Source organism: Lynx canadensis, chromosome A1, assembly GCF_007474595.2.
Source record: "Lynx canadensis isolate LIC74 chromosome A1, mLynCan4.pri.v2, whole genome shotgun sequence".
NCBI classification, from domain to species: domain Eukaryota; kingdom Metazoa; phylum Chordata; class Mammalia; order Carnivora; family Felidae; genus Lynx; species Lynx canadensis.
The window spans coordinates 87818594-87889468 of NC_044303.2; the positions used below are offsets into that span (position 1 = coordinate 87818594).

Consider the following 70875-nt stretch of genomic DNA (forward strand, 5'->3'; position numbering starts at 1 on the left):
CGCGGCTCCCACTCTGGCGGCTCGGGCCCCGCGGCCATGCGGCAGGCGGCGCACAGCGGGCCCCCGTCGGCACGGCACAGCAGCTGCAGCGCCGCTTCGGAGGCCGGGCCGTCGCGCGCGGGCGCAGCGGCCGCCTCCTCGAGCGCCAGCAGCCGGCGGCTGAGCGGCGGGCGGCCGGGCTCCACGGCGCGCTGCCAGCAGTCGTCGGCGCACTCGGGGCAAGGGAAGGGCCCGTCCTCCTCGGCCCAGAAGCGCACCACGCACGCCCGGCAGAAGCGGTGGCCGCAATCGGCGCGCACCGGCTCTCGCGGCGCGCGCTGGCACAGGGCGCAGGCGGCCTCGGCGGGCAGCGCCAGGGCGGCGGCGGCGGAGGCCCTCCGGAAGGGCGCGGGCGGAGGGACGGTGACCAGGGAGTGCGGGCGAGGCCGGCCCGAGACGCGGCGGAGACCGGGGACGGGGATGGAGAACACGGCCGGAGAGCCTAGGACGTGGACCAGGATGGCGACTGGGACGCGCGGGGCGGGGACGGCGGGGCGCCCCACGCAGGGTCCTGGCAGCGGTGCGCTCCACGCAGGGTCCTGGCAGAGGTGTGCTTCACTCCTTGGGATCCTGGCAGCCGTGCTCCCGTTACAAAGTCCTGGCAGGGGTGCGCGCTCCTCCTTTGGAGTCCCGGCAGCAACGCTCTCCCCGGGAAGGTCCAGGCAGCGGTGCGCGCGTCCCCTCCCGGGTCCTGGCAGCGATGTACTCCACCCCTCTCAGGCCCTGGCAGCGGTGCGCCTCACTCTCCCGTCCGTCGGCCGGCCCACGTCCTCGCACCCTGAAGTCTTACCAGGATGGTCATTTCCCCTTAAATTACTCGTAAACAATACGGAGAGGTGTCATATTAGTATATGAAAACTAATTTCTAAAATTTTTTTGTAAGCTGCCAGGACCTGGGCGGCGAGCACCCCGCCCCTGCGCTGTCGGGGCGGGGCTGGAAAAGGCCTTGGTGGGGCCCTCCCCTCCTGCAACGGCTGGGTACGCGCGGTCCTGCGTGGGCCTTTTCCTCTTGCAACTGCCACGCGCGGACCCTGCCGCATGCAACCGCCCTGCACGCGCCTTGTCGGGTGGGTCTTTTCCCCGTGCAGCCGCTGGGCATGCGCCGTCCCGCGTGGGCCCTCTCCTCGTGCAACCGCCACGCGCTGACCTACCCGCAAGCAACCGCTCTACACGCACCGCACCGCGTGGGCCCTTTCCTCGTGCAACCGCCACGCGCGGACCTACCCCCGTGCAATCCCTCTGCACGCCCGGCCCTGCGTGGGCCCTTTCCCTGTGCAGCCGCAGCCGCTGAGCATGCACCGCTCCACGTGAACCCTCCCGCAGAGCCTGTGGTCCATTCTCCTGGGCATCCCGTGGCCTGGAGGAATCCAGAGCCAGGAGTTTTCACAGATTCAGACCAAAGAGATCCCAGATGACCCAGAGCTACAGGCCCCAGGACATTTGTTAGAATTTCTTTAGGACTGGGGGAGGGGGGGGGGGTCGGGAGGAGGAGCAATCTGTTTTGTTGTTGTATTAAAAACAACCAAGCGTGCAGTTTAAAAAAAAAAAAAAAGTTACTGTAATTTACCACTACCTAATTTTTGTTCTTTTAATTTATCTAAATTTTAGTTAATATACAGTGCGATTTTGGTTTCAGGAGTAGAATTTAGTGATTCACCACTTACATACAACATCCACTGCTTACCCCAAGCGCCCTCCTTAATACCCATCATCCATTTAACCCATCTCCCACCCACCTCCCTCCACCAACCCTCAGTTTGTTCTCTGTATTTAAGAATCTCTTGTGGGTTATTTTTCAACAAACCCCTTTCCCATATGTTCATCTGTTGTTGTTTTTTTCTTAAATTCCACATATGAGTGAAATAATATTTGTTTTTCTCTGTCGTGTTTCATTCAGCATAATATATTCTACCTCCATTCATGTTGTTGCTAATGGCTAGGTTTCATTCTTTTTTGTGGCTGAGTAATATCCCATTGTATGCATAAGTATGTATGTGTCTGTTTATGTATACATACCACACTTTCTTCATCCATTCATCTCTGGTTGGACATGAGCTATTTCCATAATTTTACTATTGCTGATAATGCTGCTTTAAACATGGGGGAGCATGTACCCTTTGAATCTGTACTTTTGTATCCTTTGGATAAATTCCTAGTGTAATTGTTGGGTCGTAGGGTAGTTCTATTTTTAAACTCTTTGAGGAACCTCCATACTGTTCTCCAGAGTGGCTGCACCAGTTTGCATTCCCACCAACAATGCAAGAGGGTTCCCCTTTCTCCAAATCCTCAGCAACACCTGTTGTTTCTTGTTAATTTTAACATTACTTTTAAATGTTAAAAAATTAGCCTGTTATTCCATATGAGTGCAAAGTCTTCCGAATTACATTGGTTTCCATTTTTGTATGTTTGTAAAAACATGTCACAGACTTGAGAATACGGTAAATGGGCAGTGGGAAGTAAATGCCGGTTAGTTCTGTGGAGTAATCATCAAAAGAGGGCTTCAAGCCTAGCATACCTGATTTGTTGGGTAAATTAAGAACTTAATGGAGAGAAAAGAGAAGGAAGGAAGGGAGGGAGGGAGGGAGGGAGGAAGGAAGGAAGGAAGGAAGGAAGGAAGGAAGGAAGGAAGGAAGGGAAAAAAGAGAAAGGACGGAAGGAAGAGAGAGACAAAGAAATTGAGCAAACTCCACGATAAAGTGGAACAATAATCAAGAACAATAAAGGTAACTAGCCAAGCTAGGAAGTTTTCAGCCACAAATAATACAGGGTTCATAAAATTTAGTACAGAAAAATACAGTGGAGAAATACTGCCCTACCCCCCTGGGATTTGTCAGTTCACACACTCAGCATTGCTGAATAGATGTGGGGGTGGGGGGGAATACACTACTCTGACCAGTTATTAAGAAATAGGAACAGGTACACCTGGAAGGCTCCGTCGGTTAAACATCTGACTCTTGATTTCAACTCAGGTCATGATCTCACGGGTCATGAGTTCCAGCCCCTGAGTCAGGCTCTGCACTGACAGCACTGACCTGCTTGGGATTCTCTCTCTCCTTTTCTCTCTGCTCAAGCTCTCTCTCAAAATTAAATAAATAAACATTAAAAAAAAAAAAGGAAATAGGAACATAAGACTTTTTTCACTACTAAGTTAGCAGACCCCCCCAAAACCCTGATTTTGCAAATATTGCTTCTGTGAGACAGTGTAGTAATATGTAGTAAGCACCTTCAAATTTTTCTTAACATTGGAATTCCTTTTTTAAAAAATACGTTATATTAAAATAGCCCAAAATGGAAATAAAGCCTTTCCTGATTTGGTTTGCTTTGGAGAAATGTCTGTCCATCCCTACTTGAGGAAAAAAACAAAAACCTCCAAGTTCCAATAGCAGAGAATGAGCAAATTGTAGTAGCTATCCATTTGAAAATGTGTGCATGAGAGACTTGGGGTAATGAGAAATCACGAACATTGTTTCATAACCCCCTAGATCTGCTCCAAATTCCAATGCGGGCTTTTCCCCAACATCAAGTAATTCTCTGTGACACATCAGCTGGGTGCTGTACAATTTTAACTCAGTTCTACCCACAGACAGGGGCAGACCCCACAGGTGAAGGGCTCAGTCCTACAAGACTGCTCCCAAATCCAGACGCCAGCTGCAAGTGCAGGTGTCACTGGTGCTTCTGAAGGAATGGCTATAGATCAGAGGTTCCAATCACACTGTCCCATCGTCCCTCTCCTGTAAGTGCTGTGCCCCATAGACATTAATAAACTTTTTCTCTCAATCTGTTTTTCTCTTGTCAGTCTAATTCTGGGGGCCCCAGCCAATGAACCAAAGAAGGGTAAAGGAAAAAGGTTTTTCCTCCCCTACACTTCTCATTACAGGAAATAGTTACCCCACGTCTGCCTTGTGTATTTGATCTGTTTTATAGCATTTGGGGTCACCCTATGTTAAATTCTGTTCTCATAAACCAGGCTGTCCAGAGGGACGGTAACCATGTGGTCAGCTATACACCTGGGGAAATGATTGAAGACACCAGGTGTTTAAGAAGAGATGATTGGGGGGAAGGAGTCCTGGGGGGTCTCAGGGGGTTGAGCACCCCACTCTTGATTTCCACTCAGGTCATAATCCCAGGGTCATGAAACTAAGCCCTGCATCAGGCGTAGGGTCTGCTTAGGATTCTCTCTCTCTCTCTCTCTCTCTCTGCCCCTCCCCACCCTCTCTGTCTAAAAGCAAGTATTTTTAAAAATGTTTTAAAAATAGGGGCATCTGGGTGGCTCAGTCAGTTAAGGGTCCAACTTCATCTCAGGTCATGATCTTACTGCTCATGAGTTCGAGCCCCATGTCGGGCTCTGTGCTGAGAGCTCAGAGCCTGGAGTCTGCTTCAGAGTCTATGTCTCCCTCTCCCTCTGCCCCTCCCCTGATCACACTCTTGTCTCTCTCTCAAAAATAAATAAACATTAAAATTAAAAAAAAAAGACTTGGGCCCGCGCCTGGCTGGATCAGTCGTTAGAGTGTGCAATTCTTGATCTCAGGGTCGTGAATTCAAGACACACGTTCACTATAGAGTTTGCTTTTTTTTTTTTTTTTTTAAGTGACATGATGAGTGTTTTGGGGTTTTTTTATTTTTTATTAATTTTTTTTAACGTTTATTTTTGAGACAGAGGGAGACAGAGCATGAACGGGGGAGGATCAGAGAGAGGGAGACACATAATCCGAAACAGGCTCCAGGCTCTGAGCTGTCAGCACAGAGCCCGACGCGGGGCTGGAACCCACAGACCGCGAGATCATGACCTGAGCCGAAGTTGGCGACCTAACCGACTGAGCCACCCAGGCGCCCCTAGAGTTTGCTTTAAAAGAAAGTCTGGAGCGCTTGGGTGACTCAGTCAGTTGAAGAGTGAACTTCTTTGGCTCAGATCACTCGGTCAGTGGGTTCGAGTCCTGCGTTGGGCTCTGTGCTGACAGTTAAGAGCCTGGAGCCTGCTAAGGATTCTGTGTCTCACTCTCTCTGCTCCTCCCCTGCTCATGCTCTCGCTCCCTTTCTCTCAAAATAAAATAAAATAAGGAGCGCCTGGGTGGCTTGGTCGGTTGAGCATCCGACTTCAGCTCAGGTCATGATCTCAAGGTTAGTGAGTTCGAGGCCCACGTGGGGCTCTGTGCTGACAGCTCTGAGCCCGGAGCCTACTTCGGATTCTGTGTCTTCCTCTCTCTGTCCCTCACTCGCACTCTGTCTCTCTCTCTCTCAAAAATAAACATTAAAAAAAATTAATAAGATAAATAAAATGAAAATTTAAAAAATCCTGACTGTGCAAGTGTCACATTTGGCAGGCGCAAAAGCAATCAGAGGTGGTTAACTGTCATTGCCCCTCATGCTACAGCTGGCGGGGTGGGCCTGGTGGGAGCAGGGAACAGTACCTCCCAGCTGTTAGGAAAAGGACGAAAACCACCAACTTCTCCCAGAAGCAGAGAAGTTTCCAAATGCCCGCTGAGCAGACCGCGCATGCGCCCTCCCCGGAACTACTGCCCCAAAGTAACCCACGGCCTTATTAGACTATATTTGCATAGCGGTTTCTCGGTGTTGGCTGGGAAAGATCCAAAATGGCGCACCGGAAAGAGGCCCTGCGGGGACCGGGAGGACGGAGGCGGGACCAGAGGAGCCGGAGAATGTGGAAATACTAAGGCGAAGGCGGGGCCTTTCGGGGCGCGCTCTTCCCTGAGTTCCCGCTCCACCCTTCTCTGCGTTCACTGCCAGGAAACGCGTGCGTCCATAAGAGTCTGGGTCTGAACTCCGAGAGCGAGGACAGGGCTTCCGCTGGCGTGTTGTTGGGGCCAGGCGGATCCGCAAGGACGGCGTGAGGGAGGGGCCTCGCCGCCCCCGTGACCTCTGTGCAGCTGGGACGCTGACCACCCCCCCCCCCATCTTGCATCCCCTGTGCTTTCTGAGGTGGGAAACAGAGGCAAAAGGAAAAAAAAACTAAATCTCCTTACGACTTACAGCCCACTGAGGAGTCCCTGACTAGGGCGAGTGTAACATTCCTCAAGGAAGACCTAGTTCTCTTCATGCTTTGTTGGGGGGGCAAGTGGTTATCTGACCGGATCGCAGTCATACCTGACCGGAGTCTCCATCAGTTTGTAACTGTCTCAATCATTTACAAGGAAAAAAGCAATCTAATCACTAGCCAAACTTCCAGAAACCTATAGATTCAGTTTTCCAGGTCCTTGATGTCTTCCTCCCGCTGTAGGGGAGAAAATCTGATAGGATCAGTCACTCCTCACAATCCCCGTGCTGCCTCTGCCCACTGGTGCTGTCGCCGCCCTCTAATAAAACCACCTTTTGGCACTGATGACGTCTCAAGAATTCTTTCTTGGCGGTCGGCTCTGAACCTCAGCAATTTCTACATTACTTCCCAAAGCCCTGTGCACAGAGACCCCACCATTTTCAAATCCTCTTGCTCTGCTCTCATCACTTGTGTTTTCTACATTTTACCTGAGGCATGGGAGGGAGGATCTTTGACTAAATCTTTGGTCTGGGGAGGATGGAGGGAGGCAGGGCGAAAGAAATGACCCAACACTGGTTTGCCAAACTAGATGGTGTCTCAGTACAGGGAAGACGGTTCCCCCATCTCCTGAGGAAAGACACATCGACTAGGGTGGACAGGGGTCCCTCTTGGGGAGGCTCACCAGACCAAGAGGTCCACGGATCGAGGATGCTTCCCTGACCCAGGAACCGTAGTTGGGGCTTCCAGAGAGATGTCTCTGGGCCCCAGGCTATCCAGATGACTCTTAGGGTTCAGCGGGGACACCTGTAGCCCCAAAGGATTGTTACTGTCTTTGTCTTTCCTCTAGGTGGACAGGAGATCACAACTCTTTGCCTACTGGAAGGCGTGAAACAATGGATCTAAACCCACAAATTAACATGGCTAAGGTACACTACAGGCTGCCAGAAAAATCCTTTCTAGACAGGCTCAGGGATGCTCTAACTACTCCTACCCATTTGGGCCCCGAATCCGAGGCTGGCCAACTGATTCCTCGCCCGGTCAGCCCCTGACACCAGAAGACAACTTGAGAGGCTCCCCTGCCCAAATGCAGGTGGCCTCTTCCATGTTTTATCAGTGGGATTTAGAGGAGGAAGACCAGGATAGAGAAAGAGAAGGGGAAAGGAAGGGCAAGACACCAGCACACTGCTGGCTGCCCTGTGACCTGGCCACTTTAGCCTCCGTAGTCTTGGTCCCCTGGAACAATGGCCGCTACTGGAAACTGCTACACTTTAGGGAAACCCAGACACTGGGGACACACATGTGTCCCCAGAGGGAGAAGCTATCCACTCCCTACCCCCTTTGCAAAGCAATGGGACACTGGAGGAGGGACTTCCCCCCAGGACTGCCCCTTCTCCATGGATGGCCCTGCAACCAGGAGACCCTATGCCCCTTCCAGCTCCTGAGCAGGAGATTACTAGGTAACCCTGGAAGTGGCAGGTAAGACTTCAATTCCTGTTGGATGCGGAGGCCAACTAATTACTGGGTCCTAACCTCCTCAGGGCCTGTCTCTTCTCGCTGGGGTCTGTGTTGTTCAGCTGTCAGGACTCTGGGAGTATCTTCTCTGTCCATCCCCTGGGTCTGTGTTGCCCAGTTGTCAGGACTCTGAGAGTATCTCCTCTGTCCAGGAGCGCTCTGATTGCATGGACAGCACTGATTTTCCTGTAGCATTGCTGCTCTTGCTATGATACCTCTGTGTCCTTATCTGCTTTTTTTTTTTAAATTTTGTTAGAGTTTATTTCTTTTCAGAAGGAGAGAGCACTCAAGCAGGGGAGGGAGAGAGAGAGAGGGAATCCCAAGCAAGCTCCAGACTGTCAGCTCAGAGCCCGACACAGGGCTTGAACTCACAAACTATGAGATCGTGAACTGGGCCAAAACCAAGAGTCAGAGACTTAACTGACTGAGTCACCCAGGCGCCCCATCCTTCCCTATTTATTTTCCCAGAGTCTAAGGCATCTCAAGTGCCTAAAATAAGTAGGTAAATTCTCAGTTTCCACATGGGTGAAACCTCCTCCTTTGCAGTGAAACCCCAACAACCCTCAAGGAGACAAGTAATAGTGAGGGAGCATAGGACAAGCTGACAGGTTACAAACTCCACTCCCCACCCTCCACCCCCTGGTGGAATGTGTGATATTCCTCAGACACTCCTGGCTGCCCAAGAACAAAGGAAAGGTGTTTTAAAAATGAAATTCCCTTACTGCCTACAGCCCATTGAAAAGTCCTTGACATAGGCCAAGTGACCTCCCTCTAGGAACTCAGCTGCCTGTGTGAGGGCACTTTGCTGGGGGCAAAAGGGAATCTTGGCTTAACATTATCCTGACCCCCCAGGACCCTGTAAGTCTACTTCCTTTATCCCAAGATAGATGCTGGCAATCATACTCCAAGCTTATGGCCCCTGATATATATCTCAAGGCTCTCATTACTGAGGTTTTATTAAACGGTAATAAATGGTGTTTCCCTAACAACAGCCAGCCCCTCTCAAGGTCCTGGAAAACTTGCTTCCAAAATTCCTTAGAGACTTACTCTATCCCTGACTGCCTCCCAACTTGAGGGTGTATAATCAGTCACCCCGTCATGACCCCAGTACAGCTCTTCCTGCCCACGGGTCCTGTCCTTGTGCTTTAATAAAATCACCTTTTTGCACCAAAGATGTCTTCAAGAATCCTTTCTTGGCCATCGGCTCTGGACCCCACAAACCCCCATCACCCCAAAACTTCATCACCGTGGTCTTCCCAAATCACAGGGCCCTAGACCTACTAACTGCAGACCAAGGAGGTACCTGTCTATATGTAAAGGAACAGTGTTGTTTTTCCATGTTAACCAGTCAGGCAAAAGTCCAGGAAAACACCCAAAATGTCCTCCGTCCTCCACCAGGCAGACAAAACTGAAGAACGGGGCCATTCCCTCAAAGAAGGGAAACCCTTGTTGCTCTCTGTCCTGGGGCCTCAGCTCATCCTTCCAAGTGTCCTGGGCCTACCCCTTGGCCCACACCTTCTTAGCCTCCTCTTTCACTTGCTCCCTTCCTGATTCGTCGGACAGTCCCTTGGAGTAACGCTGGACACACATTCCACACTAGAGAGACCAATCCTGACAGAAAGCAAGGAACTTTGACTCAGGAGCATCACCCCTTCACAGCAGAAAATAGTCAAACAAAAGGCCTCCGCTGCCCCCCTCAAGCCCCTCAGATTTCAGGCCAAAAGTCCTTGAGTGGGGAGTGATGGAGGAGGCAACTACCCAGGTGTGAGCAGGGAACCTGACTTACCAGCTGTTGGAGACCATCAACTACCCCACTGCAAACAGAGCAGAAGTTGGGGACAGCCAGGGAAAGTTCCAGACACTACGCATGCAGTCTCCCCAGTATCTACTGCCCCCAAGTGACCCACAACTTCATTGTAATACATCTACATTGCAGCTTCACCCCCACAGGTTTTACATGTCATGTACCCTTCAGGTTGCAGGAGACAGTGACCCCTTCCCCAGTGCCTCACCCTATGCAACTCTCTCATCTGGCTGTCCCGGAATCAGATCCTTTTATAATAAGCTGATAATCAAGCAAGTACAATGTTTTCTCTGGGTTTGTAAGAGATTCTGAAAATCACACCCATCAGGCTGATACGTCCCCCAAACTGGTAGACTTCCTAAACTAAAGACTCTTCCTTATTTATTTCCCTTTGGATTTTTCCACTTACTGTCTTCACTTTGGGGTCGAAAAGTGGGGGTAGGGATGAGGATAGGAATATTGATGATTAAACAAATTGCAAGTACTGAGAAAAAGAAAACGGTGGATAGGAAACATGGAAGCATAAACTGCAGTTACAGTGTGATCTGTGGGAATCATTTTCCAGGATTTCTTAGGGTTTCAGAACAGAACACTTGAAAAGTCATCTTTCAACCTGTTTTCCATCGTGATGTGTGTATTTAAAGCTGTATTCAGTCTAAAATACAGCTAAGCTCAATCACTCTTGCAGGTAGTATCTATTTCTTTTTATTACAATGTAAATATTTCTGGAGCATCTGTGTGGCTCAGTCGGTCACAGTTACGCATCCGATTTCAGCTCAGGTCATGATCTCACGGTTTGTGGGATTGAGCCCCGCATCAGGCTCTGTGCTGACAGCTTAGCCTGCTTGGGATTTTCTCTCTCCCTCTCTCTCTCTGCGCCTCCCTTGCTCATGCTCTCCATGTTGCTCAAAATAAACAAATAAACATTAAAATAAAAACAAAGGGGTACCTGGGTGGTTCGGTAGGTTAAGTGATTAAGCGTCTGACTTCAGCTCAGGTCATGATCTTGCAGATTGTGGGTTTGAGCCCTTGAGTCGGGCTCTGTGCCGACAGCTCAGAACCTGGAGCCTGCTTTGGATTCTGTGTCTCCCTCTCTCTCTCTGGCCCTCCCCTGCTCTCACTCTCTCTGTCTCAAAAATAAACATAAAAAATCAATTTGTCAATAAATTACATTTAAAAAATTAAAAAAATTAAGTTTTAGGAGAAAAAAAGAAAATCTATAATTCTATATTGCCAGAATTTCAATTAGACTACAATAAAAGCATGTTTGCTAAATAAATAAATAAATAAATAAATAAATGCTTTTAATACCCCATACAAGTCCATTTTTAACCCAAATGTGACCAGGTTATATCCTATTTAGTGTCCATATATATCAAATTTATACCTGATTTTGGTTAGTGACTTGAAACCATAGCACACTAGGAATGCAGAACACGACAGTTTAGAATGTTATGAGCCCTTTCACATGACTAAACAGATGATAAAGGTTTCTCATGCGCTCAAATGACAAGTGAGTTCCCTGCTTGTGCTAGCAATGATTATGTTGATCTAGAGTTCCTTGCACTAGAAAGTAATGTCCTTCTTTCACGTTTTTGATCATTTTACTTTACATTCTACCTTGCTAGAACTTAAGATGTAAACATGGTAGAAAAAATGAGAGATACTGGAAATATCTAGACGTGATATATATGGGAGCTACTGCACGCTAAAATGTGTGGGACCAGATAAGCTCTACTTAAAAGGAAATGTGTTTTGGGGCTCCTGGGTGGCTCAGTCGGTTGAACGTCTGACTCCGGCTCAGGTCAGATCTCACAGTTCGTGAGTTCGAGCCCTGCATCGGGCTCTATGATGGAAGCTCGGAGCCTGGAGCCTGCTTCGGATTCTGTGTCTCCCTCTCTCTGTGTCCCTCTCCCGCTCTCTCTTTTCTCTCTCTTTCTCTCAAAAATAAATAAACATTTTAAAAAAAGGGGAAATTGTGTTTCTTTAAACTCCTATATTGGGGGGCACCTGGGTGGCTCAATCAGTCAAGCGACCAACTCTTGATTTCGGCTCAGGTCATGATCTCTTGGTTCATGAGTTCAAACCCCATTCTGGGCTCTGTGCTGACAGTATGGAGCCTGCTTGGGATTCTGTCTCCCTCTCTTTCTGCTCCTCCCCCACTCTTGCTCTCTCTTTCAAAATAAATGAATAAACTTAAAAAATTAGCTCATATATTTTGGGGTGGGGGGAGGCTGATTGCATCCAACAAAAAGATAACTGGAAATGTTGAGGTCCTACCCCTGGAGCCTGTTAATGTGACCTTATTTGGAAGGAAGATCTTTATGGATGCAATCAGGTTAAGATGAGGTCATACTTGACTCATGTGGCCCTAAGCCAATGGCTGGTGTCCTTATGAAAAACAGGGAAATTGGGCCACACACCCATGCAGAAAGCCACATGAAGATGGGGACAGATTGGGGTAATGCGTCTACAAGCCAAGGACTGCCAGGGAGCACTAGCGACCAGGAGAAGAAGCTACATGGAGGCACAGAACGCTCAGAGGGAACCTCAGATTTGGAGCCCCCAGAACCATGACACAATAAAGGTCTGTTATTACTTCAGGGTGCCCACTTTGTGGTAATTTGCTGTGGACACTGAATACACCGTTCAACTCAGTATGCTGAAGGAAAAACAGAGTAAACCAAAGTAAACACGAAGTAAAAAAGTAGATATAAAAGCAGAAATTATTAAGCCAAAAAATAAGAAATAAACTACAAAGCAAACTCTTTAAACCTACAATTATATTCATCTAATGCAGGGTGAAAGGTTGTATAAGTTCTCCATTTATTGTGATTTTTTTTTAACAAGGAAAAATCAGCACTTAGATACAGAAGGAAACAGCATTGTAAAGGTCTTGTACTAAAGTGTTAATAAGTCAAGTTATAACCCAAAAATTTTAATTAGAGATTTATGAACACTTATGTGTTATTTGAAAGCCTCCTTGAAGTATTCAACAAACTCTACAACACAGGAAGCCAAACTTTGCAGAAGGACACAGAGAGATCACACAGATGGACGGACACATATCAGGTGAGCTGAAGTGAGAATTGAAGCAATCACTGGTCTTAGAAAGTGCACAGCCAATACCATGATGTTAACAGACAAAAACGTAGGACAATACATTTGTCACCCAGAGGCACAGAAGGACTTCTTCAACAAAACTAAAAAAGTACAGAATTTAAGGCAAAATCAGTGAAATGGAAATTATAGCAGAGTTAAGAACAACTATTTTCTTAGTGATACTGTATTTCATATTCGAAAGTTGCTAAGAGGATAGATCTTAAAAATCTTGTGACCATGTGGGGTGGTGGACATTAACGAGACTTACTGCGGTAATCATTTCACGATATATCCAAATATCGAACCAAGATACTGTATACCTGAAACTAATGTAATGCTATACATTGAATGGACCCCAATGAGAAAAAACAATAAAGGTCTAAATGTTGTTTGGCAACAACGTGAGACCAGTTTGCACCTTTACTAGACCGACAAGAATAGAAGAGCTGTCAGATGTTAAGATGAGCAAGGCTATATGGAGAAGGAGGGAGGGTGGCCTGGGAGGGCACTTCCTCTGGGGGGTCTCTCCCGTAATCTCACATGACTGCAACCTCACCAAATGAGTAAAGAAGGTCATTTCCTGGCAGGTGCAGGAACCTCAGGATATCTTTGAGACCTCATGAAGAGGAATTTGCCAAATTCTACAGGTATTGCAGCCTGTCTGATGGCAAGTATTTGGCTTGGCTTCTGGCCGGGAGAGGCTATTAAAAGTTCAACCCGGAGATTCCTTATAAAAGTTTCCAGCAAAGCAAACTTTAAAAGATCCTCATGACCAATCGCTATTCTTGCTGAGCTTATGTAAATAATTAGGCCAGATTTGTTAAGACTGGACTTGTTCTACAAATGCATTGGTCTCAATTTTGCTATCTCTGGAAAGGGTGGGTTTTAGAGAGAACAACTATGTTTCAACAATGCACAGTTATGGATGTTAAATGCTAGTTATGATTGTCTTTAAATGTTTGTTGTTTGCCTAAACTAGACAACTTGAGGTAAACTTCAGAAAATTGTTACAGTATTTCATATATAGGCAATCTTCTGTGCTTGTTATTCTATGGGGATAATAATAAGACCCCATGGGCATATGATTATTTAAGCAACTGGACAGGATGGATCTCTAAATATGCAAACCATATCTTCCCTAAACCTGGTCTGACAGTTACCAGAAACCCACTCCTTTCAAAGACTTGGAGGTGGACTTTACAGGCATACAACCAAATAGAGGATTCAGTTTCAGGTATCACCCCATGGGTCCATCACTCCAGAGTTAAGGCCAACTCAGATGAACCCTCAACCTGGCAATGTGATCCAGATCCAGTCAACCCGCTTAAACTGACCCTCAAAAAGACACTGGCCCCTGAGATCTCCAGCCCTGCTCCAGCCACGCCCCGGAAGCTGGCTGGCCTGCGCATGACAGAAGCTTGAGGAATCAACATGTGGACCAAGCCCAGGTGTTTGGATGCAACTCTGCCAGCCCTTGCCCCTTACTGGTGCCATAGCCCTGATCTTAATTCTTACTGTTGGGCTGATAGAGAATGCACCAACAAGCTGGACATGGGACAAAAGATGCATGCTGGGTCTCACATACCTCCTCTGAATGGGAGAATTATTAAGTATTGCCTATATATTATGATAACCTCTCTCACCTTCACAACTGCCTCTTACCCACTTTGCCCCCAGGATTGTTATATGACAATAAAGGAGTCAAGGGCATTCAGCGCCTTCACCTCCCTCCACAAAGTTTGCTACAAGGGGAAAACACCCACTCTGTCAGTCACCCGGTGCCTCAACGATAAGTATTGGACCATAGAGATAACCCAAAATGTCAGGAACCCATGTCACAACAAAGGCCTCCAGAGAGGGAAGAGAGCTTGCTACACTTACCTTCCTCAATGGGGGATCTCGGATGGGAGAGAGGTGCACAACAGGTCCCTTCAAACAGTTATGAAGGATACCCAGGATAGGGTAATACAAGCCATAAAGGTGACCACTCCCCCGGCAGCCTACCAAAGTTTGAACCTTTCAGCCCTCAATCAGATGCTTACCAATTCCCCACTCCAATGTTGGACTAACACCACTCTACCAGTCCTCCACAAAATAGATAATCACACCCAAACCTGCTGGATGTGCTTCCCCTCACATCCTTTAGCCCCAAGTCCCAGGCTAAATGGGCAGTCCTGTTACCCATTCTGATAGGAGCGGGAATTGCGACAGGAACAGGAACCAGAATAGGGGGCACAGGTTCATCCATAGGACTATACCATAGACTATCTCAAGAGCTAAACGAACGGGTGGAACGGGTGGCAGATTCTCTGGTAACCTTACAAAGCTAAATAAACTCTTGGCGGCAGTGACCCTCCAAAATAGGCAAGCCCTCGACCTCCTCACTCCAGAAAAAGGAGGGACTTGTATCTCTCTGGGGAAGGAATGTTGCTATTTCCTAAACCAGTCAGGAATAGTTACAACTAAGGTTAGGGAACTCAAGGAACGAATTCAATTTAGACAACAGGAAAGTATCAATGGAAAGGATGGGATCTCACAGATTGGGCATCCTGGCTTCCTGCCCTGGCGGGTCCCCTCGTCTCCATAATTTTACTTATATCCATCGGCCCTTGTATACTGAATGCCATGGTACATTTTATTGAAAACACTATTCCTCGCCAAACTACTGCACATATCTTAGCCTTCTGAGAGTACCAACCTGTAAAACTGAAAGGTGATGCCTACTAAAAGTTTTTTCAAAAGGCATCAAAGGGGGGAATGTTGGAGAAGTGGATAAAGTACACCAAAGATGGCTGATTGAGCTAAAGCAAACTCTGGACTCTAGCTTAGAGACCCCTCCTCCGGGTTCTTCTTCCTTTGTTTGCTGCATGTGCAAACCACCAACCACCCCCACACAAATATGGGGGCTGATAACTATAAATTACCCTTCCCACTCACATTCAGGGCTCAGATCTTTGGAGAAATGGTCTCCTCTGACCCACCGGTGTTAAATAAGTCTCCGATCCACCAAGATCTCCGAGTGCCGCTTGGTTTTTCCGCCAGCGTACCAGCCTGGTTCCCTAACAGACCCAGCCCTGGGAACCCACAGAAGTAGCCCCCTGAGGAAGAAAGGAGACTTGACTCCTGTAAGGAAGGGCAGAAAGTCCTAGAAGCACATGGCCTCCTAGTTTCTGCATCCTGAAGCCCTGACATCTGAGGCCTTGGGGCCCCAGCAAGGACTGCCCAGGCCATGGCTACCAGTTCCTAAGACAGGAAATAATTCACCAGAGGCATGCCTTTCATATGCAAACTCACCAACCCAAAGCTCACAGGCCTACCCACTGCCTCCTCTAATCAAGCTGTGCCCAGGCAGGTGCCAGACAATGGGAGAGCCCTTCCACCTCACAGCCCACTGAAACACTCAAAGTGGCCAACACTCACCTGTCCTGCAGAGATGCACTAAAGGTCTCGCCCACAAGACCTTTAGTGCAGACCCAGGGCTGCAGGTCCTGCAGACCCAGGGCTTCCCCATGCAGTCATGTGCAGCCACGTGCCCCTTCCTCTGGGTAACTGAGTGTCAGAGGGAGACAGAGAATACCAAGCAGGCTCCACGCTGTCAGCACAGAGCCTGATGTGGGACTCGATGCCACGAATCTTGAGACCATGATCTGAGCCGAAATGAAGAGCAGGTGGCTTAACCAACTGAGTCCCCCAGGCGCCCCCAAAAGCTGTCTCTCTGATGGTGGTCACCTCAGCATACCTGAATAATAATAGTAAGACCCCTATATTTTAAAATAGCAAAACATGACCCACAGCAAGAGGTAGTAGAGGCCACAGCCGGGCTGCAAGCTCAGGATTATGGGTGGATGTTGGGAGGCAGGGGGACACATTACGGGTGGATGTTGGGTGGCCATGGGAGGCAGAAGGGGGAGCACATTATGCGTGGATTGTGGGAGGTGGGGGGGACACATTATGGGTGGATGTTGGGTGGCCATGGGAGGCAGAAGGGGGGCACATTATGGGTGGATGCTAGGTGGCCATGTAGATAGCCAATGCTTATGCAGGAAGGAGGTGTGACCAGGCTTCAGAAGGTTCCAGGGCCCAGTTGCAGGAGGCAGCGAAGCCAGAGGCCAGGTTATCTATTTTTCTGGGAACAGAAGCAGGCAACTACTTTCTATGATGAGTGGAAGTTGCAAAAAGCATTCAGGTCTCTGACTTCTGAAGTCAAGACCAGTCATTGGTTGTAGGAAAAAAACAAGCCACTGAAAAAAAGTGAGTATCAACCCACGGAGGCAAGTTGAATTCAGTAATAGTGTATGCTGGTAGCTTTGGGAAAGAACTGGAGCTTTTCCCTGAAGGAACATGAGATAAATCTGTGTATATCAGAATCACACGCTGTGAAACAAATAGGAACCGACAAACAACAAAATCTGTGTAACTAACAAGAGAGAACTCATCGGAGTTATGCAGATGGGAACCCAAACCACATGTGGGGAGGCGAGGTGAGCGAGAAGCCGGGGTGCAGGCCGGCGGTGTGCAGGGGCTCGCGTGGGTACTTGGAATAAGGAAGCTGAAACAGCAGCCAAAGCTCCCGCCACCAGCCCCCTCCCCCAGCCCCTGGGAAAAGCATTTCTTGAGCCCATTCCCACTTTGGAGAAATTACTGGAGGTGGTTCCCTCTCTCAGAAACTAGGATGCGTTTGCTGTCCCAGCAGAGGGCTGGCCACGGAGGTCCGAGACAGCTTGAGGCTGCAGACAGCCCACAGCAGGAGGAGACGAGGCAGAGCCTTGGAGGGGCTGACCCTGGGCAGCCGGATTCCAGTGCAGGCCTACCACGGATTGGTGGATCCGGAGTTCTGAACGCAAGCCTCCCGTCGCCACCCCCCTCCCACAGTCCCGCTCCCAAGCGAGTCTGAAAAGCTGGCTCTCTCCCAAGACCGCGAACGGAGAGCCAAGGGCGTCGGGAAACCCCGCACAAAGTCACTTAGTTGGCACTGCTGGTGGCCCCCGTGGCTATCGTCGGCCCGCGCCGCCCCCCCGGGGTCCCCGGGCGGGGCGGGGCGAGCGGGGCGACCACCGCGCACAGGTGGGGGACCGCGGAACCCCCTCCCCCGGCAGCCCTTCCAGCGCGCTGGGAGGGCCGGGTGGAAGCGGGGGGTGGGTACAGGGGTGCAGAGGTGCAGGTCACAGGGGGCTGGGGTGGGAGCGCAGAAGTGCAAACGATGCCTGGAGGTGTAGGGGTGCTGGGCACAAGGGCCGCGGGGATGGAGAACTGCAGAAGGTGCCGGGACGTGCAGAGGTGGGAGAAGACGGGGGGGGGGGGGGGCACAGAACTGCAGAAGGTGTCAGGACCTGCAGAGTTGATGGGAGGCGGGGGGGGGGGGCTGTCACAGAATTGCAGCGGGTGCTGGGAGGTGTAGAGGTGGGGGGAGGCAGGGGGGCGCACAGAACTGCAGATGGTGCGGGGATGTGCAGAGGTGTAGCACAGGGGCGCGGGGACGCAATACTGCAGGCGGTGACGGGATGCGCAGAGGCTGGGGGTGCGGGACCTTCGCCTCAGGGCCCCCTCACGCCCACAGCCGCCTGGGGGGCACCCCTCGGGCACACAGTCAGTCTCAGGAGGCCCCTGAGATGAACAGGAAGAGCCAAGCCTCTGGTATTTACCAGAACAGCCCATCTGGATTGGTTCAAACAATCCTACCCGGTTGGCTGAGACACGTTCTGGAGCTTTCTAAAGCTTCCCTTTCCCAATCGCCTTTGCTGCGCCCTCAGTTTGGTGTCTGAGCTTGGAATCTGTTGTGTTTTGTCCACGTTTGTGCCTTAACGTTTTCACCCCTGTCTTTGGACATCCTCGCGATTTCCTAGCATGCGGGTGAAAATGGCAGTGCGGCTGCCCTGGAGGGGAAGAGGGGGAACCTTGGAGAAAATCTCATGGCCTGGGGTGTCCCCAGGGCACGGTCCTGTGGGTGAGGCCGGCTGCCTCCCCAGCCCCCAGCCTCCTCCCTACACCCTTCCATCTGCCCCATCCTCCTTTCCCAACACCCTCGTGCACATCTCTCCAGAGCTCTCCCTTCCCAGATGCAGACCACCTCTCCTGAAAACTCAAAACCTATCAAATACATCAAGTATAGGAAAATCGTTCTCATAAAATGTCAAGTTTTGTGTTTTCGGACTATGTGCGATCCGTTTTCTAGATCTCCTCTGTTAAAAAGTAAACTGAGGCCTCTTGGGGCGCTTGGGTGGCTCAGTGGGTTAAGCATCTGACTCAGCTCAGGTCATAATCTCACAGCTCGTGGGTTCCAGGCCTGTGTGAGGCTCTGTGCTGATGGCTCAGAACCTGGAGCCTACTTTGGATTCTGTGTGTCTCTCTCTGCCCCTTCCCCGCTCATGCTCTGTCTCTGTCTCTCTCAAAAATAAATAAACATTAAAAAATTAAAAAAAAAAGTAAACTGAGGCCTCTTAAAAATGTTACAAATTTATTTGAGCAAAACTGGATTGAAATCAGGCAGCACACAGTCTCCCAGCAGATAGCAGGGAGTGCCAGGGAGCTGTAGGAAATGAAAGACTTAACCAGGCAGAACGGTGCAGAAATGAGGAAGTAATTCCAGGCAAGAAAGCAGGTGGCTTATGACAAGGCCACCTTCCTTTGGGGAAGGGACTGCAGGGGCCTACCAGGCAGATTTTGTCACCAGTGCTGACCAGGGAATCCTGATTGTCTGGTCGAAGCTCCCATTTCTGGGAGAGCTAACACTGTCATTGATTGTTTCGGTTTGGTGAGCTGGGGCTTAGAAGTGACTCCATATTTGGGGTCTGGAGTCTTGTTTTAATAATCCCTCCTACATTTTTAAAAAAATGTTTATTTATTTTTGACAGAGAGACAGAATGAGAGAGAGCAAAGCAGGGGAAGGGCAGAGAGAAAAGGAGACAGAATCTGAAGCAGGCTCCAGGCTCTGAGCTGTCAGCATGGAGATCATGACCTGAGCCCAAATCTGAGGCTTAACCGACCAAGCCACCCAGGCTCCCCCTCCCCTTCACTCTTGATGTTGCAGATTCTGCTACTGAACCAGTAGCTGCCCAGCAAAAACCCCTTGAGCCTCTGGCCACAGACAGTCTTGATTATCTTTTAACTGAGTAAGGAGGTGTGTGCTGAGGCATTGGAAATCAAGTGGAAGGTTTGTGCCGGGCAGAATGACAGGATTGCCAGCATCGCATTGTGGAGAATCCAACAGACATTGGAGGTTAGATTATCCCCCTCAGCAATGGCCCGAGATATGTGGCCAGTGGCATTATCCGGTATTTACAAATGACCAGATGGCAGGGGGAGCCTTCCTCAATTGGGAATACGCACCCAAGTTTCGACACCTGGTGGCTTGGCAGTGGGGTCCGTGGTCAAGAGTACTCAGCAGGGTCCTTTTGCTGAATCTTGCTCTTGCAAGAACGTCAGAGTAAAACAACGGTCTGTAAACAGCAAAAGTTAAAAATGCCCATGGTCAGGGGTGCCTGGGTGGCTCTGTCAGTTGGGCTCCCGGCTTCAGCTCGGGTCATGATCTTGTGGTTCACGAGTTTGAGCCCCACACCAGGCTCTGTGCTGACAGCTTGGAGCCTGGAGCCTGCTTCAGATTCTGTGTCTCCCTCTCTCTCTGCCCCTCCCCAGCTCACACTCTGTCTCTCTCTCCCTCAAAAATAAATCAAAACACTTTAAAAAATGCCCATGCTCAAACATTTGGTGAGTGTTCTTTTGATAAGGAAGTGTAGATGTTTCTGTGGCATACAATTTAAGGTGCTAGCTGGACAAGGAGAGTATCAACAGATTTCTATGTACTTTGAGCATTTCATGGTATATTAGTAACATACACCCACACATACAACTTAAGGTTTACCATGATGTGTTTGAAGGTGCTTGCTGCATGATTTGTATACCATAATTGCATATCAAATCAAGCTAACTGGTCTGACGTCTTTCTTTAACAAGGTGAGACACACGTCCTTTGAGATATTCCAGGATCCCTCCGGGAAATGTCAAAGTTATTTTGAGGTCAAAAGGCTCCAGGGGCGCCTGGGTGGCTCAGTCAGTTAAGCCACCAACTTCAGCTCAGGTAATGATCTCACAGTCAATGGATTTGAGCCCCACGTCGGGCTCTGTGCTGACAGCTCAGAGCCTGGACCATGTCTCCCTCCCTCTGTCCCTCCCCTGATCATGCTGTGTCTCCCTCTCTCTCAAAAATAAACATATATATATATATATATATATATATATATATATATTTTTTTTTTTTTTTTTAAGTTTAAAGACAACACGGGGAGCCTATGTGGCTCGTCAGTTAAGTGTCCGACTTCATTCAGCTCAGGTCATGATCTCACGGTCCATGGATTTGAGCCCCACGTCAGACTCTATCCTGATGGTTCAGAGCCTGGAGCCCACTTCAGATTCTGTGTCTCCCTCTCTCTCTGTCCTTCCCCTGCTCATTCTCTCTCTCTCTCTCTCTCAAAAATAAACATTTAAAAAAAAATTTAAGGCTCCATTTAGAATTTGATTTGGGGAAAATGTCAGGTTTGGACATTTGATTAAATAGGATCACAGATTATTATGAAATAATGCTTACTCATCTACTCGACCAAAGTGGCAATTGGAGATATTAAAGGCCCGACCCTGTTTAGCTTCCAAGATCAGATGAGATCAGGCGCATTCAGGGTGGTATGGCGTAAGATGAGAAAACTGGATTTTCTTACATAATCAAAGACCTGTTAAAGACAACGTGAAACACAGTAAGGTATTTTAGTAGGACACAAAATCTTTGCTGTCCGTGCAGATTACTTAAATGTTAAAAAAAATCCTGGTTATAATTTCTTATTTTTTTAAGTTTAGTTATTTATTTGAGACAGAGAGAATGAGCAGAGGAGGGGAAGAGAGAGAGAGGGATAGAGGATCTGAAGTGGGCTCTGAGCTGTCAGCACAGAGCCCTTCATGGGGCTCAAACTCACAAACCATGAGATGGTGACCTGAGCCAAAGTTGGATGCTTTACTGACTGAGCCACTCAGGTGCCCCTGAAAATGTGTCTTTGATTTGGTGTCTGACATCTGTCCTCTGTGAGGTTTTTTTTTTAATTTTTTAATTTTATTTATTATTATTATTTTTTCTTGAGAGACAGACATGAGCGGGGGAGGGGCAGAGAGAAAGAGGGAGACACAGAATCTGAAGCAGGCTCCAGGATCTGAACTGTCAGCACAGAGGCCGATGTGGGGCTCAAACCCACAAAAGAAAGATCATGACCTGAGATGAAGTCAGCCCCTTACCCAAGAGCCACCCAGGTGCCCCTCCAAAATCCTGATCTTTTACGGTATCTGCAAGCATCATGAAATGGATACAGGACATTTGGGGAATGGTAAAGACAGGTGGACCTTGAATTGTTTCTAGAGCTGCATTTCTGCTTTTGCAAAGCAAAATCCCTTATGGGATAAGGACAGGGGCTTTTAATTCCCCCAAAGAATCATAGTAGAGCCTAAGTGATATCAAGGCGCTGATGCAGACATCCAGCCATATTACACTCAATTTGCTTCGTGATATCAGGAACATTTCCAACTACAATGGAAAGCAAAAGATTCCTATGTTCTAGGTTTACAGCTGTGTGTCTTTGGAATATTTCAGTATGTGCTTCAGCACAAAAGGCTTCAGAATGTTTTCCTTTATCTCTGTGTACATAGCTTTATTTTAACTTAGGAGAGGAGGCCTAAAAATAAGTTTCTAGCAGACTCTGAATATCAGCTTCCAGTTTGGCCAACCTGTGATGATAGAGCCATGTTTAAAAAAAAATCCTTTTAGGGGAGCCTGGGTGGCTCAATTAGTTAAGCATCCTATTTCGGCTCAGGTCATGATCATGTAGTTCATGGATTTGAGCCCCATGTCAGGCTTTGTGCTGACAGCTCAGAGCCTGGAGCCTGCTTCGGATTCTGTGTCTCCCTCTCTCTCTGCCCCTCCCCTGCTCATGCTCTGTGTCTCTCTCTCTCAAAAATAAATACACATTACAAAAAATTTTTAATAAAAAAAAAACAAAGATCTAATTTTTAAAAATGTTTTTCTCCTGCCAGTCCGAATTTGGAAAGAAAGGGACAACGTGAGATTTTACCTTCCTCTCTCCATCAGGCACCATAGATGGAGATCTGCTAAGACTTCTCACCCTTTGCCAGCTCCTGCTTTTACTCCCAGGACATCATCTGCAGGTTCTGGAGTGAGCCTGGTGTCCCAGCAGGTCTCATCTTGGTCACCAGAAACTGTAAAGGAGGAAAAACAATTTTCTGTCGAGCCTTTATGGTGACTACTTGGCTGAGCCCCCTTTTTCTCTGGGACACCTCTTCATCTAGGTTAAAAGTTCTCCACTGTGGCCACTGTGTCTCAGGATTATCTTTGGACATCCAGATGGCTAATAGACACATGAAAAGATGCTCAACATCACTCATCATCAAGGAAATATAAATCAAAACCAGGATGAGGTACCTCCTCACATCTATCAGAATGGCCAAAACTAACAACTCAAGAAACAACAGATGTTGGCGAGGGTGTGGAGAAAGGGTAACCTTCTTGCACTGCTGGTGGGAATGCAAACTTGTGCAGCCACTCTGGAAAACAGTATGGAGGTTCCTCAAAAAGTTAAAAATAGGGGCGCCTGGGTGGCGCAGTCGGTTAAGCGTCCGACTTCAGCCAGGTCACGATCTCGCGGTCCGTGAGTTCGAGCCCCGCGTCAGGCTCTGGGCTGATGGCTCAGAGCCTGGAGCCTGTTTCCCATTCTGTGTCTCCCTCTCTCTCTGCCCCTCGCCCGTTCATGCTCTGTTTCTCTCTGTCCCAAAAATAAATAAACGTTGAAAAAAAAATTAAAAAAAAAAAAGTTAAAAATAGACCTACCCTATGACCCAGCAATTACACTACTAGGTATTTACCCAAAGGATAAAAAAAAATGCTGATTCAAAGGGACACATACACCCCAATGTTTATAGCAGCACTATCAACAATAGCCAAATTATTGAAAGAGCCCAAATGTCTGTCAACTGATGATGGACAAAGAGGATCTCTTTTGCACTGCTAGTGGGAATGCAAACTGGTGCAACCACTCTGGAAAACAGTATGGAGGTTCCTCAAAAAAACTAAAAATAGGACTACCCTATGACCCAGCAATTGCACTACTAGGTATTTATCCAAGGGAAACAGGTGTGCTGTTTCAAAGGGGTACATGCACCCCAATGTTTATAGCAGTGCTATCAACAATAGCCAAATTATGGAAAGAGCCCAAATGTCCATCAACTGATGATGGATAAAGAGGATGTGGTATATACATGCATTGGAATAGTACTCGGTGATGAAAACAAAATGAAATATTGCCATTTGCAACAACATGAATGGAGCTAGAGTGTATTATGTGCTAAGTGAAATAAGTCAGTCAGAGAAAGAAAATACCATACGATTTAAGTCATATGTGGAATTTAAGAAACAAAGCAAATGAGCAAAGGGAAAATAAGAGAGAGAGAGGCAAAACAAGAAACTGACTCTTAACTATAAAGAACACACTGATGGTTACCAGAAGGGAGATGGGTCGGGGGTGTATTAAATGGGAGATAGGGATGAAGGAGTACACCTGTTGTGATGAGCACTGGGAGTTGTTGAATCAATTCTACACTTGCAACTCATATTACACTGTATGTTAACTAACTGGAATTAAAATTAAAACTTAAAAGGAAAAAGATTATCTCTGGTAATGTTAAACTGCTTGTTCAGCCTTTAAACAAAATCCGATTTACCTGAGGCCTCACATAGGACCCAATCCAACCCAAGACCTAGCCCAGTTTCTAAGTCAGACCCAGTCTGACTTCAGCCGATTTCCAGTCTGGAAAGAGACATGCTCTGATAAAGTCTGAAAGCTCATAACACAGGAGGACCAGGACCAACCAGGACTTACCCATGACCACTGGAGGCGGCAAGACAGCCATGGGCTCAGAGGGGCTCAGCAGGTGCCTGTGCCTGGTTCCCAGTTGCTCTGGGACTGACAGGGGTTTCCCTGAGGTCCCACTTCTGATACCAGCACTGCTGAAAGAGAAACTGAGGTATATTGAAAATTGTGAGAGTGTATTTCAGCAAAGACTGATTTGAATCAGGCAGCACCCAGTCTTGCAGATAAGAAGGCGTTCGGAGGAGCCAAAAATGAAAGACTTCTATAGGCAGAAAGGGGGGAAGCAAGGAAGTCATACGGGGCCAAAGGTGGGTGATTATTGCAAGGTCACTTTCCTTTAGGGAGGGGACAGCAGGGACCTATCAGTCAGATTAGTGGGACAGGGTGATTCCTGATTGTTTCATTTTAAGTTTATTTATTTATTTTGAGAGAGAGAGAGAGAGAGAGAGAGAGAGCAGAGAATCCCGAGCAGGCTTCTCGCTGTCAGTGCAGAGCCCAACACGGGGCTCGAACCCACAAATTGTGAGATCATGACATGAGCCAAAGTTGGACACTTAACCTACATTTTTACCAGGTGCCCCAACATTTTTACTTTTTTTTTTTTTAGTTTATTTTTGAGAGAGAGCGTGAGCAGGGGCTGAGCAGAGAGAGAGGGATACAGAGGATATGAGCCAGGCTCCATGCTGTCAGCACTGAGCCCCCATCGGGGTTTGAGCTCAGGAACCGGTTGAGATCACAACCTGAGCCAAAGTCAGACACTCAACCCATGGAGCCACCCAGGCTCCCCACACGATTTTTGCATATCTGTATGTAGACGGGAAGTAATAGAAATATACTATATACACATGAGGACGGGAGCTCACTCTCGTGGAGGAACAAGTAACCAGAAAGGCCTGTGTGGCCTCCAGAGCATTTTGTCCCCTGACCCCAGCCCCTGGGGGCACCCGAAACCTGTCCTAGGTGGGGAATGGGTAGCTGTGCAGCTCAGGGGCTGAGGGACCAGCACATCTGGCCTTTGTGTCTGCGTGTCTGTGTGGGCACTGAGATGGCAATGATCCATCCCACAAGCTGCTCACCCAACACCAGATTCAGTTCCCTGACCCACCCCCCCACCTCCCCTCCACCGTGGTCTCCAGCCTTTCATTCCCACCTGGAGCTGGGATTTGACTGAAGACCCCCTCTCTCCTGCCTGCTGAAACAACATGGAAATGAGCACAGGAAGAAAAGGACGGGCCCAGCCTGGAAGCAACCCCAAAACCTTGCATGGGTGCAGGGTTAACACCTGTCTCCTCCAGGGTCTTGTACGCAAGGCCGGCCACAGGAGCCCCAGCACCCCCGCCACGGCCTTTGTCTCAGGTGCACGCTGGAGGCTGTCTCCAGGACAAAGGCTGGCCAAGCTGCCTTCCTTCTTTGCTTTGTGAACCTGCAAAGCGTGCAAGGAGGTTTACCTCTTCTCTGCAGAGCTCCAGTGTGCATGCACTGTCACTGCAGGCACCCACCTACCTGCAGCTCCCAGCCCCAACCATTATGGTCTGGCACCCTTCCTGCATCTGCAGGGTGCTGCCTCCCCGCAGAGCCCTCCCCCCACCCCACACCCCTGCAGGATCCATAAGCAGCAAGTGCTGCTGTAGCTGTTGGGGGCGGGGGGCTTGCAACATTTCATCTACAGCAATGCTCATTGGTGGGAATGTGTAAGACACCAGGCTGGGGTGGGGCAAAAACACTGCACAGCATCTTTATCCCAGCAGAGAAAAAGGATGGTGTCCGTGGTGGGCACAGGAATTCAGGATGATGAAATGTGCTCCTTTCACTGACTCCATCATTTGTTCCACATAGTTAAGGAATTGCTACCAGCACCAGGCACTGTGCACTGAAACCTTTAAGAAAAAAAAAATGTTTTTATTTTTTATTTTTTTATCATCCGACACCCTTTTTAAATTATTCTTCTAGAGGCGCCTGGGTGGCTCAGTTGGATAAGCATCCAACTCTTGATGTTAGTTTAGGTTGTGATCTCATGGTTGGTGAGATTGAGCCCTGCATTCAGACTGTGCTCTGGGTGTGGAGTCAGCTTGGGATTCTCTCTCTCTCCCTCTGACCCTCCCATGCTCCCAAGTGCTCACTCCCTCTCTCAAAAAAAAGACAGGTCCAGGGCGCCTGGGTGGCTCAGTCGGTTGAGTGTCCAACTTCAGCCCAAGTCATGATCTTACAGTGTGTGGGCTCGAGCCCCGCGTCAGGCTCTGTGCTGACAGCTCAGAGCCTAGAATCTGCTTCAGATTCTGTGTCTCATTCCCTCTCTGCCCCTCCCCCACTTGTGCTCTGTCTCTCTCTGTCTCTCAAAAATAAATAAAATAAAAAAAAAAAAAAAAAAAAAAAAAGACAGGTCCTCCCCCAAAAAAAGACCCTAACTGCCATCAATCCCCTCCTGGGGTTTCATCACAGGAGGGAAGAAAGAAGTCCACGCCACAACCAGACAAACGTTGTCACAGACTATCACACCTGCTATCTATTCTCCAAAAGGCCCACTCATCTTTCCTAAACACCATTCACTGTCCCCCTCAGAGGCCCACAGCCCCCTCCCCTGCTCCAATTCAGATGGTATATAAGCTCTCAAGGGGCACCTGGGTGGCTCAGTCGGTTGAGTGTCCAGCTTCAGCTCAGGTCATGATCTCACAGTTTGTGGATTTGAGCCCCACATTGGGTTCTGTGCTGAACATTTGCTCAGAGCCTGGAGCCTGTTTCAGATTCTGTGTCTCTCTCTTGCTCTCTGCCCCTCCTCTGCTCGTGTGTGCGTGCTCTCTCTAAGATAATAAACATTAAAAAAAAAATGGTATATAAGCTCTCCAATCTCACCGCTTTGGGAGATAGTCACCCTTTTCTCCTGGGAGGCCCCCATGCATGTAATAATAAAAATTAATAAATTCATACACCTTTTCTCCTGTCAATCTGCCTGTTGTCGGTTCACTTCCCAGAACCAGCTATCAAAGCCAGGAGGGTGGAGTGAAAGCATTTCCTCCCCAACATTATAAATGTGTTAGAGCTTCAATATCCACCAGAAGTGAGCCTCACTGAGACAGAAAGACCTTCTCCAAACAGTGAGTTTCAAGACTATGTCAGAGAAGTCTGTGCTCATGAAATCTGCAGGCAAAAGGAAAGAGATTCTTGCTTGGAGTGCACCTCGTGTGCAAGATCGGGCTTCTGACATCTCCCACTGGTGCTGGGAAGCAAGACTAATCATTTTTATACTCATTAACTCCCACAGAAAAAAAATAATGATGGCTACAAAAGTGGTTTGGGGTAATGATCCAGAAACAAGCCTTTTTTTCTATTTCTTTAAGGCACCTTGTATTCAAAGGCTTTATTCTTTTAATGGAGTCAGCGATTGTAGAATTCAGTACAATTTCATCTACAATACTTTCATCTTTCCAGGAGAGACCAATTATAAGATTTTGGACTTTTGTTTGTCAGAAACTGAAACACAGAGTGATGCATTGGTGTTTTCCTATTTTTCTTCTACACACCACATCATAAGTAGTGTCCCTTCTTCAAAATTGAGTGCAATTCACTATCCAAATATTTAAAATTTCTTGGCACCAATCAGCTTGATTTTCAGGGTCAGCTCCTGCCTCCCACATGTTTAACTCGGGACATATTTTCTTCAGTCTTTTGCTACCCATCCATAAAATGGAGTTGATAATAGTGCATACCAGGAAAGGGTCTTATCAGCACTAATGTGAATTATGTATTAAATGGTTACCTAGATGATAATGAGCTCTATAGAAATGTTCATTAAATCAACTCCATTTTTTAAGGTAAATAGATAAAATGGTCAATGCTGAGTATATCCAAAGCAGCTCAAGGCACCCACAATCTCAAGAGGCCCATGGATCTCACAGGACATGTGTGAACACACAAGACATGTTTGTACAGACATATTTGCACATAGAGGGCATTTGTGTGGGTATCTTGAAAGCATCTTGCTGACTTTTCTGAAGCTGTGATCCATTTTGTCTGTTGGGGGCACCATTAAGTTTCCTGGCCTCTGGATAATGCTCTGGATGGTTACAGTGGCCAGGTAAGTGACACCCAGACCAGACCTTAGACCTTCTCAAAGTGTGATATGCATCTGAGTCTGTTTAAAATACATCTGGTGCACCTGGGTGGCTCAATCGGTTAAGTGTCCAACTCTTTTTTTTAAATGTTTATTTATTTTGGGGAGACAGAGCATGAGCGGGGGAGGGATAGAGAGAGAGGGAAACACAGAATCCGAAGTAGGCTCCAGGCTCTGACCTGTCAGCACAGAGCCCAGTGCAGGGCTCAAACCCACAAACTGTGAGATCATGACTGGAGCCAAAGTCAGACACTTGACTGACTGAGCCACTCAGGTACCCAAGAGTCCAATTTTTGACTTGAGTTCAGGTCATGCTCTCACCATTCTTGAGATTGAACCCCACATCGGGCTCTGTGCTGACAGTGTGGAGCCTGCTTGGGAGTCTGTCTCCCTCTTCTCTCTGCCTCTTCCCCACTTGCTCTCTCTCTCTCTCTCTCTCTCTCTCTCAAAATAAATAAAAATAAACTTAAAAAAAAAAAAAGAAAAAGCGGGGCCTGGGTGGCTCAGTCGGTTGAGCATCCGACTTCGGCTCAGGTCATGATCTTGCAGTTTGTGAGTTCAGGCCCCGCGTCGGGCTCTGTGTTGACAGCTCAGAGCCTGGAGCCTGTTTCCCATTCTGTGTCTCCCTCTCTCTCTGCCCCTCCCCCGTTCATGCTCTGTCTGTCTCTCTCTGTCAAAAATAAACATTAAAAATTTTTAAAAAAAGAAAAAAATACAACTTTTGAGTCAATACCTTTGAAATGGGGCCCAGGATTCTGCATTTCTATTTTTTCTTATGTTTATTTATTTATTTTGAGAGAGAGAGAGAGAGAGAGAGAGAGAGAGAGAGAGAGAGAGACTGCACAGGGTAGGAGCAAAGATTGGAAGAGAATCCCAAGTAGGTTCCATGCTCAGTGTGGCCCAACACAGGTCTCAATCTCAAGACCATGAAATCATGACCTGAGCCCAAATCAAGAGTCAGACTCTCAACCCACTGAGCCACCCAGGCACCCCAAGAGTCTGCATTTCTGAGCTTCCCAGGTGTGATGCTCAAGTAAGTAAATTCTTAACACCTTATATTTCCACCTTGGCATTTAACATATAGGAGACCTTAACTCATGTCTATAGGAGTTAATTTAATGGGGGAGGCAACTCAGGGACTGATAACTTCTGGTGAAAACAAGACAACATATCCAAAATGGAGTGCCTCATGCTAAGTGCCATGTCATGGAACCAAGACTGAATTTATTGCAAGTGTCAGCTGTCCCAGAAGTGGAGCATTAAGCTCCAGTGAATCAGGAATCCCCTGATTGTGGGAGGCCGGGCCCTGGTGCCAGGCTGAGACCGGGTCGAGCAACGGTTCCCTGCTGACTCAGCCAACCCAGTGGTTCCCCCTCCCATTCCCCCATTTTCAAGGGCATACGAAAGCCTTGTCAAAGCTGACAAAGTTAATTCCTGAAGCCTGTGGTCTGTGGGTGTTGGCAGTAATGTTACCTCCCCTTTATCTACCCCGAGTCAAATAGAAACAAACATGGGAACTGTGTTTTGCTAGCAATCTTGTCAACAAGGTCTTGCTGTGACCCGTTTAGAAAATTCACAAGGAACACAGAACTAAATGTTTTGGTTGGCAGCGATTATGTGAAACCTGTTTATTCTTAGAATGGCCTGACCCTTATGAGTCTTGATATAAAAGATTGTGTACAGCAACAATAAAGCCGTCACTTGGGCCATCAGCCCAGGGGACCCTCCTGTTCCCAAACTGTCTTCTCTTCTCTCTTTTTTTCCTTACATTCCCCTACCCTCAGGACCCTGATCTCGGTGTTTGTTGCGCCGGTCACAACACTGATCAGCACTAGTGAGGTAATCAGTCTGATAGGCCTCTTCCATTCTCTAAAAGAAAGTGACCTCGCAATAATGCTATTTTTCCTTTCCTGTGACTTCTTGTTCCCTCTCTGTTCTGCCGATACAAGTCTTTCATTTTGTACGGCTCCATGGAAATCTTCTCTATCTGTTAAATTGGATGTTGCCTGATTCTAAGCAACTTTTGTTCAATAGATTCCTAATATTTTTGGTAGGCCTCAGTTTAGCCTGTAACAATTCTATAAGCCTGTGTTCTGATGCGTTCACAGACAAGATGAGACCCTAGATACGGAGTACCTAGCACGCAGCGATCACTTCAAAAGAAATTAGTCAGCACTGAAATCAAAGGACTGTTTCCCCGGAAGCCCCTTCATCAGTCCTTCCACTTGCAAGTCTGCCCTGTTGCTACACCTCCAATGTGAGTGCCTTCACAGATTTTCAGTGTTCAGCCGTTTGGATTTACGCCTGAATTCTGACATTGGCCTTTTGTTGGGGGAATGATGGGAAATAAATAGTTAAGTTATTCCCATTCCCCTTTGCTGAATAAGCATCAGCTTGTCCTCCCTAGCTTTGGGCCTCAGAAACGTGTTTACCCCTTGCCCGGAGAAGATGGAGATGCAGCGTTAAACCGACTCTTATTTCCTTATTTATTATTGTTGTTGTTATTGTTTATGTTTATTTTTATTATTATTATTTACCCCATCCAGAACCGGTGACCACACAAAGGCCCCTCCTCTCCTGGTTTGAACAAAGATGCTCAACCTGACTCCCAGCGCGAGGCACCTGCGTCTTCGGATTGGTGGGATTGCCATCCAATAGGAAATAAGAGCCAGCATCTGCTATTTACATAAACTCCTAGCGGTCCCAGAGGCTCACAGCCTGCCGTCCAATCAGATTCCCGCGACTTGGAGGCTTCATTTGAATATGGACACAATAAATAGCGCTGCCTGGGCTCGCCGCACTCATCTCGGTTCCTGCGACTGCACCGCCGGTTCCGGTACCCTGTCCGCGGCCCCTTGCCCCTTCGCCCGCACACTCGCGCCCCAGCTACCTCCACTCTAGCCGCCTCCTGGCGTTCCTGCGTACCCCGCCAGCCCCGAGCCCGCGTCCCTGTGACGCCCCCGCCGCCCCCACCCGGGCATCCGCGCCCGCTTGGAGCCCCTGTGCCCGCGCTGCCTGAGCCCCGGAGTCCCCACCGCCTCGTTGCCCCACCCCCACCCCTGCGCTGCCCAGCCAAGCCGGATCCTTCCCACTCCGCCCAAGAAGGGCTCCAAGAAGGCCGTCACCAAAGCGCAGAAGAAAGAGCAGCCGCAAGGAGAGCTACTCCATCTACATGTACAAGGTGCTGAAGCAGGTGCACCCCAACACCGGCATCTCGTCTAAGATCATGGGCATCATGAACTCGTTTGTCAACGACATCTTCGAGCACATCGCCAGCGAGGCCCCTGCCTCGACCATCACGTCCTGCGAGGTGCAGACCGCGCCGTGCGCCTGCTGCTGCGGGGCGAACTGGCCAAGCACGCTGTGTCTGAGGGCACCAAGGCCGTCACCAAGTACACCAGCTCCAAGTGAGGCGCGCCGGGCGCCCTGGAACCCAAAGGCTATTTTCAGAGCCACCTCTGTGCTCAGAAAGGAGACTGCCAGCCTCTCTGGTTGTGATGTACTGCTCCCGCAGGGTTCTGGGGGGCGCTGCAATGCGCCACGGAAAGCGAGACTGGACTTCAAAGGCGCAGACCCTGCAAAGGCGTGTTGAGTCAGCATCTACCCAGCCAGCAGCCAGAGAGGGCACGGCCTTAGCTTTAGGCAGAGACCCGGTCACCTCCAGGAAGGCCTCAGGCCAACCTCCCTACTAGCACCCCCGTGTCTCTTAATGGATTAGGTCTGCGTGCGCTGGACGGATGTGGGGTTCGATGAGGCCCTGGGTGTTGGTCTCAGTCTTGGCGGTGACGCTTGGGCTGGTCCTTCCCTCCTTTGCCTCTTGTCAAATACATGAAAGCAGTGTTCAGTTTAAGCAGCTTTTTGTGGGCACCACAGTTCCTGTTTGAAAAATCAGAACAGCGGGTGCACAGGTAGTGGCCTCCATCATCATACTCTGCTAAAATCATTCATATTAGGAGATCAGTTTATGTGGGTTTTTTTAAATTTTTAATGTTTACTTTTGAGAGAGAGAGAGAGCGTGAGCAGAGGAGGGGCAGAGAGAGAGAGGGAGACACAGAATCTGAAGCAGGATCCAGGCTCTGAGTCCCAGGCCACTCAGGGCTCCAACTCACAAGAACCATGAGATCATAACCTAGGTCAAAGTCTAGGCCCAACGGACTGAGCCACTCAGGCGCCCCTATTTTGGTTGTTTTGTTTTTTGTATATACTTTTAATGAAAGCCTTGTAAATGGTGATAGAGCCTTTTTGACAAAACGAATGGAGCACTTTAAACAGATACACACAAGTAAACCATATGCAAGGTGGATTTAATTTGCCCACTTTATTTATAACTGAAGCAGCAGGCTTGACTGTGGCCCAGGCTTCTCTCGCTCTAAAAAATACCCCAGACTACAAAAACCACCACAAGAGCATCCCAGTCTGAAAGCAAAACACTTCCCAGGATTTGGATTTCCAGTTCAGTCCCAAGAGGTGGGCAGAGGCCTTCTGATTCCTGGCCCCTAGGGGTGTCCATCTCCGGTGATGTCACGCTTTCATCAAATCTTAGCCTCCTACACTAAATTCTTTGTTTTGCGTTTGTACTTTTTTTATTAAAGAGATAGCCCTTCCCTCTCCATCTTTGGTTTACTCCATAGTAATTAGCAAATTGGACTTAAAATTTTTGGCTGAGATGAGGGGAGGAGAGAGTCTTTTCAATGCATTTTATTTTTAAAGTTTATTTTTATTTATCTTGAGAGGGAGATAGAGAGTAAGCAGGGGAGGGGCAGAGAGAGAGAGGGAGACAGAATCCTAAGCAGGCTCCACGCTGCCAGCATAGAGCCTAATGTGGGGCTCAAACTCACCGTGAGATCATGACCTGAGCCAAAGTCGAGAGTCAGAGGCTTAACGAACTCAGCCACCCAGGTGCCCCCTCTCAAATACATCTCAGGGGATACCTGCAAAATCCCTCCAGTGCTTTCCGGAGCCTTACCTTTGGCCTGTACTTTTGGTATTTCAGGCCTAGAGAAGTCTTCCATTGTGTTGATTCCTTACTCTGTGAGTCTAAGCATTTTTTTTAAATTTTTTTTTCAATGTTTATTTATTTTTGGGACAGAGAGAGACAGAGCATGAACGGGGGAGGGGCAGAGAGAGAGGGAGACACAGAATCGGAAACAGGCTCCAGGCTCTGAGCTATCAGCCCAGAGCCCGACGCGGGGCTCGAACTCACGGACCGCGAGATCATGACCTGGCTGAAGTCGGACGCTTAACCGACTGCGCCACCCAGGCGCCCCTAGTCTAAGCATTTTTAAATACTCAGTGAACCCCTTCCTTCAGCCTCCAACTTCATGCAAATAACATTTCTCTTTGTTGTAGTAGTATTACTGACTGGGCTCTGTATTCAGATTCTCTCCATTTTCTTCATTATAAATTCTCAAGGGCAGGAACTCTGTTGCTCTGCATCGTCCTTAATAGATTCTCACTCCAGTGGTAGGAGAGGGCCCAACCAGGCCCATTCTTCCCCTGGGGCTGCCTCAGCATCCTCCACACTGTTCAGCAAATAGAGGCAGCCTCCTCCCTTCCTCCTCCTCCTCCTCCTTCTCCTCCTTCTTTTACTTCACACTAATTCTGTGTGTCTGAGGAATGAAGGGACTGAGAAATTAATCGACATTTTGCATTACCCACAACAAAACATTTTCATGCAACTGTATTTGGGAATTATGTTTATTCTGCTTCTTGATTTTATTTTAGGGACTAAATAAACTGTGTTGTTTCTCACTGCTAGCACAGTCCCACACTACTGGAGACAAGTTGCATTTTATTAAACCTAGGTCTGAAGCTTATTATTAAAGCAGAGAATGACCTGGATCTGGGACACTAGTTTCCTGTTACCAGAAGTGCTCATTAAGATCGTGATGCCTAATCTCCTTCCTTCCATAGGTAGAGGAGGGCTCAGACCCAATCAGGAGGCCCCTGCTTCATAGTGTAGGACTGGATTCTGTAGTTTCTGAGAAGAATCAGACAGCTCTTGAGAAGATTAAAGGTGTTGATTTTGACGTAGATTACTGTTTTCAAATCTGGGGATCATAACTAGCAGGGAAAGAATTGAGTAAAATAACTGTGGCAAAACTTCCGTATCTATGAGTTGTGTTGTGTTGTTTTTGTAAATATTTCAGAGTGTGTATCTATGGATACACACTAATAATGGAAATGAAATGATGCACACTGCTATCATTGTAAGCATAACAATACTCTATATGTCCACTGATGCATAAAGTGAGGCAATAGGAACCACCATCAATCCCAATAAATGAGGTAGGTTTCACTAAAATTCTAACTGAGAATTACTTACGATCATGTATCTGTGATAACTAGCTATCAAAACTTATGTTTTCAATAAATGTGTACTGCCCAGATGACTTTTAAAACACTTTTTGTCACCTGCAAGTATTTTTAAATTTCAATTTACGTTGGGGTGTGTGTGTGTGTGTGTGTGTGTGTAATGAAAGGTAATAGATAAAAACACTCAAAAATATAGCTTACATTTGGATGAAATTCTCAGGAAGAAGTACAATGGGGGTGAGTTCAGGGAGGAAAAAAAGGATCATGTAGACTATCTCACTGTTAACGAAGAATTTGATCATGTGTTCTAAGAATTGATTACAGTATCGAATTGCTATTTCAACAGATACCTTTAAAAGATTGATGTGATCGTGTCACCCATATTTCAGTAAGAAAGATTTTTATAAGAGCATTATTTGAAAATGTGTCAAAGCTCAAGAACTTTATTTAAAATTTTATTTTAATTTCTTTGATGTGACCATTTTGCTTTTTTACAACGTCCTACGTTGGGAATTGCGCCCTTGTAACTATAACAACTAAGGATAAAAATATTTTAGATGCCAACTGAAAAACGTGTCAGATTTTAAATTCCTTTAGATTGGACCCACGCAGGAAAAGGAACAGGGTGGGTGGGCTTCCAGACGCTGGGGCGGAGGGAGCTTCGACTGTGACGTTCTCAGACCCTCCCGCCCAGCCCGGCTTCGACCAGCTTCCTCTGGAGATGATTTGCAAAACATGACTGATACCTTTCATTAAATGTTTGTTCCTTGCCTGAGCGGATGACACGACCAATCGGTACATCTAAATCTCAGAGTGGCTCAAGGAAGTGCTTGTTAGGAATCCCCTATTTACAACGAAGAGAAGCCAAAGCGATGTCCTTTTCCAAGTAAAGGCTCTTCCTGCCAAAGTGCTTTCCCTGAGCCAAGATGACACTTCCCTTAATAAATGCCATAAATTCGAAAAAAGAGGTAATTCTGCATCACTAATGCTTCACAGAAAATGATGTGGCTGAAAGAGGGAGCTATTTGTCCAGAAAAGGGGGGATTACATTAAAGGGGAATTACTTTCCTCCTGAATTGATCTCCCCCATCCCCACGTAGGCTAAAGCTACCCGCAGCAGAAATCGGCTTGTTACATGTGGCTCGCGCGCACCAGACGCTTCCATTTCCCTTTCGGTTTCAAACGTTTTGCCTTTGTAAGGTCCAGTCACGCCAACATTCTCCCAGAAATGTTCACTGCTTCAGGATCAAGATGTCTGGTCGAGGGAAGGATGCAGCTGCAGGCGACACCGCCTGGGGCCGCGCAACACCGGAGACCTCACTTCCCAGCCCATGCATCAGAGACACTGGGGCGGGGGGGGGATTGGCACCTCCTGAAAGAGGTGACCCTCGCCCTTCACCCACAGACGCACGCCGCGCGCAGACAGGCCTGGGTCTCGGAGTCTACGCGCGCAAGCGCCAGGGATGCACCCTTGCAGCCACCAAAGGACGAAGAACTCAAGGTGTCTACTTAGCGGGGCGATGCATCAATAGCCCTCCGCAGAGGGGAGGGTGGACACGGATCCTTGACCACCAGGCCGGTTACCATCCCAGACCTCCATAAGAAATAGTTACACACTCTCGCCTTCCTCGCACACACACAATGGGGCGCGCGCGCGCACACACACACACACACACACACACACACACGGACCCAGTAACCAGGAAACCACTAAGGTGCACAGAACGGAACTGATTCACAGGACAACCCTTCACCGTGTTCGAAACCCTTTTTCGATTATGTGGGTGGCTCTGAAAAGAGCCTTTGGGTTCCAGGGCGCCCGGCGCGCCTCACTTGGAGCTGGTGTACTTGGTGACGGCCTTGGTGCCCTCAGACACAGCGTGCTTGGCCAGTTCGCCCGGCAGCAGCAGGCGCACGGCCGTCTGCACCTCGCGGGACGTGATGGTAGAACGCTTGTTGTAATGCGCCAGGCGGGAGGCCTCGCTGGCGATGCGCTCGAAGATGTCGTTGACAAACGAGTTCATGATGCCCATGGCCTTGGACGAGATGCCGGTGTCGGGGTGCACCTGCTTCAGCACCTTGTACACGTAGATGGAGTAGCTCTCCTTGCGGCTGCGCTTGCGCTTCTTGCCGTCCTTCTTTTGCGCTTTGGTGACGGCCTTCTTGGAGCCCTTCTTGGGCGCGGGTGCCGATTTAGACGGATCAGGCATTATGGCAAGTCTCTCCAAACAAAAAGAACGTGCGGCCCGAGCAACTGTATTTATACGTCCCGTATGCAAATGAAGGATCCAGAGGTCCTCGTATCTGATAGGTTCGAACCCCGCCTAACGTAATCACTGGAAAAGGTGCATGCAAATTAGGGGATGATGGACTCCTTTTCTGATTGGTCTCCATTACTATCCAATCAGATGAGGTCAGCTCCACTACCTCCGGACCATATATAAGGGCTCAGGGGGGCTGGCGGCCTCGTTACTTTGGGTCTGTCTTCTCGTCTTTCTTTTCTCTCCGCGCCCGAGTTGGCAATGTCCGGCCGAGGCAAACAGGGCGGTAAGGCGCGCGCCAAGGCCAAGTCGCGCTCTTCTCGCGCGGGGTTGCAGTTCCCCGTAGGCCGCGTGCACCGGCTGCTCCGCAAAGGGAACTACTCCGAGCGGGTCGGGGCCGGCGCGCCGGTGTACCTGGCGGCGGTGCTGGAGTACCTGACTGCTGAAATCTTGGAGCTGGCGGGCAACGCGGCCCGCGACAACAAGAAGACGCGTATCATCCCGCGCCACCTGCAGCTGGCCATCCGCAACGACGAGGAGCTCAACAAGCTGCTGGGCCGCGTGACCATCGCGCAGGGCGGTGTCCTGCCCAACATCCAGGCCGTGCTGCTGCCCAAGAAGACGGAGAGCCACCACAAGGCCAAGGGCAAGTGAGGCTGCGGAGGCGGGCCGGCAACGGCCGTGTGCCCCGGGGGCCCTGTGACACCAAAGGCTCTTTTCAGAGCCACCCACGGTTTCAAGAAAAGAGCCACACTGACCACGCAGCTTTGTCTTACCACGGCTGCGTCCTTCCTGGCGCACGGAGAGCCAGGCCCGAGGCACAATCCGGGAGCGGGTATGCGCACCGTGGCCTCCCGTGTTGTTTGCCGCAGGGAATGCTACCGGACACGTAGCCGCCCTTTGCGTTTGAATCTCACTCCTAAACTGCGTCTGGGGTCTTAAGTTAACCCGCTCACCGTGAAGGTATCTGTCGTTATCGGTGACCAGTTGCCTTGCACTCCGCAACGTGTCGTTCGGTCACATTTAGACACCCAGGTACAGGCTGTCTGCTTATCCCAGGCCTGGATAACAGGACAGATTCACCTGCCTTTGAAAATAAGTCTAGTTGTTAGAATCCGCTATTTGCGGTTCTTATGGGTAACCCTTAAAGATTTACATTCTAGAACGTATGGGTGCTTGAGGGAGTGGATATTGCAAAGTTTTAGGAAACATGAGGTCGTTGGGAATTATGATCTGGAGATTGAGGTCTTGTAAAGAGTCTGTTCTAGAGGCGTTTACAACATTCAGAAAGAAAATTATGTTTTTAAACGAAGTGTAAACTTTTTAAAGAAAATCTTACTGTAAGTAGAATGACCAAAAGGATTTAAATTGTTCAGTCTGGGTTGGTCAAACATTAATTCGAGTCCCTTAACCTGATAACTAAAGTTAGAGAATAAAATAATTTGTACATTGAGTTTGGTCAGGAAGACCAGGTTGTTAGGATTAGATTATGTAATATATGAGTGGATATTTCAGAAGATGACTGTTTACACGAGCTCCTCACTCTGTAATAAAGGGGAGTTGGACATTCCCAAGGGTTCTGGCGAAGTCGTCAAAATGTTAATAGCACCCACCTCATGGGGGAGAGGGATTAAGTGGTTAATTCATAATAATTCCTTTAAAACAATGTCTGGCATGTGCACAACACACACACACACACACAGCTTGATAACTGCTAGTTATTCCTAGTATCAAGATCTTTGCCATTTTCATTATTTTTTTTATTATTATCGCAATAAATGCAGGCCAGTAACACAATTCAGGAATATTATATAATTTATATTAAACTTAGTAAAATTAGGTCTACTCAAACCAGGGCTCCCTAGACACCATCTGGAGCTAACCACACATCTGCTGGTCTTGAGAAAATATCCTAGTGCTGTGAAAGTATTCGCACCAAGGATCTACAAACCCTGCTCTGACGGTGTGCATCTAAACACAGGAGTCTCCTGCAGCAGAGGTAGGTAGTGGACCACATTGCTGAGTGGGCAGCATTTCTGTGACACAAGCAAGGACTGTCCAAGAGACCATAGAGCCTTCTGGAGATGGATCCATTATGTTCAACTGTAGCATAAATTTTTGTTTATGCACTGATGTTCATGTAGGCCATTGTATGTCATCAAACCCCTCAGTGGTATTTAGGAAATGTTTTTTCAGGGCCAGCAAGGTTAGGTATGCCACATATCCATGGAGTTCCCAATTTTTAATTTCTTAAATGGGACGTTGAGAGGGAGGCAGTGAGGTGGGTGGTGCTCACAGAAGCAGCCCTTCATCTGTTATCTCTAAGGCTGAGCTGTCCCCTGGAGATAACATCAAGCAACAAGAGCTATTCAATCTTTTTTTTAAGTTTATTTATTTTTGAGAGAGAGACACAGAGTGTGAGCCAGGGAGGGTCAGAGAGAAAGGGAGACACAGAATCCAAAACAGGCTCTAGGCTCTAAGCTGCCAGCACAGAGCCCGATGCAAAGCTCGAACTCACAGTGAGATCATGGCCTGAGCTGAAGTTGGATACTCAACCGACTGAACCACCCAGGTGCCCAAAGGACTATTCAATTTTCAATGATTTAAAATTAAATACAAGGGGTGCCTGGGTGGCTCAGTTGGTTGAGCCTTAGACTCTTGATTTCGGCTCAGGTTGTGATCTCACAGTTCATGAGATGGAGCCCCAAGACAGGCTCTGCTCTGACAGCATAGAGCCTGCTTGGGATTCTCTCCCTCCTTTCTCTCTCTCTCTCTCTGCCCCTCTCTCACGCATGTGCACTCTCTCAAAATAAATAAAACGTTAAAAAAATTTTTTAAATGAATTAAATTAAATTAAATTCTAGGATGCAGTTTCTTAGCCTCCCTAGCCACGTGTGGCCAGCAGCCAACGCATGGAACAGCACAGGTGGAGAAGCTCCATCATCGTGGAAAGGTCAGGTGGACAGCTCTGGTCTAAAGTTTAATCATCTCTTGGGGGTTATCTGGTTCAGGAATGTGATGCAATATCCAGAGCTGCCTGCCTATGCAGGAGAAAGCCCATCAGACCCTCGCTTCAATAAGGAAGAGCCATATGGCCCAGCAATTGCACTCCCAGGTATACACAAGGACTCAGTTACTTGTACACGCACATTTACAGTGGCATTATTCCTCATGTCCCAAAGGTGGAGACAGCCCAAGCAAATGGATGAACAAAATGTGCTCTGTCCACACAGTGGAACAGCATTCAGACATAAAATGGAGTGCAGCACTGGTACATGCTACCACGTGGATGACCTTCAAAGACATGATGTTCTGTGAGAGAGAAAGGTCACACAGGGTATGACTGCACTTATAAGAAACAGAACGGGGGCGCCTGGGTGGCTTAGTCGGTTGATCGTCCAACTTTGCCTCAGGTCATGATCTCACAATTCATGGGTTCGGGCCCCACATCGGGCTCTGTGCTAAACACTTGCTCAGAGCCTGGAGCCTGCTTTGGATTCTGTGTCTCCTCTCTCTGCCCCTCCTCTGCTCATGCTCTGTCTCACTCTGTCTCTCAAAAATAAATAAATGTAAAATAATTTTTTTTTTACAGAAACAGAATGGACAGAGCCACAGAGATGGGAAGCAGATTAGTGGTGGCCAGAGGCTTCTCAGGAAGTGGGGAGGATGGCGGGGAGACTGCCAGCCTCTACAGAACTTCAACACCTTCTCCATGCTCACTGCGTCAAGTCACATGCTCCCTTTCCCCATCCCCAGAACGTCTCCGTCATTCTCCCCATGTCCCTGTGGTATGAGCAGTTTACTGAGAAAGGTGAACCAAAGATGTACAAGGTCCCACAGGAAGAATGCAGAAACACCCACGCCCCCTGCCAGTAAACTGCTCCCAGCTTCTGGAATTCTCCACTCACCTCATCCAGGTCCCATAATTCAACTTGCCCCTCTCTTGGGCAAAGGGTCTGGCCCCAGCCCCAGCCCCACATCCATTCATTCTCGTCTTTTTACCGACGTTTTCAAGAATCTTCCAAGTGAGCAATCATGAAGGACCCCCTCAATTTCTGTGTTGGCTTAGAACCTGAGTAAGAGCGTTGGGTACAGGCCTTGAGGTGGACTGGGTCACCCAGCTTGAGAGCTGTCAGGTCCGGGCTGCCCTGAGCTGTTCTGCCCACACACTGCTCTGTCACATGGAGTTCCCAGACCTGGTCATCAGAATTTACCCTCATGTTCCCAGGAAGGGCAGTTTCCATGCATTGCTCACCAAGCCTCGCCAAGGGTCTGCTTTTCCCTCATGCCCCTCCCCCCACCCCAGCAAAAGCTTGAAAAGTGCATCCTTCTCTCTGCCCACTTCCTTCCTCATGAGTAATTTGGTCCCAGGCAGGATTCTGGGAGGACAGGTCTCTGGGAAGGCCAGGTCCTGATGCTTCCCTCCTCCCCAAGACAGTGGAGCCCATGACCTCCCCTCCGGCCACTGCTGCCCTTCAGGACACCCTCTCTTACCCATTGCCCTGTCCTCAGCTTGCCACAGCCCCCCGCAGCCCTTCTGGGGGCCTGATCTGCCCGTTCTCTCCTGTGAGATGATGGATCAGCCCAAAATGTCCCAGCTGCTGGTCTGAGAATCAGTGGTTACAGCCGGGCTCCCCAGGAAAGCTGGTGGTTGGTGACCATGCTGAAGGCCAGATTGTGGGAATTTGGGATCAGCTGGGAGGGTATCATCTGAGGGGGTTATCTAGGGGGTCAGGGGAAGGGTCAGTGGTGGGGGGTGGTGTTAATCTGGTAGGTCAATGTGGAGTCAGCTGGGAAGACACTGGTCCAGGTGGCCTCCTTCACATGGCTGGGTACCTTGTTTCTTCTTGTATACAGTCTCTTTCCAAGGCTAATTTGGGCTTCCTTACACCATCCCTGGAGGACAGAGTCCCCTGGACCCCTGAGGCTCAGCCTGCACACTGTGACTCATACCCCATGCTGGGGTTCACAACAAGTCTCACTCCACGGTGCTGGGAACATCAAGAGCCACGCTGCCATCCACCACGGGTTCTGTGGCTCAGCTACGAGGCTTCCTCTCTCCTCCTGCTCTCAAGCCAGGGCATCAGTGGGGCCCGAACGTCGCAGCAGCTGTCTTCCAGGAGCCACAGGCTATCACCTCCTGATTGGGAGTTCCATCCTCTCCTGGCGGCCAGGCTGCACTCTGCCTCACCCCCCATGGCGGCACCTCCTCGTCTTCCCCAGGCAGACATGCCCTGTTGGAGACCATCAGCAATCCGGGAGTCTCGGGATGCAGTTCGTCTCCATGTCCCGGGTCCCACCCCTAGTGCCACCTCCCCCAAAATAGATATGACCCCATTCTAATGTCCAGAACTTGTGAGTGTGATCTCATTTGGAGAAAGGGTCTTTGTAGTGTAACTTAAGGGCCCTGAGATGAGGTGGTCATCTGGACCACGCAAAGAACTCTCAGAACTCCACGCTGAAAAAATCACTCTTTGATTTGTGGACAGGCCAGGCCCCTCTTTTGCCATTCACCCTGTTCCCTGCATCCTAATTCTCTCAGCCTGGCTGCCACCTCCTGGAGTGACTTTTTGTTACAGTAGAATCTTCCATTCTGGTGGAGAAGACAAGGAAATAGAGGTGGCAGTGGGGGGGGGGGGGGCAGGGTGGGGAGAGATGGATGAATTTCCTAAGATGTAAGTGTAGATAAAAGTGAGTAGAGGGGCGCCTGGGTGGCTCAGTCAGTTGAGTGTCCGACTTCGGCTTGGGCCCTGATCTCACAGTTCGTGGGTTTGAGCCTTGTGTTGGGCTCTGTGCTGACAGCTCAGAGCCTGGAGCCTGCTTCGGATTCTGTGTTTCCCTCTCTCTCTCTCTGTCCCTCCCCTGCTTGTGCCCTGTCTCTGTCTTTCAAAAATAAATAAATGTTAAAAAAAATTTTTTTTTAAGTGAGTAGAGTAAGTGGATCTTAAGGATAATAGAGACCGGAGGACCACGACACAAGGTAGTTAAACGTGAGGCACTAAATATTCATGATCACCAAGTATACTAGTAGACACTCGGCAATCGGGACCCCTGAGGCACTCGGTTTCCATTAGGTCTTAATCAGCTACATCTGGGGCTCTCCACAGGTGAGCCTGTCCCTGGGGGACCACACCTGTGTGCATCAGCCCAGCTGTCCTGGCGACCCCACCATCAGCGAGAAGGCTGAGGCAGCAGGGAGTGACAGGACACAGGACTTCCTGTGGCTCCCTGACATCTGTCCTAAGTTTGTCAGCTCACCCCATGTCTTCCACCTTGCTTCTGCTGGGAGTTTTTTTTTTTTTTTTAAGTTTATTTATTTATTTGGAGAGAGAGAGAGAGAGAGCATGCGAGATGGGGAGGGGCAGAAAGAAAGGGAGAGAGAGAATCCCAAGTAGGTTCTGAGGCTCTGTACACTCTGAGCAGAGCCCAAAGCAGGGCTTGAACTCCTTAACCATGTCATCATGTGAAATCATGACCTGAGCAGAAATCAAGAGTCTAACGCTCAACCAAATGAGCCACCCAGGCGCCTCTTTTCTGGGTCTTTTAAATGGATTTAATAAACCACCTGGTTTGAGGTTTCTGACAGGCCTGAGAGCTCTTCCGCGCTAAGCCCTGCAGTGAACTGGGGAGCACGTTAGTCTCCAGTGTACCTCCACAGTGGTTGGAGGCTACCCCCAGGCAGGTGAGCGCGACAGGCCACTTAAATGGAAGCGCTGTGTTTCCTCCCCTCACTGCACTGGATAGTGTGGGCGACTCTCAGAGCCCCCCGGAGCAGGAGAAACCCTGTCTGCCCTGATTCCCGAGGACACCCGTGCACTTGGGTGTCGCGGTCCCCAAACAGGTGTACCAGGCGCGCAGGCGTCCGCGTATGACACATGGCCGTCTTCCTGCTTGTGAAATGCCATCTGCGCACGCCACGTGTGTGGCCCGAAGAGCTCCAGCTCCCTGGGAACAAAGCCCTTGAAAGCAGTCACTGCACGGAAGCCATCCAGAGACTGCGCACTGCCCAGAGCAGGAGCCGACTCCGGGTGTGGGTGGAAGTCACCCAGAAAAGAACATCAGGGCCTCAGGAATGAGGGCCACCCTCCTGCAGGCTCCCAGATGCGACAGAGCGGTTTGCAAAAGGACTTAAAAGGCGCGGCCTCTTCAGAGGCCATCGGGGAGAGAGGACTCCAGTGTTTTTGCTGAAATGCAAAAAGGGACGTGGGCTTGATGGTGTCGTTGAAAGCCGGGGTCGCCATCTCCTGGCGGCTCCCAGAGGATGCGGCGCATGCGCTGGGCGTCCCTGGGCGTGCCGGGGACGCGCCGCGCGGGGTGGTGCCCTGGCTGGCCTAGCGCCTCCCGCCGGTGGTGCCACGGCGGCAAGGCTCGAGCTCGCAGTCCTCGGTCCTGGAAGGCAGCGCGCCATATGGAGGCTTGGCGAACTCCTGGGGGTGGCGCGGCTCGGGGGAGCCGCGGTGGTGGTGACAGGTGGCAGGGATGCAGAGGGGCGGGGATACAACGGCACAAAGGATGCAGGGGTACCGGGATGCTGGGGTGCAGGGGAGCAGGGAGCTGGGGATTCCGCGCTGCTTGCACGTGAGGGCGGAGGGGACGGTCGCGGACTGCTGCTGGAGCGCGCGCGCCGAGGCTGACAGTGGCTTTGGAGGCTCCGGGTCCTAGTCTCTGGGTGAAGACCCGAAGCCTTTGAGGCCCCTGTTTATGCTCGGGCACGTGTCCCGGTTGGTCGTTTCAAAAGCCCTGGGGCCAACCGCCCTAGAGGCGATTTCGCCCTGGTGGCCTTGGGACGCTGACCGCCTCGCCGCTGCTCCTCTGGGCTCCGAATCCCGGATGCTGACCGCATTGTGCAGACTGGAGGTCTCTGATTTCTCGAAGGGGCGCGCATTCCATGGATGCAAATGACTAGGTGCGTTCTCCCCGAAAGGGATGCCTGGGTCGGCGGGTCCGGACGGCTGGCGGAGGCCTTTGCGCCAGTGCGCGCAGGAATGGAGCGTCCCCAGCTCGCCCCCTGCAGGTCAGCTGTCCCTTCGCCGCTTCCCCTGTGCATCTATCTCCTCCTCCCCTATGCTCCGCGCGCATTTTGTTTTCCTGGTTCCTTCCCGGGAGGAATCCGCGCATGTGCACAGCTGAACGTTGTGGATGCACACATTTTTAAGAACCAAATACGCTTATGTATCAACGCTTTCCTTTATACCAAAATCGATAACAAGTCAACACAATCTTCTTACATCGTTTAACTTTTTTTTTTTTTTCAGTTTTTAAAATGTTTATTTATTCTTGACAGCGAGAGAAACAGAGTGCAAGCTGGGGAGGGGCAGAGAGGGAGACACAGAATCCGTAGCAGGCTCCAGGCTCTGAGCTGTCGAGCCCAGCAAGAGGCTCGAACCCACAAACCGTGAGATCAGGACCTGAGCCGAAGTCGGACCCTCAACCGCCTGAGCCACTCAGGCACCCCTTCATGACAATTAATAACACAGATGACGTCCAGGAGCTGGATGCACACCTGACAGTGGCTCTGGGGGCAGGGCAGTAGTAAGTGCTGCTTCTGTCAGGTCCATGATATGTGTGCATGTTGACTCGGCCATTCTTCTTCCTCTTGTTCACTGTCCTCTCCTCATGGTGACGTGCATGTCCCTCCTATGAAGACAGATTGATCTCCAGAGTCCTGTAATCACTGGGGGGTCCTCTATAATTTCCAGACCTCTGGTCGACCCAAGTGAGCACAGGGTAGAAACAAAGGAGACATATTTCTTTTTTTTTTTTTTATGTTTATTTTTGAGAGAGAGAGACACACACCCTGAATGCAGGAGGAGCAGAGAGAGAGGGAGACACAGAACCAAAGCAGGCTCCAGGCTCTGAGTTGTCAGCACAGAGCTCCATGTGGGGCCCGAAACCACAAACCGCGAGATCATGACCTTAGCCACAGTCAAACGTTTAACTGACTGAGCCACCCAGGCATCCCAAAGGAGACATAGTTCTATGCCCACAGTTCTGGAGGCCATGTCCGCATGTGCATGACCACTGATTCAAGGGAAAGGACATGTTCATCATTACCAGGAGACCACTGCCACTTTGCCATTGTTTTCCTGCCACCCATGCAGTTTTCCCTGACACAAAACCACCAACAATGACAAGAACTGTCCTTGGGGCGCTCCAGCAATTAAGCATCTGACTCTGGCTTCCTGCTCAAGGCATGATCTCAAGGTTCATGAGGTGGGGCCCTGAGTTAGGCTCTGTGCTGACAGGGAGGAGCCTGCTTGGGATTTTCTCTCTCTCCCTCTCTCTGTCCCTCCCTCAGTCGACTGTCTGTCTCTCTCAAATAAATAAACTTAAAAAAAAAAAGAACCTTCCTTTCTTCCACATGACTTTTTATGTGGCCTTTCGCGTGTACATTGTGTCCTCAGATTGGCTCCATTTAGCAATACAGATTCAAGAAAAGTCACCAATGTGCTGTTTACTTAGTTTCCGATCATGACAGCAGGTGGGTCTACCCTGTGCTAAATCTCCCTGTGCTGCTTTGAGTTCAGCGAATGTTCCCCCATGTGTAACCTTCCCCCCCACCCCTGCCTCACTCCCAGGAGTCAGCCACCCTGCTCCGCTGACCTGGGGTGTGGCCACGGGTGGCAGGCCCAAAAAACTGCCCCTCAGCCAAATATTCTCTTTATCAAGAATCCACGATTATTACCCTGTGTGGGAGAAGGGAGGAAATCAATGATCTCCAGAGGAGGGGCTTTCCCTAGATTATCCTGGGCCTCAATGTAGTCACATGTCTCCCTTCTTCTTCTTCTTCTTCCTCTTCTTCTTCTTCTTCTTTAGTTTATTTATTTTTTGAGAGAGAGAGCAGGGAATGGGGCAGAGAGAGGGAGAGAGAGAATCCCAAGCGGGCTCCTCACTGTCAGCACAGAGCCCGATGCGGGGCTCTCGAACTCATGAACCATGAGATCATGACCTGAGCCAAAATCAAGAGTCGGATGCTCAACCGACTGAGCCACCCAGGCACCTCCCAACATGTCTCCTGGTAGGAGAAAGGCAGAGGGAGTGTGGACACACACAAGCAGAAAGGTGAACATGGAGGCAGAGATTGGGGTCATGTGGGCACAAGCCAAGAGAGCCCCGAGGAGCTGGAAGAGACAGGAAGGGCTCACCCCTAGAGCCTCCAGAGGGAGCGTGGCTCTGTGACACCTTGATGTTGGACTTCTGGCCTCCAAGCCCAGGAGGGTACGGGAGCCCCTGTTGTAAGCCCCCCAGGTTGTGGTAGTTCCTTAGGGCAGCTCCAGGAAGCTGACCCACCACAGGCTCCCCCTGGCTGGCGGCAGGTGGTGGGGGGGAGGACCACGCCCCATTTCTGGAGCAAGGGCTTCTGGTGCAGCGACCCAGGTGCTCCTGTCCTGCACCAGAGACCCACACGCACCAGAGAAGAGTGCTCCCCGATGCCAGACAGGGAACATGTGAGTCAGGATATTAATAATAATAACAAGATCAGAAAAGATCTTGGCTTATTTACTAGTAGGGGTGAAAGACAAAAGAGCATTGATTCTAGGTTTTATAATCCAGGATTCTTAAGAGACACAGAAGCTATAGGATATATACAGACAGATCTATTTTAAGGAATTGGCTCACGTAATTGTGATAGTGGTGACTCTGAAATCCATGGGGCAGGCTGGGGACCCAGGAAAGAGTTGACAATATAGGTCTGCCTAAAGGAAATCTGAGGTCACTAAGGTGAGTCCAAATTCAGTATGCCTGGTGCCTTTGTTTTATTTGTTTTTTTTTTTCAACGTTTATTTATTTTTGGGACAGAGAGAGACAGAGCATGAACGGGGGAGGGGCAGAGAGAGAGGGAGACACAGAATCGGAAACAGGCTCCAGGCTCTAAGCCATCAGCCCAGAGCCCGACGCGGGGCTCGAACTCACGGACCGCAAGATCGTGACCTGACTGAAGTCGGACGCTTAACCGACTGCGCCACCCAGGCGCCCCTTGTTTTATTTGTTTTGAGAGAGAAAGAGAGCAGGAAAGGGGCAGGGAGAGAGGGAGAGAGCGAGAATCCCAAGGAGGCCCCGCACCATCAGCACAGAGCCTGAAGCAGGGCTTGAACCCACAAACCGGGAGATCATGAGCTGAGCTGAAATCTAGAGTTGGATGCTTAACCGACTGAGCCACCCAGGAGCCCCATGACTGGTGCCCTTTTGAAAAGAGATTAAGACGCACACACACACACACACACACACACACACACGCAAGGAGGGATGACCTTGTGAGGACACAGGGAGAAACAGCCATCTATACGCCAGGGAGAGGAGGCCTGGGGAGGGACCAGCCCCACCCCCGCCTGGATCCCAGACTCCCTGCCTCCAGGCCTGGGAGACAATACATGTGTGTTGTTCACGCTGCCCAGGCTGGGGTATCTGTTATGTCAGCCTTAGCAAATCAATACACAGGGACTCTGGCTCAATGCTCAGCTCATGCTCATGGTTTTATAAGACTGCTTTGCTACTGCACACAGTCGCGTGGTCGACACCAAATGAACAACGCTTTTTTAAAATTTTAAAGAGAAAGGAAAAGAGTTCTATTTGAGCCCAAATTGGGACAGCTGCCTAGATACACAATCTTCACAAGGAAGAGAGTGGTCCATGGAAGGGACATTTGGTACAGGGTTATATATGACTCCAGAAAGTCACAGATTTTATCTTATATTTTTAGTATGTGCAAGGCTGTGTGACTTTAACCTTTTTTAAAAAGTGTTTATTTATTTTTGAGAGAGAGAGACAGAGAGACAGAGCATGAGTGGGGAAGAGCAGAGAGAGAGAGAGAGGGAGACACAGAATCCAAAGTAGTTGTCAGCATAGAGCCGGCCTCAGGACTTGAACCCAGGAGCCATGAGATCGTGACCTCAGCCGAGGTCAGACACTTAATCAACTAAGCCACCCAGGTGCTCCTGTATGACTTTAATTTTAAAAACCAGGGAGGTTTTTGTTTTTCTTATCTTTGTGTTTGGAATGTTCCTTTTTGTTGTGTTTTGTTTTGTTTTGTTTTGTTTTTTAACAAAGCAGACATACAGAAATAGACACCACACTTTGAGGTTTTGCCGAATCATTATGGCTATGGTAAATGTTAAAGTATAGCTTCCCTGGGACCCCAGGATTGGGGCCCACAAACATTAAAAGTTGAAACAGTTCTTCATCAATGCTTATAAGCTCTGTGTAGGATACTGTTGAGAAGTTTTATTACTGCTTATCATCTGGAAGACAGGATCTTCCTGTCTCATCAGGATGATGAATGTGATTAATTATATCCCTGAAATATCATACAAAATTCTTTCAGTCAACTGGGATGGCATAGGAACTCAGGGAAATATTTATGAATGAAATTATACAATATTTTGGATTTTATTTTTCAAAAGAATCTGAGCAAGAGAAGGAAAGACGTATAAAGTCAAAATTGGTCTTCAGCTGATAATTGTTGAAATCTAGTCCACCTATTTTGTCTACCTTTGTATGTGTTTGAAATTTTCCAGTTTTATAAAGAAAAAAAACAGTTATTTAACACATTATAGTTGACCCTTAAACAACACAGGTTTATGGGGTGCCTGGGTGGCTCAGTAGGTTAAGGCATCCGACTTTGGCTCAGGTCATGATCTCGCAGTCCGTGAGTTGGAGCCCTGCGTCAGGCTCTGTGCTGACAGCTCAGAGCCTGGAACCTGCTTCAGATTCTGTGTCTCCCTCTCTCTCTGCCCCTCTCTGCTCATGTTCTGTCTCTCTCTCAAAAATAAACAAACAATAAAAAATAAATAAAAATAAATTAAAAACAACACAGGTTTAAACTGCAGGTCCACTGATACACAGGTTTGTTTTTTAATATAAACACAATACAATACTATAAATGTTTTTTCTCTTCCTTATTATTTTATTAATAACATTTTCTTTTCTCTAGCTTTATTATACAAATACTGTATATAATACATATAACATAGAAAATGCATGTTAATTGACTGTTAATGTTTTTGGTAAGGATTCCCATCAACAGCAGGCTGTTTAGTAGTTAGGTTTTGGGGGAGTCAAAAGTTATACATCAATTTTCAACTGCTTAGGGGATCAGCACCCTAAACCCTGCCTTGTTCAAGGGCCAAGTGTATTTTTGTTTTTCTTGAGTCTGAACCACAGACTTTTTTTTTTACATTTTTTCCAATATATGAAATTTATTGTCAAATTGGTTTCCATACAACACCCAGTGCTCATCCCAAAAGGTGCCCTCCTCAATACCCATCACCCACCCTCCCCTCCCTCCCACCCCCCATCAACCCTCAGTTAGTTCTCAGTTTTTAAGAGTCTCTTATGCTTTGGCTCTCTCCCACTCTAACCTCTTTTTTTTTTTTTCCTTCCCCTCCCCCATGGGTTTCTGTTAAGTTTCTCAGGATCCACATAAGAGTGAAAACATATGGTATCTGTCTTTCTCTGTATGGCTTATTTCACTTAGCATCACACTCTCCAGTTCCATCCACATTGCTACAAAGGGCCATATTTCATTCTTTCTCATTGCCATTGAACCACAGACTTTTTAAGGTCACCTTATTTATCATGACCCTGATCATAAGGTCATAATGAAAACCATGGCCACACATGTGTTAAGCATACATCCTGGGAGGATGTACTTTTATTACTGCCCTCATTTCTTTCCAGTGAGAGTAGACATATTCTGCTGTGAATACATTTTGTACCCATGTGTAACCCTAATGTCTGTTTGCTCCAACTTCCCATGCATGCCCCCAGATTGTCCTATTCGTTCACTCAAGCAAGAAAAATATTCCCACCCTGCAAAAACTCAGACCTAACAGTGCCTTCTTTTCCACGTTAGGGCTCTCTGGCACACCTGAGTTTCATCAGGTCGTTTTTCTGAAAAAGAAAACGAAGTAAAAGGTGGCTTCCAGCTTTGTTATATCCCCTTTGATTGAGCCATCTGTGAAGGTCCATGTGGAGATGTGAACCCTGCTTACACGTATGAGTCCACCTAGGGAAGAATGAGCTTTATTTTTACTACATAACCTCCCTGATTTGAATAATAGACGACTAAGTAGGTCCCAAGGGAAAATCTGTTTATAGGTGTCTACAGTAGGCCGACTGCAGCCCCCACCCTCACCCGCCCCTGCAGGACCTGTCACAGGGCTAAAGGGACTTTGCAGCTGTCATTAAGGCTACAGATTGAAGATAAGGGGATCATCCTGGATGTCCCCCATATAATCACAGGCGCCTTAAAGGCAGAGAGGAAGAAAGACGCCGCACGGAAGTTGGACAGATTGGAAACAGGAGGGGGATGTGACCCGCCCCTGCTGGGGGCACCTGGGTCACCAGAGCGGGACTGTGGGCAGGGTGTGGGCGAAAAGAGCCCACACGCAGTCAGCTAGGAAAGGAAGCCTGGGGGCGATAATCCAGAGCCCCCAGGGAGGAAAGCAAGGTTGCGGACACCTTGATGTGAGCCCCTGAGCCTCCACAGAGGACCCGGTTGAGCCTCGACCTCCACTGGCAGAACCGCAAAAGAATAACTAGGCTTTGTTTTAAGCTGCTATTTTGGGAGGTAATTTGATACGGCAGCAATAGGAAACCAATATGAAATATTTTTATTTTTATTTATTTTTATAAAGTCTATTTTCAAAGTCGCTGGGAAGGTTTGGGTAACAGAGAGGGTCTTGGAATTTACCGCAGAAAAAAAGCAGCCCCCTTGCAGCTAGTGAGCCTGGGGATCTGGGCGTTTCCATCCTTCTAACACCAGCCACATCTCGCCGTCACTCCCTCCCAGGAGCAGAAATGCGTTTCCAGTGCAGACGGCGCTGGTCCTAGAGAAGGTGGATGGCACCCCGGTACTATTTATATGGATTATATGCAAATGAGGGATTGGGCAAACGCAACATGTGATTGGATCAAAGAACATTTTTAAATAGCCAGAGGCAGTGCGGCTGTCTGATTGGATAAAATTGCTGGGGATGTCAGCCAGTCAGAACACAGATATCCCCAGAAGCCTTCCGAATACCGCTCCGGCCAGGCACTCGCAGGATGGGTTACTGGCATGAGTTGGAGACTTTCCCACCTGGGGAAATCTGTAAACATAACCCGTGATGTTGATGGTAAATTCATGATTCCTCATTGTCCTAAAACACGTAGCTCTCAAAGCCCAGCAAAACGTATAGGTGAAATCTATCATTCCTCGAGTATCAAAGAAATCAGGGACTATATTCTGGAATATTAGAAAATGTAGAGAAAGAGGGTTTTGGGAGTGTTTTTGTGGGTTTTGTTTGTTTGAGTTTTTAATGCCTGGAAATCCTAGAGCAGTACAGAGTGTGGTCCTGAACCAGCATTGGGTCATTTGAGAACTTGTTAGGAATGCAAACTGGGGTTCAGCCCAGACCCACTGAGTCACAAAGGGGATGAGGTCCAGTCATCTGCTTTGGAAACCTTTTCAGGTGTTCAGATGGATGTGAACCTTTGAGAGCCAGTTCCCCCACAGAAACAACTAAAACACAATTGAAAGGGCTCACTGGGAGATTCAGCGATACACAAAATTATCTTTCCTATCTCCAAATGAGTCAGTAAAAAATCGAATGGGGAAAACTTTGCTCATTGTGGTAAATAAACAAGGGTAATCTTGGAAAAAGTAGAATTTATTTTCATGAAAGTATAAACCTCATTGAGAGGTGGATAGAGGTTTAAATAAAACAGGGAGATCCCACTTCCTTGGCTACTAAATTTGAAAAAAAAAAAGATTTTCCCTTAAATTGATCTATAAATTCAGGATTTTATTTGTTATTTGAAAAAAAATTGTAAAGATCTTGTACAAGGAAATAGAAAACAGGCAGGAAAAAAACCTTAAAAGTATAAGAATTTTCTTTCTTCCTTTTAAAAATGTTTTAATATTTATTTATTGTTGAGAGACACATAGAGTGTGAGTGGGGGAGGGGCATAGACAGAGGGAGACACAAAATCTAAAGCAGGCTCCAGGCTGTCAGCACAGAGCCTGACGGACGCGGGGCTAGGACTCACAAACTCCAAGATCATGACCTTAGCCAGAGTCATACACTTACCCAACTGAGCCACCAGGGGCCCTCAGAAATTCTACCTTAAAATATTAGGTACAACACTAAAACAACAACAATGACAAATTTGAATTTCTTGGAGGAATCATAGAATCGTTCAGTATTGGAGAGAACGTAAGTCACCTCAGTTAGGTCTGAAGAGAAAAGAGATGCATATAAGAGATGCTTATATGCATCTCTAATCTTTTATCATTTTTTGAAATTAATAATCTGTGAGTTAGGATCAGTGGAGGTCCAGCATCATGTTGCTGGTGAATTACTTTAGTGTGGCTGCCATTAGGTCTGGAAACAAATCAGAGAAGCCCACTGTTGCCATTAGTATTTACCTTTATCCTGGAATGTCCACTGTCACTCAGTATTTGGCAAAGAAGAAACTTTTAAAAGGTACCGGATATGCAGAAATGACAGAGTGCAGTTACACAAATACAAAACAAAAAACAAAAAAACAAAAACATAAACCCTGTGCCCATTCAGTAATCGATTACAAACAAGGAACAGGGAATGTAATAAGGACATCCATCCAGTAGAGCACAATAAATATATACATAAATATTAATATATTGTTGAAAAATTTTACAGCTACAAATATCCTTGATGTGTTTGCACATTGGGATGAAGAAAAGTGTGCAAGTTTGTAGATGAAATTCTACATTCTAATTCTACATTCTTCTGATTCTAAGAAGCAGAAAGTGGGGCACCTGGCTGGGTGGGTTGGTGGAGTGTGCAACTCTTGATCTCCGGGCTGTGGGTTCAAGTCCCACATTGGATGTAGAAATTACATAAAAATAAAATCTCGGAGTGCCTGGGTGTCTCAGTCAGGTGAATGTCTGGCTCTTGACTTTGGCTCAGATCATTATCCAGGGTTGTGGGATCAAGCCCCACATTGGGCTCCATGCTCAGCGTGGAGCCTGCTTCTGATTTTCTCTCTCCTTCTGCCCTTCTCCCCTGCTCTCTCTCTCTAAATTAAAGAGGTAAAAATAAAATAAAATGTTTTAAAATATTCCCAGCTTCACCAAACTGCCAGAGGGGTTCATGAGGCAAAAAAAAGAAAAACAAAATTAAATTCTTGCTATCTCTTCACACTAAACAGAAAAAGAAAACCTCCCGAAGAGGCCAAAGTTACAAAGCACGATTAGGAAATGTATTTAACCACATGGCAGAATTCTTTCTTACTGTGGAGTCCATGGGGAATCATTGCAGTGGAGACAACCCCACACCGAGCCTCTTATGAAATGGGCTAAACGGGAAGAAGACCCTGTCCTGAGGACCCCATTAGGGCTGGAGAAGAACCAGGCGCATTGCATGGTTTCGGAGCACTTTGGTGCCATCTGCATCCTTTGAATGCTGCGAGGTGGCTGATGGTGTGAGTGACTGGGGCGAGCCCCATGCCCCTGGCACTGCATGGGGTTCTGGGCGACTCAAACTGAATGCTGTCTGTGCTTCAGGCCCAGAGAATGGGAAGGCAGGACCTGGACATGGTCAATGGGAGTTTCCTATAAAGGAGGCCAGAGAAATGGGGTACTAGCTGGAGTATCAGCAGGGTCCCCCCAACAACTGGGAACCCTAGCGTCCACTGTAGCTGTCAGCTCTGGAGGGGCTTTCGCACACTGTTTACAGGACCATCTGCCCCTGCAAGAACCCCACTCTGCCTTTAGACTGAGCTCCTGAAAGTCCAGATGGTTCCCAGCTTGCTGTCACGTGAGCAAGGGAGAATAGGGAGTTTTTATGCTGGAGAACGGCATTGTGTGTGTGTGTGTGTGTGTGTGTGTATGTGTGTGTGTGAAAGAGAGAGAGAGAGAGAGATGACGCACACGGTCAACCCCCTGTGACCTAAAATCCCCAAGGATCTACAACAAAGCACTACACACAACCCCATATTTCCTTAGTTGTGTGTGCAAATTCCATGAGTGATGAGAGCAAGGGAAGAACATTCCAGGTTAGGGAGGGTTCCCCTCCAGCACTGGATGGTAGTCGGTGCTTGGTTGCCAAGCGCAATGGTCAAGAATGAATTCTTGAGACGTTTTATGGTGCAAAAAGATGCTGTTATCATAGCACAGGGACCAGACACATTGGGCAGAAAGAGTTGCCCTGGGATTGTGAGGAGTTACTGATAATATATATTTAAGTTTGTGGAGGGAGGCTGAGTAGAGATAATACAAGTTTCTAAGGAATTGCTGTATGCTAAGACTGACGTTTCCCGGACCTTGGAGGTCTGGCTGTTGTCAGGATAAGTTTGGTTTTAGTCTCTACTAAAACATCAGCATGAAGGCAGCCATGAGTTACTTGAGGAAGGTCATGCTCCGCATGCCTCAGGGATTAATGAGTGGCCTGCAAGTTGTAGGGACACTTAACGTTAGCTACATCTCTCTTCCCTTTGTTCTCCCCATCAAAGTGATCAGCACCAAATGTATGCACAGACCTGATCTATAACAAAGTGTATGTGTCCTGGACAAGCCAGTATTTGGGAGGAAATGCTTGCATCTGAAGCGCTCTTCAGAGAGACCAAATCTCTCAGGAAGTTTTTTTAGGGGATGTGTTTCCCTGGGCCTCAGTGCCTCTGAGGGAGTAGGAACCACATGGAAGTCAGTTGCTGAGATCATGAAAACTTGTCAACTGAACCAACTGCGAAGAGGTTTTTGTTTTGTTTTGTTTTGTTTTTAATTTGTTTAATGTTTATTTTTGAGAGAGAGAGAGAGAGAGAGAGAGAGACAGAGCATTGAGAGGGGGAGGGACAAAGAAGGAGACACAGAATTCGAAGCAGGCTCCTGGCTCCTGGCTCCAAGCTGTCAGCCCCACTTGGGGCCCAAACCCAGGAACCGTGAGATCATGCCCTGAGCTGAAGTCGGACGCTTAATCGACTGAGCCACCCAGGTACCCCTAAAAAAGAGCTTTAACATGTGATAAAGGAAACTCTCAACTTTTCTTTTTTTTTTATTTTTTAATGTTTATTTTTGAGAGAGGGAGAGAGAGCACGGGCAGGCGATGGGCAGAGAGAGAGGGAGATAGAGAGAGTCCCAAGCAGGCTTTGCGCTGTCAGAGCAGAGCCCGACACAGAACATGACCCCATGAACCGTGAGATCATGACCTGAGCCAAAATCAAGAGTCAGACACTTAACTGACTGAGCCACCCAGGCACCCCAATTCTTGACTTTTCTGGTTTGTGGGATCTGCCTTCAGGCTCCCAGGGAAGCTATACTTTAGCCTTTACCAAGGTCAAAAAGACTTGGCAAGGGGTGCCTGGGTGCCTCAGTTGGTTGTGTCCGGCCCTTGATTTCCGCTCACATCATGATCTCACGGTTCATGAGTTCGAGCCCCGTGTCAGGCTCTGTGTTGACAGCATGGAGCCTGCTTGGGATTCTCTCTTCTTCTCTCTCTGCCTCTCCCTTGCTCTCTCTCTCTCTCTTTCAAAAATAAATAAATAAGCATTAAAAAAAACTCAGCAGAACCTCAAAGCATGGGCTCTATTTCTGTATATCTGCTCCATTAAATATATATATATGTATATACGTACATATATATATACACATATATACATATATGTACATATATACATATATACATATATATATACATACATATATATATGTGTATATATATATACATATATATATGTATATATATATACATACACATATATATATGTGTGTATATATATATACATATATATATATATAAATAACGAAAAAGGAGCATTCCAAACATAAAGAAAAACAAAAACCTTCCCTGGTTCCCATAAGATTAAAGGCATACAGCCTTGCACATACTACAAACATAAGATAAAGTCTATAACCTTCTGGAATGTTCTTCATCGTGATGACCTGTAACTCTTTATGTAAAAAATAAAGAATAATAATGATGATGATGATACTAATGTAACCCTGCACCAAATGTTCCTTCCTTGGAACAGGCTTTTCTTTGTGAGGATGGTGTATCCAGGCAGCTCATATAAAACTCTCCACTCTTCAAAATTTAAATAGGTGGGGGAAAATTGTTTTTAAAGGTTTGCTCAATTTGCGTTGACACATGTAATGCAGATTATGGTTTCAAATCCCACTGCAGGTGGGGAGGGTGCACAATAGGCAGCCCCCAATTCCATGTTTTGTGTGTGTATTTGTTCAGACACATGGAACCAGGTAACATTCTGCCTCATGTCCGGGGAATGGACTCAAGTCCGCTGGGAATCTAGAAACATAAATCTAAAAACAGAACTGAGGCGACAAGGTGACTCAGTTGGTTGGGTGTCCGACTCTTGATTTTGACTCTAGTCATGATCGTGCGGTTTGTGGGTTCAAGCCCCGTGTTGGCCTCTGTGCTGATAGCTCAGAGCCTGGAGCCTGCTTCAGATTCTGTGTCTGCCTCTCCCCCACTCACACTCATTCTCTCTCTCAAAAATAAATAAACATTAAAAAAAAGGTAAAAATAAAACTAAAGCTCTTGTGGTCAGAAGAGAAGGCCTTAGACATGCACCCAAACAGTCTCAAAGTGCCGCCTGGGTTTCCATCCTCAGCCACATAGACAGAGTTGATCCCCAAAGGGCTCCTTCCTGGGTGCTCCTGTGCAAGTCACAGCTGGTGCCAGAAATCCAGCATCCACCCACCATTGTCCCCTTTAGCCCTTGGGACACCCAGAGCTCTGGACTCTGTCTGCCCTGAAATAGGGACAGCTCTGGGAGATTAACCAACAAGTCCCTGTCAGACTGCGTCAGATCCACACCATACACACCAGGAGACCTTAGGTGTGTCCCTTAGTCCCTCTTCCTGGTGCTCAGCCAACCCAACCTGACTCAGGGATGGCAGTGGGGATTCTGTGTGACAATCATTACCAAATAAAAAAACACGCAGATTTAGTAAGGAGAGATTTTATCTGAAAGGATTATTACAAGGCAGGGGAAAGGACTATTAGGACAGGAAAAATTCTTTTTTCTTTTTTTTCAACTTTATTTATTTTCTATGCAGATTTTTTTTTTCAACGTTTATTTTATTTTTGGGACAGAGAGAGACAGAGCATGAACAGGGGAGGGGCAGAGAGAGAGGGAGACACAGAATCGGAAACAGGCTCCAGGCTCCGAGCCATCAGCCCAGAGCCTGACGCGGGGCTCGAACTCACGGACCATGAGATCGTGACCTGGCTGAAGTCGGACGCTTAACCGACTGCACCACCCAGGCGCCCCCAACTTTATTTATTTTGGGAGAGAGAGAGAGATGCATGGGAGGAGCAGAGAGTGAGGGAGAGAGAGAGGAAAATTCTTGCCTCTACTCATCTTAGGACTTGGCAGGGACTCTGTAACCAAAGACAGATTAAAGGAAAGCTTTTAGGTTTTATTGTGACACAGGACCCTTCAAAAGGGAATGAAGACTTACAGAAGGGGCAAAGCCTAAATGCTTTTACACTGGGTTGAACAGAGGCAACTGTGGGAAAGTAACTTAAATGCAAGGGGTGGGGGCGCCTGAGTGGCTCCGGCGGTTGAGTGTCCCACTCTTGATTTCGGCTCAGGTGGTGCTCTCAGTTTGTGGGTTCGAGCCCCGAGTGGGGCTGTGCGGTGATTGTGTGGAGCCTGCTTGGGATCCTCTCTCTCCCTCTGACCTTCCCCCTGCTCATGCTCTCCCTCTCAAACTGTAAAACAAAGAAAAAAAAAAAAAAAAAGACGTGGGCACACCGAAGGAAGATCAGAATTACGTCAGTAAGGCCTGTGAGTGCGGGGTCCGGTGGGTGATGATACAAACGCTTCTTTCCTCCAGATACAGGTCAGTGTTCACACAGAGGAGAATTACCTCCTGTTTTCAGGAAAGAAAACAGAGGCATCCGAGCTCTCCTCTTACGTCTGCCGTTTTTCAAGTGCCTTTAGCTCAGAATAATCCTTGCAGGGAAGTTGCATTTGAGGATGGCACATCGGGGTGCCCAAGTGTCACTGGGGTGGGGCAATGGGGGATCTCCTTCCATAGGATAAAAGGAACACGACAGGGCAGCTGACAGGACAGTGGGTCAGGGAAGGTTTGCCCTGGGCCGACGGTTCCCAGGAGGGGCCAGGGATCAGGACACGGAGCAGCACGGACGCTTCACCACATCCGGGCAAATGGGCACCTATGGAGACAGGCAGTTCAGCCAACTGTCCCTGGGGGAAGGGAAGGACGGGGATGTGGACAAGTTGTGCCCCATGGTGTCACGGGTCAGCAAAGGGGCACCCCTGATTCGCGTCAGAGTCAGGCAGACACGAGGGGTGGGGGACCCCTTTAACTGCTGGCAGGGAAAACTATGTGGTCACCCCGGAAAAGCTGAACTCAGAATGAAGGCTTCTAGAAGGGTCTTCGGGCCCTGGAGCGTTCGGGAGTCAAGAGGAGTGTTGAGGGGGAAAGGAGGGAGCTGTGTGGGAGAGGCAACGCCCACAACGACGCCCTTGGCGAGATGACCTGACCTTGACCCTTACCCTGACCCTAGCCCCTGGCCTGCAAGCGCAAGAACAAACCCTCCGTGGAACCAAGAGATCCCCTTGCTACTAACAGTCTTGCCGCAGAGGTGCAGTGATAAAGGGGCAGGCGGCCGAGTGGAGTGTCCCGCGGGCCAATCAGAGCACAGCTTACCATCACGCCACCAGCGGTCGGCCAATGGGAAGGCCGAGGCCTCTATAAAAGCTGACACTGCGTTGGTTTTTGTTTTTGTTTTTGACGATTTCCATAGGGACAAGTGGCTTTGGTTTTTTCTGTAACACTGCAAGCCATGGCTCGCAGGAAGCAGACAGCGCGCAAGTCCACGGGCGGCAAGGCCCCGCACAAGCACCTGGCCACCAAAGTGGCCTGCAAGAGCTCGCCGGCTACCGGCGGCATCAAGAAGCCGCACCGCTACCGGCCTGGCACAGTGTCCGCCACTACCAGAAGTCCATCGAGCTGCTGATCCGCAAGCTGCCGTTCCAGCGGGAGGTGTGCGAGATCGCGCAGGACTTCAAGACCGATCTGCTCTTCCAGAGCTCGGCCGTCATGGCGTTGCAGGAGGCGTGCGAGGCCTACATGGTGGGGTTCTTCGAGGACACCAACCTGTGCGCCATCCACACCAAGCGCGTTACCATCATGCCCAAGGATCTACAGTTGGCGCGCTGCATTCGCGGGGAGCGCGCTTAAGCGCCACGCGCATGTGTGGGCCGCCAAGCCCTGAGTCGTCGCTCTCCCCCTAAAGGCTCTTTTCAGAGCCACCACCAGTCCACAAAGGGTGCTGTGCCAATCGGGTTCTTTCTGGCTGGTTCCAGCTTCCTTAGCTTCCAGTTAGCTGGTTGTGTTCCCTAGGGTTCACGCGGGGGCTTAACCAAATGAAAACCCTAACAACCGGGGTGGTTACCCATAAGTCCAAGAGTGGAATGGAGAGAAGCCCACCAGAGTGGGTCTACCTAGAGAATGCGGTTGGAGGGCTTTTTCCCACTGGGTGCCAGCATGTTTGGTTTTATTTTAATGTTTTTTATTTAAATTTTTTTTAACGTTTATTATTGAGACAGCATGAGCAGGGGAGGGGCTTCAAGTCTTTAAGCTGTCAGCACAGAGCCTGATGAGGGGTTCGAACTCACCCGCGAGATCATGACCTGAGAGGAAGTCAGTTGCTTAACCGAATGGGCCACCCAGTTTCCCCTAATGTTTATTTTTTGACCCAGAGTGTGAGTGGGGGAGGGGGAGGGTAGCAAAAAGGGGGGGCAGAAGATCCAAAGCAGGTTCTGTGCTGACAGCAGAGAGCCCGGTGTGGGGCTCGAACTCCCCAACCGAGAGATCATGACCTGAACTGAAGTTGGCTGCCCAACCGACTGAGCCATCCAGGCACCGCACAAGCATGTTCATAATTAAAATTTTAGGTTGATAGAACTCTAGGGGCTCCTGGGTGGGTCAGGCAGTTAAATGTCCAACTGGGCTCAGGTCATGATCTCACAGTTGGTGAGTTCGAGCCCCGCATCGAGTTCTGTGCTGACAGCTCAGAGCCTGGAGACTGCTTCAGATTCTGTGTCTCTGTCTGTCCCGTGCCTACTCATGTACCGTCTCTTTCAAAACCAAACTTTAAAATAAAATTTGTTTTTAAAGTTGGTAAAACCCAGTCGCTGGCCAGTGCTGGTCACCTGCAGACGGCCAGCCTACACTTCCCAGGTCCTCCTAGCTGAGTGAAGGCTCAGACGGAGAAACACTTGGTGTGAACGTGTTTGCGTGACAGCCCAATGCTGTCTGTGTGCAAGGGTGAATTTTCAACCTCAGACCCAGTTTGTTATCCGTTAGACTTCATTCAAAAGCTTCAATGAAAGTAGCACATGCAGAAGTGTGTTTTGAATGTTGAAAAGAATCCTGAAGTTTTAGGATGTACACAAGCTTACAGTGTTCAGGGAAGCCCATGTTCTGGCTTGAAAATCAGTGCTAACCTTTAATGCTAGGCTCCTTCTAAGTAGATCCAAGTCTGGCCACTGTGTCTTTACTGTGCTCACAAGTCCCTTTTCTTGGCAAGGGTTTTTCCAATGCGGGAGAGCTAACCCTCCATGCCCTTCCCCACATTACCATATGACCTGGGGCTGGGCAACTAGCTACATCTGGGGAAACCCAGATGATGGGAAACCATGCAGATATGTGTCCTTGGCAGGATAGGCTACAAATCATGATGGAAGACCATGGGGTGGGGAAGCGGGGCAGGTCCACGTCATTCTGTTCTGTTCCAGAACAGACTCTGACAGAGCATGTTCTGCCCGAGGACCAGAGGTGAGGAGCAAAGAAAAACAAAGAAGTGATGATAAAGGAAGAAGGTAACTGACATCCCTCACAGTCATATAAATGGATAGTGAAGGAAGCTTTTCCCACACACTTATCTGAACCTGTGGTTGTGTCCCTGCAGCAGGGGTGGGGGGGGTGGGGGGTGGGAGGGGTGGGGGGTGCGAGTTGGGGAGAGTGGCGGCGGTTCCTCATTGAGCAAACCCTCTGCACAAAACCACCCTCGGGAGATCTGATCTGGGCAGAGCCACTGCCAAGGGAGACACAGCCTCCTTGCTCTCCAGAGAACGTTCTGGCACCCTCGAAGCATGGCAGGGCATGAGAGAGAGGACCACGGGAAAAGTGGGAAAGGGAGACAGCACAGGGGCAGGACGTGCCAGGAGTTGCCTCACTTGTGGTGTAGCTGGGATCCGTCAGCAAACACATATATATGCACATCGAGAGAGTGCTGTCATCTGAAGTGCACAATTGCATGAATATTTGTTTCAAAGTTTTTAATGTTTATTTATTTTTGAGAGAGAGTGAGACACAGAATCAAAGCAGGCTCCAGGCTCCAAGCTGTCAGCACAGAGCCCCATGTGGGTCTCGAACTCACGAACTGTGAGACCATGACTTGGGCTAATGTCAGACGCTTAACTGACTGAGACACCCAGGTGCCTCATGAATATTTTTTTAATGTTTATTTACTTTTGAAAAACAGAGTATAAGCAGGGGAGGGGTAGAGAGAGGGAGACACAGAATCTGAAGCAGGCTCCAGGCTCCGAGCTGTCAGCACAGAGTCCGATGCAGGGCTTGAACTCAGGAACCGTGAGATCATGACCTGAGCCAAAGTCGGATGCTCAACCGACTGAGCCACCCAGGTGCCCCATTTTTTTATAATGGTTTATACAGATTAAATATTTTATTTTTTTAATGTTTATTGAGAGAGAAAGAAAAAAAAACACAATTGGGGGAGGGGCAGAGAGAGAGGACAGAGGATCTGAAGCAGGCTCTGTGCTGACAGCAGAGATCCTGATGCGGGGCTCAAACTCAGGAACCATGAGATCATGACCTAAGCCAAAGTCAGATGCTTAACAGACTGAGCCACCCACGTACCCCTCAGGGACAGAAGTTGTAAAACTAAATGAAGGAAGGTAGGCCTGGACAGGATCGCTGGCTGAGGGTCAGAGTGGGACTACCCAGACAGACACCTGTGAGACAAGAACACACACACTTGCTCGAATTGATGAGAAAAAGCTAGGCTCTGATAAATCGAGATGGTTCATGGTGGGGAGGGGGCAGGACGGGGCACATGGTGGTTCAGACATATCCCGTGGGCCAGCGATGTTCCTTTTCTCATTCATCATACCTCATGCATACTGTATTCCGATGTGTGCATTTACTGCTTAGTAAAATGAATCTTTCTCCTTGTGCTCCTTACGGGCTGTGAATATATGCCCTAATTTGGGGGGGGGGGGAGCAGGAGGGATCCTCAGTGCCTGAAATATTGCCAGCACACACATACACACAAAAAGTGCCACACTGAAAGAAGAGGATGGGCCACGTGGATTCCAGCAATCCGTGGAGGACACAAGAGTGCTGGTTCAGGAGCCCCATGACAGGCCGTCATGGAAAGGAGGGCACAGCAGGTGCATTCAAGGACAGCCCTGTGGGTCTGGCACTCCAGAAGGACATGGGACATAAATAGCTGGGGTTGCACTGGGCCTGGGGCAGAGTAGGGAGCAGGCTGGGCTTCCTGACTAGGGAGTCAGGAGGAATCAGGGGCCCCCCACCCCTGACTCTTCTTAAAGAACAATGTTGGGGAATGACATCAAAAGACACAACCACCGTGGCACCTGATTAAGCATCTGACTCTTGATTTTGGCTCTGGTCATGATCTCACCGTTCGTGAGTCCGAGCCCCATATTCGGCTCTACACTGGCGTCGTGGAGCCTGCTTGGGATTCTCTGTCTCCCTTTCTCTCTCTGCCCCTCATGCACGCACTCTCTCTCTCTCAAAAGAAATGAACATAAAAAAAAAAACACATGACCACTGATTGACCCGAGAGCTGGCCCCAGGCATTCAGAGGCCCCTCACTTCCACCCCTTGTCTTAGGAATGTGGCTCCCACTTGCCTTTCCCACTCCCAGAGGCTGCTCCAAGATAGAGCCTTGAGATGCTGATGTGGTGTTGAAACAGCTATGTGATATACGTGGCTGAGTCCAGTTAAGGCCCCTTTACAAGTGTTTCAGATCTGGTGGGCCTGTGTGGGTATCTATTTGTCTTGCTGGCCCCCAAGACAAGCCTTGGGTGTAAGTTCCCTTTGCTTACCACAGCTGCCTCCTGCCATCCTCTCTCTTGGATGTCCCCCTGCCTTCCGAGTCCAGGGACCCATTCCAGATTGCACCTGGGGAGCTCCCCAGGGGGTTACAAACCAGCAGATGGCTCCTGGTCATCTGCCAGTCCCACTGCCTGAGATCTCCAGCCATCCCACTGAGCCTGTCCTGCGGTTTTTGAAGGACATAATACCTTCATTTGAGTCCCTGACTCAGGTGTGCATATCCACCCTGAGCTGGGCCACAAGCCCTGGGCATAAGAATGTCTGTTCCCAGACCAGAGGGTTCCCAGAAAATCACATCAGAAAGTCCCACTAAGGGGATGCCCAAGTGTGTCCACTCCCTGTTATGGGGTGAATTGCATGTACCCCCAAACCCTGCAAAATTCCTGTGCTGCAGTCCAACTCCCAGGACCTCAGAATGAGACTGTGTTTGGAAATGGGGCCTTTAAAGTGGTGTTAAGATAAAATGAGGTCACTATGGTAGGTCCTAATCCCCTAGGACCAGTGTCCTTATAACAGGATAGGACACAGACACGCACAGACGGGCGACCGTATGAGGACACGGGAAGAGGATGGCTGTGATGCTGTGATTGATAATGAGACATATTTGGTCTCCCTCTGCATGCCTGGCATAGAGCTCCCAAAACCTTTGGAATTTTCTGTAATGAGAGTGATGGATGTCATGATGTCCATAACAGTCCCCTGTATCTGTGTTGTTGCAGTGACTTTGGAAAGCCCCCAGGGATGGTGGCTAGTGACTGGGGGACCCAACCATGGGACCAAAGGGTTAGAGGCTTCAGTGCCGCCTCCTGACCTCTGGGGAGGGGAGAAGGAATCAATCACCAATGGGCAATGGGTTAATCAATCATGCCTGTACAATGAAGCCCCCATGAAAACCTAGAAGGATAAGGTTCAGAAGGCTTTTGGGTTGGGGAACAAGAATGCATCCACATAGTGGGAGGGTCGTGCTCTCTCCACTCCATGGGGACAGCAGCTCCTGCTGGCGGGATCCATCCAGATCATGCTGCTGATTCATATGCTTTCATTTCTTCTGTAATAAGCCACGAATCTATCAAGTGAAACATTTCCCTGAGTTCTCTGAGCCCCTCCAGAACATCAAACCCGAGGAGGGCCCATGGGAAACTCTGATTTGTCGCCTGTGGGTCAGAGCACAGGTGACATCTGGACTTGGGATTGGCGTCTGAAGTGGGGGTGGTCTTGTGGGGCTGAGCCTGTGGGGTCTGATGCTGACTCCATGTGGACAGGGCCAGAGCAGAGTCCACATAGATGGTGTCCTAACTGAGTTGTGCTGTAGGACCCCCCCCATCTGCTGTCGCAGACTTGCTGGGTGTAGGGAAAGAACCCCTCCCTCCCCCCTACATATATGTGGTGATTAGAAGTGTCAGAGGAGGGGTACCTGGGTGGTTCAGTCGGTTGAGCATCTGATTTCAGCTCAGGTCACGATCTCCTGGTTTGTGAGTTCAAGCCCCGTGTCGGGCTCTGTGCTGACAGCTCAGAGACTGGAGCCTGCTTCGGATTCTGTGTCTCCCTCTTTCTGCCCCTACCCTGCTCACACTCTGTCTTTGTCTCTATCTCTGTCTCTTTCTCTCTCAAAAATAAATAAAAGCTAAAAAAAAATTTTTTTTAAAGGAAGTACAAGAAACACACAGAAGTCCATTTTTTCATAGCAGGCTCATCTACACACCAGGGAGAGACACCTGGGGACGAACCAGCCCCGCCACCACCTGGGTCTCAGACTTCCTGCCTCCAGGCCTGGGAGACAATGTATGTGTGACAATACACATCCAGGCTGTGGTATTTGTTATGCAGCCCAAGCTGACTGATATGCTATCATCACAATTAAAATCAGCACTCAAATTAGTTGTTTTTCTCCCTCCCACTAGACAGAGGTTTCTAGATTTGGGGGCAAGAGAGACTTGCCTTACTCTTGTTCTGGTGGGTAAAGCTGAGACTCTGGGGCTGTTGGTCATGCCATTTAGCATCATGTGAAGCTGGCCCAGGAAGCTGGGACCTGGATTCTAGGCTTTGTCCACTGCCTTCCTGCTTCTCCCTGTTTGATGGACCCCACCAGGAACTCCCTCTGACGGTCCCCTGCCCCGTCCCCAAGAAGAAAGACAGGTGCTACCCGGGGGGCAGAGGGTGCACAGTGGACAGAAGGGCACATACAGAAGATGGTCACCCAGGAAAGGATAACATCAGACCCCAAAACAGGAAAGCCCCCGTGGTCTCAGCTGCCTGGATTGGGATATGGGAAGGAGCTGAGACATGGTCCTGGGGAGGCTGTCACCACCTGCTAAGGCAGCAGAGGCCCAAACAGACACTGCCAGCCATCACTGCAGAGCCCTGGGCCTCGGGTCCCAATGGCTCAGATTCATTGGGGGTCTCATTAAGCCAGAGGAGCAACCTTCCCGCATTTTCTGGAGTCACTGGCTTTGAGAGCTGGTGACCCCCGTCACGTGGTAGAGGCTGTGAACTGGCCTCCTGACTGAGGATGTGTTGCCGTATGATCACCGAGAGGCTGAGGGAAATGGGGCTATGCTACCCCAAAATACACCACCTTGGCATCCTGATGATTTTAGCTGAAGGCAATTGAGGAACAACAAACACAGGAGGAGCTCTCTGCCCTCCCACCTATTCCACTTAAAAGCAAAGCAAAAATCCCCATTTGGTCAGGAAATTTCCATTGGCAAAGGTGCCCCCTCTCCTGTACCAGAAAGAGGACAGGGTGAGCTCCTATCATCAGAGATGGGACAGAGATGAGTCTGTGTAAACAACGCTTACCCATCATTGGTTCCTCCCTCAAGTTTCCCAGACACCCTCCTACAATTCACCTCCAGAAGCCCCAATCCCCTTTCCTTTGTCTAGTTACTTCTCCACAATCTGTCACCCATAAGCCAATTTGTGTTTTTGCTTCCTTTCTGTGAGGGCCCATATACATAACATTACAAACATAAGATAAAATCTGTATGCCTTTTCTATTATTCTGGCTGTTGTCACCTTAATTCACAGACCCCAGGTACAGAAGATAAGAGGGTAGGAGAAAAGATCTCCCTCCTCCCCTACAAGGTCCCTGGTGCCCATATAGTGAGTGTGAGAAACAACCCTTGCTGTGGTGAGCCTCCAGGATGCAGAACTGTGTGCCTCTGCCACAGAACCCTCACAGATACAGCTGGTTCTGTGGTAACTGCAGATAAAAACAATCACGTTAGCAAGAAATTTGGAAACCAGGGTCTGCAAGAAATGGTGACAGCAATGCAGGTAGGGGGCTACAATCTGGTAGGCAGGGGACAGGGGGAACGGGGTGGGGTAGGGTGAGCCACAAAATTGAGACCTGCAGATATTTGAGGGACTACACGAGGTAGAAGAGGACAAGGATGACTCTGTGCGGTTTCCAAAGGAAAAGCCAGAACCCCACCTTGAAGCTGCAGGGTTGCCGGCACTTGACCTAAGGCCGCTCCCCCCAGATTCCTGGTACAGGACAGAAAAGCATGTCGCTCACCAGGAGCCAGATGCCCATTGTGAGGGTTCCTGCAGGAAGGGTCCTGCTGTGTCAGGAGGGGGAGGGGAGGGGGAATGGCCCTCCAGCTTCCCCATCTGCATCCCACATCACAGCTCTGAGGGCGTTCAGCTCATGCTTCAGTGCTGACCAAACCAGCCAGGTCCCCTTGAGTTCTCTTCTCTTCTCCACGAGTCACCTGTGGGACCTCACCTGTGGACTTCTGTGCCCATCCCAGCAGAGCCCAGCTATAGCAAGAATCCTGCTGAGTCTGCCTGGTGATAGATCTCACCCTGCCCGACGCTTGATGTCTGAGTAAGTTCCTCACCCCCCATCTTTTTTTTTTTTAGGTTTTAAAATTTATTTTGAGAGGGAAAGAAAGTGCAAGTGGGGGAGAAGCAGAGAGAGAGGAAGAGAATCCCGAGCAGGCTCTGGGCTGTCAGCACAGAGCCTGATGAGAGGATCAAACCCCTGAACCACGAGATCGTGACCTGAGCTGAAGTCAGATGCTTAACTGAGCCACCCAGGCACCCCCCTCACCCCCCACTTCTGACATTTTTGTATATCCTTGACCTGCCTGAGTAAGAATATTGAAAACCCAATGCCACCAACTAAAGGTTTGTGTCTCTCCAAAATTCATATGTTGAAACGTAACTGCCAGTGTTGTGGGTTTTGGAAGCAAGGTCTTTGGGAGCTGATGAGGTCCTGAGGGTGGAGCCCCACTGGTGACATTTGTGCCCTTATAAAAGAGACTCCAGACAGCAGCACCATTGCCCCATCCACCAGTGAAGACACAACAAGAACACACTTCCCACAAACCAGGAATTAGGCTTTCACCAGATACTGAATCTAGCAGCACCTTGATCTCAGACTTTCCAGCCTCCAAAATTATGCAAAATATGTTGTTTATAAGCCACCCTGTCTATAGTAGCCTGTTAGGGCTGAGCCCCTCTCTCACTCACTGGTAGAAATCTCCAGCTGTCTCTGCTGCATTCAGAGTTCAGCTCAGTTGAAGTGAAAAGAGCATCTTTCCATTCTTGCTGAATAAAATGCCTTTACCACCTTTACCTAGTAACCAGCTCTGTGTATCTCAGATCAAATATGTCAGGGAATCAAAATATGTCACCCCTGAACATTCCACTTTGGCATAAGGGTTATTTTGAGCACAGGATGGGCTTCTGCTCTTTTTCTATCTGCCTAAAAGCAGGGCATAAATCCCCCTTGTGAAGGAAATGGAGAATGACCTTATTACCAGAGATGGAGGCAGCACGGAGATGAATCTGCATAAGAAAAACCTTACTATAACCCTTTTTAGTTGGTTTCCCCCACATATATTTACCTTCTCATGATTTAACATCCAAAGAAGCCCAAACTCCCTTTTGTCAGTTCTGCACAATATATCACCCTTTGTTAAAATTGCATACAGACCCCCAAGTCTGTTGCTCTGGGTTTTTCAATTCTTTTCTATGAAGCCCCATGCACATAAAAAAATAACATTAAATCAAATTCATAGGCTTTTCTTCTGTTATTCTGTCTTTGTCAGTTTAATTTGCAGACCTCGGGCTAAGGATCTAAGAGGGTAGAAAGATTTCCTTTCCCTACACCTCAGAAGCCCTAAAGACTAAACACTACAAATGCACAAAAATCATCATTTGAAACTTTATATTTCCTTTCATACTTTAATTTTGTGTTTCTGTTCCTCTGACTAAAAGTGGCAAATGTGGATAGAAACCAAACATCAAAATCTTTAGGTAAATCAGATCATGCTCTAAACCAACCTGGTTCACAACAGTGGCAGCATGTTAATGCTGGGGAAATATAATGAAATTTGCTCCCAACCCAGTGAAACAAAGAAACAAACAAAGAAAGAAAACAATTTTGTTGTCGAATGAACATTCAACCAGACCACCCACCACGTGTTCCCAGTCCCTTCTTCAGACATTGAAATGATGCATTTCAAAAGCACAAGGAGAAAGGAAGTCTCTTATTTTCAACAGAGAGAACCAAACCTCTTGTTTTTTATTGTATTTTTTCTGACAGTGAGAGGCTTTCTGACAGCTTTAAAAATAGTGGTGCAGGGGCGCCTGGGTGGCTCAGTCAGTTAAGCATCCAACTTTGGCTTAGGTCATGATCGCACAGTTCATGAGTTTGAGACCCGCGTCAAGCTCTGTGCTGACAGCTCAGAGCCTGGAGCCCACTTTGGATTCTGTGTCTCCCTCTCCCCTGCCCCTTCCCTGCTCGTGCTCTATCTCTGTCTCCCCAAAATAAATAAATGTTAAAAAAAATAGTGGTGCCAGATCCCTCCACAGAGATTCCGAGCTGCCCCTGCACAGAGTTGTGTAAAGCTCCCCGGGGGAGGGGCCCCTGGGTAGCTCAGTCGGTTAAGTATCTGATTTCGACTCAGGTCATGAACTCACAGTTCCTGAGTTCGAGCCCCATCTCGGGCTCAGTGCTGACAGCTCAGAGTCTGGAGTCCGCTTCAGATCCTCTGCCTCCCTCTCTCTCTCTCTGCCCCTCCCCAACTAGTGCTCTCTCTCTCTCTCTCTCTCAAAAAAAAAAAAATCAACAAAAAATTTTTTTGAATTAAAGCTCCCTGAAGAAGACAGAGGGAGTCCCCACTGTGTAGCCCTCTTACAAAGCTCAGCTCTAAAGCAAACCTTCCTTGGCAAGGAGTTCCCAGGAATGACAGTCGATGGTGGTTATGTAAAAAACCCAGTTTTGGAGATATGTGGGAAGTGTGGGGGCCACTCCGGACCCCAGAACTGCCACATTATTTTAAGACAAAATCACTTAAGATTCAACAGATGCAAAAGAAAGCTGCCTTGGGGCTTCTCTTGTTTGACTAAAAGCAGCAAGTTCTGGGAACGAGGTTGCTGGAAACCTCTCCATCCCCAAGGAGACAGAAAGACCACTGGCAGCTGTGGAGACAAAGCTTAACTCCTGTTCTCCCCCAAAACCCACTTGCCTTTCCTAAAGGAACCTGTTTTCCCCACAGAGGCTACCTGTCCCCCTCCCAAGGTGCGCATGAAACTCACACCCCTTCTAACCTTTTCTGGCTCCCCAAGGATACACAGTAAGGTAGTTTTTTGTCCTGTCATTCTGTCTGTCCTCCTCCAGGTATTGTCTGGAGCAGGCAAAAGATGAATCCAGTGATGTCTGGGGTTTGCTTAAACAACACAACGTTTGGGGCGC

General features: G+C 48.6%; 4 protein-coding genes and 1 pseudogene across 4 annotated transcripts in view; 3 read left to right on the top strand and 2 right to left on the bottom strand.

Annotated features, from left to right (window-relative positions):
* Positions 1–1138, bottom strand: part of RNF187 (ring finger protein 187) — a 3579-nt gene extending 2441 nt beyond the window's left edge. Inside the window, exons 1-2 of the mRNA XM_030315677.1 lie at positions 1022–1138; positions 1–752 (exon numbers count right to left, since the gene is read on the bottom strand). The exon at positions 1–752 is cut by the window's left edge and continues 25 nt beyond it. Of these exons, the coding sequence (XP_030171537.1) occupies positions 1–752; positions 1022–1138 (869 nt within the window). The remainder of the gene's footprint in view (positions 753–1021) is intronic.
* Positions 1139–28419: 27281 nt separating this feature from the next.
* Positions 28420–31883, top strand: LOC115514081 (annotated as a pseudogene).
* A 3319-nt stretch (positions 31884–35202) lies between these two features.
* Positions 35203–37003, bottom strand: LOC115513674 (histone H2B type 3-B). The gene has a single exon (XM_030314989.1). It carries the CDS (start codon positions 36995–36997, stop codon positions 36617–36619), a length of 381 nt encoding a protein of 126 aa, XP_030170849.1. The 5' UTR covers positions 36998–37003; the 3' UTR covers positions 35203–36616.
* Positions 37004–37275: 272 nt separating this feature from the next.
* Positions 37276–37770, top strand: LOC115513668 (histone H2A type 3). The gene has a single exon (XM_030314977.2). The coding sequence runs from the start codon at positions 37310–37312 to the stop codon at positions 37700–37702; it is 393 nt and encodes a 130-aa protein (XP_030170837.1). The 5' UTR covers positions 37276–37309; the 3' UTR covers positions 37703–37770.
* A 22055-nt stretch (positions 37771–59825) lies between these two features.
* LOC115513683 (histone H3.1) lies at positions 59826–60542 on the top strand. The gene is given in 2 exon segments (XM_030315001.1): positions 59826–59983; positions 59986–60542. Coding segments are annotated over 2 exon segments (396 nt in total). The 5' UTR covers positions 59826–59844; the 3' UTR covers positions 60243–60542.
* The last annotated feature ends 10333 nt before the right edge of the window (positions 60543–70875 follow it).

Coding starts and splice junctions, on each gene's coding strand:
- LOC115513674 (XM_030314989.1), bottom strand. CDS start 36,997: ATGCCTGATCCGTCTAAATCGGCACCCGCGCCCAAGAAGGGCTCCAAG.
- LOC115513668 (XM_030314977.2), top strand. CDS start 37,310: ATGTCCGGCCGAGGCAAACAGGGCGGTAAGGCGCGCGCCAAGGCCAAG.